Source organism: Panicum hallii, chromosome 2, assembly GCF_002211085.1.
Source record: "Panicum hallii strain FIL2 chromosome 2, PHallii_v3.1, whole genome shotgun sequence".
Classification (NCBI taxonomy): Eukaryota; Viridiplantae; Streptophyta; class Magnoliopsida; order Poales; family Poaceae; genus Panicum; species Panicum hallii.
In genome coordinates, this window is record NC_038043.1 from 31,264,608 (window position 1) to 31,336,696 (window position 72,089).

The 72,089-nt window shown below is 45.9% G+C and overlaps 1 protein-coding gene and 1 pseudogene across 3 annotated transcripts; both read right to left on the bottom strand.

Annotated features, from left to right (window-relative positions):
- Positions 1-27,844: 27,844 nt before the first annotated feature.
- On the bottom strand, positions 27,845-44,289 carry LOC112880255 (protein ACTIVITY OF BC1 COMPLEX KINASE 7, chloroplastic). Of its 3 annotated transcripts, none has more exons than XM_025944779.1 (18): positions 44,099-44,289; positions 43,028-43,646; positions 42,632-42,775; positions 41,912-42,037; positions 41,443-41,530; positions 37,065-37,158; positions 36,770-36,863; positions 36,162-36,216; positions 35,341-35,432; positions 34,471-34,641; positions 34,278-34,334; positions 34,118-34,201; positions 33,949-34,033; positions 33,353-33,414; positions 32,987-33,061; positions 32,766-32,870; positions 32,461-32,602; positions 27,845-28,170 (listed from the first exon to the last, which is right to left on the bottom strand). In XM_025944779.1, exons 2-18 carry the CDS (start codon positions 43,616-43,618, stop codon positions 28,061-28,063), a joined length of 2,175 nt encoding a protein of 724 aa, XP_025800564.1. In that variant the 5' UTR covers positions 43,619-43,646; positions 44,099-44,289; the 3' UTR covers positions 27,845-28,060. The 3 variants fall into 3 exon arrangements, 2 of the variants coding, with proteins under 2 accessions (XP_025800564.1, XP_025800565.1); XM_025944780.1 differs by lacking the exon at positions 27,845-28,170 and adding an exon at positions 31,826-32,199; XR_003226274.1 differs by lacking the exons at positions 27,845-28,170; positions 32,461-32,602 and having other exon boundaries at positions 32,795-32,870; positions 32,987-33,120.
- Positions 44,290-49,447: 5,158 nt separating this feature from the next.
- On the bottom strand, positions 49,448-53,480 carry LOC112880951 (annotated as a pseudogene).
- Between the last annotated feature and the right edge of the window lie 18,609 nt (positions 53,481-72,089).

Sequence of the window (72,089 nt, forward strand, 5' to 3'; positions counted from 1 at the left end):
TTCCTCTAGGCTTGAAGAAGGGCTCATCATGAAGAAGCTTCCCGTGGGTTCAAACTTGACAAGTAGAATTTAAATTCTTGCCATGCATTTCTTGCCATATAGATGTGCACTTCATGGTTACATTACTTTCGCATATGGTTGTGGCTTGCATTATCATTGCATGCGTAAGGGTCACAAAGGAGATCACTTGATGAAAATGAGACTTGTTTCATATACAAGATCTTAATTCATGAAAAGTGAAAAGAGTAAAGTGTTAGGTGCGTTATTGCCTAGTGAGCAATGTCATGATGAGTATGAAGCTTTCCTTCTTCAATATTCCTATGACATGGCTCATACATTTTATTTGGCGCTTTGTCTCTCTTGCAGCTTTTTCTTGTGTTTAAAAAGAAAGATTATTTAAGCTAGTGAGCTATCCTATTTGCTTTGAGGGGTAAAGTCGCCTATGCAAGTCCATTAGCTTGAGTTTATTTGAATTTTATAAGTTCATTGGACTTAGCATAGAAGAGCGAGCTGAGTGAGGATTTTTGGCTTCACCGGTTAAACCGACGCTCAATGGATCTTTACCCATCGGTTTCACCGGCGTTACTAAGTTTCAGCTTCAGCTCAGACAATCCAGGCATTCAACCGGTGTATACAAATTATGGAGCATCGGATTAACCGGTGAACATATCATAGATCTGACCTGAAAATCATCTGCTGTTTGTATCGTTCAACCGGCGAGTTCACTTATCAGAGCATCGGTTTAACTGGCGTATACACGCAGATTTGATAGAGTCCCTGGTAAACTACACCGACGCAATCAACCGACGTTTGAACCCTAAGCGTTGGATCAACCGGCGATAAGAAAATCCGCGGGGGCCACATGTCATATATCTTTCTTGTCCTCGCGCCGCCGCTCGTTTCCTCCGTCTTTCCACCTTCTGCTTCCCACACGCCACCTCGCCGCCGACTCGTGCACCTCGCATCGCCGCCTTTTCCGCCCACACGTGCCACCGCATTGTCGCCGCTCGCCCGCCACTGTTCTGCCACCCGCACGCCACCTCGCCGCCGTCCGCGCGCAACCGCGCCGCCGCCGTCCGCCGCCCGCACGCGCGCCACTGAGCTGCCCGTGCGCAATCGCGCCGCCGCCACCGCCATCCGCGGCGTCGCCCGCACAACTTGCACCTCCACCGTGCCGCCGTCCACGCGCCTTGCACCGCACTCGCGCATCCACGCCTCGCACGCCAAGTGCTCGGTGTTTTGCCCGAACCATTTCGCTCGCCATAGCTCGCAGCGCTGCGTCCTTGTTGCTCTCTGTGATCGAGATGGGTCGTGAGAAGAGGAAGGGAAAGGAGATTGTGGTCGAGGAGCCCGCTCGCAAGCGGACTCGTGCAGCGAGAGAGGCCGAGAGGGCCGAGATGGTGGCTAAGGCTGCCGAGGAGCAGGCATCAGGCCGTGCTCACCCGTTCGCGATCAGGGATACGCCAGCCAGAGGCAGAGGCAGAGGTAGAGGTATGGGCAGAGTCAGAGGTGCCAGGGCTACCAGAGCCACGACTGCAGCAGCAGCAGCAGAGTCAGATCGGTCACTTTCAGCTGCAGAGTCAGACTCAGATACAGAGGCAGAACTGTCTGAGCAGTCACAGGGACAGGGCACACAGGAGTCACCGACTCTACGACATTCTGGCCGCACTCGGCAGACGTCCCCAGCAGGCGACACTTCGCCAGCGACCGAGCGTCGCACTGGACTGAGGACGCGAGGAGGTCACCAGCCACAGGAGCCTCGCAGGTCCACAGCAGCAGCAGCAGCAGCTCGTAGAGCCGAGGCCCTAGCAGCCGAGCATGCAGTGTTCCGCATGGACACTGTCATGCGTCTGGAGCCAGGTGTGCTGCTCCAGAACTTGACCAAGGCCAATGCGGTGAAGGTCAAGAGGCTTAGGTGGAGTGTTCAGGAGGAGGACTGGTTCCTTGTGACACGTGACAGCAGGGTAGACCGTAGATTCTGGACACTTTTTCAAGCCAGTTTCTACGAGACCTACCAGAGGCGGGGCCACAGGATCTTCCCGCACAGGGTACTTGACTGGGTGTCTTTGAGGACAGCCGCAGGGGGAGCAGATGTCAGAGAGCACTTTGCTCACTTCAGGGGCCTGCCTAGGTTACTTTCGATTGAGCAAAACAGATACATTGAGGACTGGGTTAGAGTTTTCTATGCCACAGCTTGGATAGCCCCAGAGCGCAGAGCAGTGCATTTCATGTTTGGAGGCTAGGTTTTTGGTCTATCCAGGGCTACTTTAGCAGGGATTCTCGGAGTTGACTTGGTCGACGTCTCCCTGCACGAGATGGTTTACGGAGATGCAGATCCACCGCACAGAGCCATGATTGGCGGGATTGCACCTTCTCATGAGGCGATCTCTCAGTGTTTCCGCCAGCCGTTCCCTGCCTCCTATGCCAGAGTTCCCAGCCTGCTGACCCAGAGGCATACGCACTACATATGGCACTCCGGAGGACTTTGCTACCGAGGAGTGGCTACCCAGAGGGGTTCACAGGTCTGCAACAGCTACTGCTTCTACACATCCTCACTCACGAGCCGTTTGACATAGTTGACTTTATCTTGGCTGAGATCGAGGATGTTATCACTGACGGGATGGGTGTTGTGCGACAGTTTCCATATGCTCACTAGATTAGCTATATTTGTTCTATGATAGTGCCAGCTGAGTCACCCGTCAGTGCAGTCTACCGCCAGGATGAGGTTCCCTGGTTCCCAGTTTATCGTCCGACAGCACCTTCGGACCGGAGGAGAGGCAGACAGGCCGATCGAGCTGCCATGGCACGGTTGTCACCCGAGGCACAGGCCCGAGTGGCACAGGAGGATGAGGCACTGCTTGCCGCCGAGGCACAGCTTCCCGGAGGAGACGATGAGATACACTGGTCCGACCTTGAGTCCGACTCCTCCGAGGACGAGGAGTACTTCCCTGCACCTGCTCCAGCCAGTCACGACCACGAGGCAGGGGGGTCCAGAGAGCCAGCCCTAGTGTCAGCCGCTGCTGCTACAGTTTCTGAGTCACAGGTGTCTCAGCCGTCTGAGCTCACCGCACTTCTACAGCAGCTTGTGACACAGCAGAGAGAGGACCGCCTTGCACAAGAGGAGGCCAGGAGAGCTCATGAGGCCCAGCTTGCAGCTATACAGAGAGAGGCTGCCCGAGAGCGGGCTGCGACCGAGGAGCGCTTTGTCGGACTTATTGATAGAGTCTCTCAGAGGACAGACGCTCAGTTCCAGCAGATGCAGCAGGGCATGATGGCGATGTTCGGGATGATCTCACAGCTTTACTCTCACACCGGACTCGCCCCGCAGCAGCCAGGACAGCCAGGCCTTCAGGGTGTTGGAGCACCTCCACTTGCCGTTACACCAGCTCCAGCCTCTACTGCTCCAGCTACCTCAGCGACCCCGGAGACCATGTTCTCGATGTCAGCACTACTTCGGTCTGCGGGTCGTCCTTTCTTCTCTCCACTGCCAGCGACTTCACTCTTCCAGGAGTCTCCTTCAGCCGTGCAGACAGTCACCCTCCCAGTCGTACCACAGCCACTACATTCAGGGGGAGGTGGAGAGGGTTCCTTACTTCAACAGTCGACACAGCCGGCAGCTTCAGCACTTACTACTTCAGATGTTGACACATCTTCTGCTGAGCCGGTTACTACTTCTACGAACCCTCTTCCAGGCAGTGCCAGCACGAGAGCCTCGACGATAGCTACACCTCCAGTCAGCTCAGCTCCAGCAGGCAGTTCTGACCAGCAGCTCCCGTCCGTCACTGAGGATCCACCGTCCGACGACGATGACCCGGACCGCTTTCTTGCCGTACCTCGTCAGCCGGATCAGTAGCTCGCTCCTTTTTGTGCTTTGATGCCAAAGGGGGAGAGGAAGTTGGAATCAGGGGGAGGGTAGAGTTAGAGAGAGCTCGTGATCAGGACTTTGATGTTTTATACTATATCACATTTGGTACTTTGATGTTTTATATTATATCACATTTGGTGTTAGTTCATGGATATGTACATTTGTCGCTTGAGTATGCTATGTTTTGAGACATATCTATGGATTTCGTTTGAGCCGTTGAGTTCTTTGGTTCTCTTTTTCCGAGTCTGCTTGTGTTTATTCCTGCCATTATCTATTCTCGCTCTCTTGTCATTTATGTTTATGTTGTCATCAATCACCAAAAAGGGGGAGATTGTAAGCATCTAGGCCCTCAAGGTATGTTTTGGTGATTAATGACAACCATTATTGTGACTAATGAGTTTGTGCAGCTTAATAGATCATTATCGCTCATTTGGTCATATGTCAAAAGAAGCCCCTAATTTTCGTTATTCAAAAAGGCGATCTCGGCATTCAACTCAATAATATGTCAAGACTAAGGATCTTTCTAGTCCTAAGTGTCATAAGGTTGAGAAGGACACTTAGGTTAGTATAGGCTTTATAGTTTTGTAGTGATCGCACTATTAAGAGGGGTTTTAGGCTAAGTAACTTGAGCATGGACATGGTCATTTGAAAATGGATGCACACAACGGTCACTCAGGTTTCTAGAAGTTCAAATAAGTGGTTCTCAACTCATATCTCAAGAATATTTGGATTTCATTCAAGACTCAAATCAGAAAAGGCAAAATCAGGAAAAGTCATTAACATCGGTTTAACCGACGATCTAAATTTTCCATACGTCGGATAAACGGTGTCAGCAGAAGTCTGGACAAGTCAATACACCGGTTAAACCGACGATGTTTGAATTTAACGTCGGTGCAGTTGTCCAGAGACTTGGTTTTTCAGTTGATCAGTGGACAACTACACTCACCGGTTAAACCGATGATACGTCGGTTAATTTGCCCAAGTTGTAACGGCTAGTTCTCAAAAGGGGCAGCTTACATTCACCGGTTAAACCGACGATGACTATTGGAGGTACGTCGGATTAACCGGCGCTACGCAGTTTTCTGGCAGCTTTTTCTCCAACGGCTCTATTCGTGTGAGCTGCCTATATATATACCCCTCCAATGGGTCATTTTGCTACTCTTGACACCAGGCAACATCCAAATACTCATACTATAGTCAAGAGCCACTTTGAGCTTCATCATTTCACATACTTGTTCATTCAATCATTCAAGAAGCAAGATTAAGGACTTGAGTAGAGAGAAGCTTGTGTGCATCCATTCTTGGTGATCGGTTCTTGCTCAAGCAAAGGCCTTAGCTTGTTACTCTTGGTGATTGGCATCACCTAGGCGATTTTGGTGATCAAGGTGATTCTCGCGGAGCTTGCCAAGGATTGTGGGAGCCCGGAGAAGAAGATTGTACGTGGTTTGATCTCCACCACACCGGGATGGTGAACGGAGACTCTTAGTGAGCGCCCTCGTCTTGGTGACTTGGGAGGTGACAAAACTCTTTGTGAGTGTCACAACGTGGATTAGGGGTGTGTGCCAACACATCGATACCACGGGAAAAAATCCGGTTGTCTCTTGTCCACTTCTTTTATTCAAGCATTTTCTTTCATGCAATTTATTCATGTGCTTGACTTAGGGATCATTATTTTGCTCTACCTTGCTAGACTTTACCTCTCTTTTATCTCTCCTAGCTTGTGTAGGTAGCTTAGTTACCCGGTTGGTGAATTGGTGCCTTTCTAGCTTTGCATAGGTTAAGGTTGCTTTACCTTGTTTTAGAAATTGAAAAAGGCCCAATTCACCCCCCCTCTTGGTCCATCGATCCTTTCACTATTGTCCTTCTTCTTTACAAAGAGAGCAGGACAACCCCAAGGTGAAGCACTTGGGCGTATGAAACCTTTGTCGAGAAGATCTTGGAGTTGGAATTTTAGTTCAGCCAATTCATTTGGAGGCATACGATATGGCCTCTTTGAAATAGGAGCTGTGCCAGGGTGAAGTTCAATGATGAACTCGATGTCTCTGTATGGTGGCATTCCAGGCAAGTCGTCTGGAAAGACATTGGGATATTCACAAACTACAGGAATATCTTTTACTTTAATGTCTGTGATAGCATAGGCACAAGAATGAAGATATTCTTGCCGAGGCAAATAGAGGGTAGTGGCTCCTTGATGTGGTGAATTAATCTCAATAACTCGGGAAGAGATGTCTAGTAGTACTCTATGTTCAGTCATCCAATTTGTCCCAAGTATGACATCAATACCCTCTAAGTTTAGCAGTACCAAATCAGTTTTGATTAATTTACTTCCTAACTGAATTGGCACACTTTTAACCATTTGACTAGAGGTAATCTTTCCTCCAGGGGTAGAAATCATATATGACCCCTGGGTAGGACAAAGATCAAGTCCTATTCGGGTACCACAGTTGTTACTAATAAAACTATGAGTTGCTCCTGAATCAAATAATGTAACAACAGGTTTGTGATGAATAGAGAATGTACCCGACATGACGGGGGCTCCATCCGGAAGTTCTGCAAGGGTGGTGAAGTTAACTCGCCCTTGCCGGACTTGTATCATCGGCCTCTTGCCCTTGTTCTGATTACCCTGATTGAAACTCTATCCTTGATTAGGTTTCTTGGGCCGCGGTCAATCTCTGATGAAGTGATCCGCACTCCCGCAATTGAAACAGAGAGAAGTGCTGCTTCTCTGTTGGACTTGTTGAACATTTGGCCGTGGGCCAGATTGTTGTGGTTGTTGCGGGGGTACGGGAGGTCTATACCCTCCTTGTTGTTGAGGCGGCCTGAAAACCAGTTTCCAAACGGAGCATTCCGCTGTGGCACTCTAGGCGGTGCATTATGAACAAATCGATACCGCGAGGGTTGAATGCCTGCGGGTCCAGTGGAAATCCTTCGCTTCTTTTCAGCACGGTGTGCCGTGATGCAATCCTCCTGGGTTAGGGCCATGTTAACCAGCTCGCTGAAGGTATTTGCCTTTACAAGCTTCAGATGTTCTTTGAGCTTAGTGCTCAAGCCCCGATGGAAACTGTCCTGCTTCTTCGTGTCACTATCCGCGTGATAGCCCGTGTACTGACACAGGTGATTAAAAGCCTGTGCATATTGTAGTACGGTGCGGGTGCCTTGAGTAAGTGCCAAGAACTCATTCAATTTTCGCTCCATCATTCCTTCGGGTATATGGTGTGCTCGGAAAGCATTCCGGAATTCTTCCCAGGAGATAACATGGCCATCAGCTTGCATGGCACAATAGTTATCCCACCAGATACGGGCAGCTCCACGTAATTGTTGGGCAGCGAAGTGAGCCTTGCTAGAGTCCGCACATGGAATTATAAGAAGAGCAAACTTAGATTTAATGGTGCGAAGCCAAGCATCGGCATCAAGGGGCTCCTCCACTTTGCTGAATAGCGGGGGCTGGGTACTGAAGAAATCTTGGTAGTTTGCCACTTGAGGATCATCACGACCTCCTCGTGATTGCTGGCACTGTTGGTTCTGCTGTGCTTGTACCAGCAGATTGAGAAGTTCGGTTTGCCGAGCCATAACCTCGGCTAGATTTGGAGGTGGCGGTGGCGGTTGTTGCGAACCACTGGCCTGATCTGCCCGGAAGCCTTCCGGGGTTCCGCGCGTGGCTCCAACCATCTGAAACAAAGGAGATATCCACTATTAACCACATAGCCTTACTCCCAATTTCAGAAGATACACCACTCAGATATGTAGTTCACACATTCCATTCAATCAACTCATTTTAGAAATAAAGACATTGAGCAAGATGATAAAACACAAGACTTATATTACAGCACAGATTCTGGTTGTCCTTAACATTGCACATCCTAAGGATCCATACATAGGCCATCTATATTACAACAAATGGCACAAGGTCTAGGTAAACTAATTACTACCTAAGTCACTATACTTCACATGGGTTACATCTAGAGAATCGACGATTTGACAAACTAGAAATCGTCGAGATTGCCTATAGAAGACTGATTGCCAGAACAAGAGTAATCTGGCTGAGGATTGGGCTCCGGGTCTCCATGCTCAGAATCGAGATCCGAGACTCCCTCAATTTCTTCTGGATCTTCTTCTCCACCTTCAGGTACTACGGGGGCAGCGGGAGGTACCGGTTGCTGCTGCAGTTCTTCAATATGAGCCTGGGCATCATCAGCCTCAAGGATCAGGTCATGAACTTGTTCCTGGAGGAACTCAATGATTGTATTGCGCTGAGTGATGATAGCATCACTCTCGTTGATCTGATCTTCTCGATGAAGGATGGTCTCATCTCGTGCTGCGATCATCTCATCCTTCTGAGTCACCAAGGCTTAAAGTTCCACTATCTGAGTGACTTGACAGTTAGCATTTCGATAGTGACCTTGAGCCACACCCGTTAACTGACCCAGGCTACGACGCAGCAAAATCTGATAATGGTGTTGAACATTCATAAACTTGGTGATACTATGGATCGTTTCTTCGGCCAAATCTCCCCACAAGTGACCACAATGGGCTATCCGAAAGTTCCATTCCGGATCACTGGAGTCTATAGAAGGGAACAGACCAATGGGATACCCGGCAACCTCCATAGGATGCTGATTGCAGAAGATATGGATAGCCTCCAGAGCAGCAGTCTCGATGGTATCCACAAGACGATACCCCACCACATCAACTTCTATGGGGTGCCACTGGGAGCGGAAAGGATGTTGAGGGATTGTCATCTTAACTCGGCATCGAGGGACACCTTCTTCTCGATACTCCACTCCGTCGTATTGGGGAGGCTCAGTGTAATGGAACAAACTTAATGATTCCCATAGAAGACGAGGAAAACCTTCCCAATGCAAGGTATTAGTGTGAAGATGCCCTGCATGATCCCAAGAGACGTTCGAAGGAGTGGCCATCTGCGACAAGAATGCAAATGGTAAGCTATATTTACCCTGCTGAGAACTCACAAGGTAAATAGAACGAAACCATCGATTCTGATAATAGCAAAGGTTGGAAATCAGATGGATACTTAAGGTACTCAACTAAAAGATTCTATTGATACCATACTAAGAATGAACAACATATTACCTATCCTTTAGAAAAACAACAAATTTAAGCACTCACTTTGTTGGTTAATGTATTATACATGCACGTACTATTCGACCTCACAACCAAAACAATTGCCGAATATCTCCGGACTTACGTGGTTAGTTTCAGTGGCATAATACATACGTCTCTCTCTACTAACTAGTCGATAAGTCCTATCCGTCCTGATTTCGTAATCTTGGTTAGTGTACCTGCAGAAAACCATAATATATATCCAATGAACTTTTCATGCCAGCATGTCATGAAAGCGTCCCCAATCATTACTGTTCACTATAGAAACAGCATCTGTACCATACCTTGCGCCGAACCATCTACTCCCAATATAACCAACCTAAGTTGATATATTGGCAGCATCTCAAGTAGGCCACTGCTTGAGAAACAGCGTTCGGTTCGCATCACCAACGGGAAGGCTAACTCCCCAGTTAGCTGAGGATCCTTACCTTCTTACCTCATCATCGAAGGTGTCGTTACAGAATGTAAAGTTGGGTTGTGCATAAATTTAAGTTTTAACAGAAGAGTAATGCTGGTAGTTAGAATTATATCTATACTATGGCCACCTCTAATTCCCTTAATAACATCACCCTAGGGCTTTACGTACTAAGCACAATCCTTAACGAAACCAACATAACTTTGCAAAATACTTTGTTGGTCAAATTTTATACTAAAAACATTTTGAAGACGTTTCATATCTCTAGTGTACACTTGTTAGCACTGATACCAGCTGTGGCAGAACCAACCTGAATTACACCGGCTCAAGTATGCGAGTCCACTCTTGAGGGCTCCAACGTACTTCAAACGGTATAATCCTTTGGCCTGTCGGGTAACGTCCCGATAAACCACCGATTGCAGGATCAAACAAGGTACCTCGCACGAAGGTGAGTCCAGAGATACAATTGCCATCATATTTTACATCACAGGCAAGTATATTACATGAGTGTCTAAAGGTAACATCAGTTCCCAACTGATGGAAATTATTACAAACAGTTTAAATTTCCAAGTCATGGCAGCGGAGTTTAAAACATGGTCACTGTACATGTCACCAGTATGGATATCACGCTAGCCCTGGCATGATATCACTCAGTAGGATCTGTGTTGGCCAAGGACGGGTCCCACTCCACGGACCAACCATCGGGCAGAGGGTAAGGCCACGGCATAGGCAAAGTAGAGTCGTCAGGGGGATTACCTGAACAAAAAGTCACAAGGCAAGACTGAGTATTCTAATACTCAGCAAGGCTTAACCGTTCATGGTATACTTAGCCATGTAACTAGACTTATGAAGGCTTTAATGGTTGTGGGTAGAGTTTTCAGCTGAAAAGCAACAAAGAGTAGATCCTTAATTTTAACTTTTAGCTTTCAAGTTCTATATGATTAATCATTCTAGATAAGCACCTATAACTATTCAAGTATGGTAGAATCTTTAACCAAACATCATCTTTGATAACCATAAAGTTGCTCTTGTTACTCTATGTGGCAAAGGGATCAAGCAGTCTCAGTCTTCGCGAGAAACGGACGGTTCCTGAATCGAATTTCAGCCTTGCAAGGGTAAACCTAACTCACACGCATGGAACATCCAACGATGGTTCCGAAGCAACCGTTTGCCTTTCATTCCGACTCGTGGATCAGATCCACTACAAGCGACTGCAGGACCATACGCACATCCAATGTGCAGGACGTACGTCTGTAGTGCGACTACATGATCGTACTCCTGGTTGCCCTGCAACACGTATTCCCACACGTCGAAGCGAGTAATAGGAAAAACCAAATACGAGTGGTGGGAGGTATGTCCACTCCTTGGGCCGATTGGTTACTAGGCTTACCGCTTACCATATTTTGCGGCATGTGGCTAGTACTTTCAAATGCTTAACCACCGCTACCACACATTGCGACCTTATCAAATTCATCAATACAGACGGGGTATCATCTCAACCATGATACCTCTCACAATCCCGTCCGTCATCCTTATAATGATTACAGGAATGTAAACATTGCAACTCCTATATCACGCGAGTGATAGGAAATCACCCGACTTCTACCGGTCCTATTAGTAGAGCATATATTCGAGAAGGACTTAGGCACAATACATAGGTTCCTAGGATGCAATGCATCTAGGGTTCCATTCTTCTCCTAGACTTAATGCAAGATATAATATATAAGTATAAGATTGCATAATGTAGCAATTTGAAATACTGGGTTATGCACCGGGGCTTGCCTTCTTGAGTGGGGTTGGGGGCAGGAGCGTCAAAGTCTTCCGAACTTTGGTTCGGAGCTTCAGTTAGATCTCCGACGGCGTTCCCAGGGTCTTCAGAGACTTCCACACCTTGATCCGGGATCAGCTCGTAGTCTCCGTCGGCAAGAATAGTGGAGTCTATATGATATGCAAAGATGTAATTTAACGGATGCATATATTTTTATTTTATTTCATGATAAAGTTGCAATCCAATGAAAACACAACATGCTTATCAAACATTTCATTTATCCCTTTACTAGGCAGTCATTTATCGGGTGTACATTAACTTAGTTAGCTTCATTAGGCAACATGTCCAAATAAACTACTATAGCCTTGGGTTGAAATTTTTATCATAGATTAAGTTATATCCAAGTTATTGTCAACTTATCAGGATTTTATTTCTATAGGAATTGAGTTATAGAAATAATTAACATTAGTATTAATCCATTAGGTATTATTTAAAACTGTATATCTATGTAAGATCTTGTTCTAAATTTTTGTACTTAGGTCACCCTACTCAAGTTCAACATCTCCAATTATTTTCATAATTTTTAACCTTTTGAATCCACAGATAATAATTATGCAAGGTTAAATAGGTATTATTCATAATTAAACTCACACATTATGAAAATATTATACAAACAGGAGGTTAATTATTTTTCCTAAGTACTACATGTCAAAGAAAAACTAAGACAATTGGTTTCACATTTTTACCATTTTTCTGCTACTTAGCTCACAACTACTTAAACTTAACATTTAAATTAGAGCACAAACTACTCAGAAACTGAGAGTCAACCCTTAAGGAAAGTTGTAGATCTTAAAATAAGGAATCCAACAAATTTTAGTTTGCATTTTTATGATTTTTCCTTGAATTGTTATGGAATTTCAAAATTGGCAGCAAAAATAACAAAGAGGTCCTTTATGACACTATTCCTCTGAGTCTTAAGCTTTGCAGACAGCCCCTCGGGCTTTTGATTCTTCCAGCCCGAGGTCCCTGGCCGTGGTCAGAGAGGGAGGCAGGGGTTTGACCGGCCCGTTCTGGCGACGGCGATTGCCGGCGGCGAGGGTGGAGGGGTGGGGAAGCATCACCATGTCGGTGTGCACCTGGGGGCGGTCGGGATCGGGTCGGGGTGGTCTGTAGCGGCGGCGTGACGAGGACAGTGCAGCTGGCGGTGGAGGTGAATAGTAGGGGCGGTGCTCCGGCGGTCAGGGGCGGCAAGGAAGGAGTCGAGGAGCTTCAGGGCGATGTGGCGAAGCTCGAGGTGAGATCAATTGGGGTCGAGAAGGGTCGGGAGTAGGTGCTCCACGGCGGGCAGGGGTGGCGGCGGGTGGAGATCAACGGCAACCATCGAGAAGCCGGTGTGGTGCACAAAGGGACCAATTGAGGGGTCATAGAGCTTCACGGGGTCGCAAGGGAACTGACTGAGGGGTTGTCGTGGTGCGGGGATGGCTGAACTGGCCTGTCCACGGTGAGCAGGAGGCGGCAGCGGACGGTGGTCGTCGGCAACTGTGCTCCGGCCAAAATTAGAGGGCGGCTGGGGGCTGGGGAGCACGAGTAGAGGTTGGGGAAGCTTGCTAGGGGATCGGTGAGAGCAATGGGCGCTTGGTGGTGGCTGTCCACGGCAGTTTGTAGTTCACCGGAGAGAAGGAGCGGGCGGCGGAGGCGATTGGGGCTCGGGGTGCACACGGCAAGGGAACAAGGAGTGCAAATGGATCAAGTACATACTGCTGGTGCTGCTGAGCAAAAGGGGGAGGGAAAATAAGGCAGGCATGTGCGTGGAACACGGTGGCGGCGAGGTGGCGGCCGGCAGAGGCTCGGGAGGCCATGGCGCGCGCAAAACAGGACAGCAGGGGAGGGGTAGGGCGGCGGGCGACGTCCAAGCGACACGTGGGGAGGGCGGCAGCAGGAGGTGGAGCGGCGGCAGTCTGCACAGCGGCGGCGGCGAGGTGCTCTGCACCGGCGGCAGAGGAGGCAGGGGCGCTGAGGGGGGCCAGAGGAAGAAGAAAGGAGGGAGGGGTCCAAAGGACCTATGTGCAAAACTAAAAGATTCTAGGGCCTCTCGGTAAAGTAAAATTTCCCACTAATCCAACAGTCTAATGAAGAAATGTCTAAAATAAAAGTTGTAGCATTTTCAAACCCTACAACATTGATTTAGGGTTTAAGTTCAAAAACCCAAAGCTTATAGCTTTACATGTTAAATTTTGAACAAAGGTTGTATTTGAATTACTTTTGTCCTTACTGAAGTAGATTTCCTGTAATTTTGGACACATTTGCAAGTTTTCATGCAATGTCATGATGACTTGTATTCTTACATTTTGGCCCTAGGTAAACTTTAAGAATTACTTTTATACTTCAGTATTTTGTATAAAAGGACCCATATTTTTACATTAATCACATCTAGGTCCCTATTTTCACATAAAGACCTATTTTTCTTAGGATTTAACATATCTATGGCACTTTCTTTCCTATGGTGATATAAATTTGACACCTAGTGTTATATTTTTCCTAGGTTTTGACACTACCTCCCATTCTTACTCAAGTAACACTAAAGAGTTTATATTTGTCAAAATTACACAAATACCCTTTTCCCTTTGCACTTCAATTAAAACACACATAAGCAAGATCACACATGCACACTTAACATTAAGATCTAGTGTTTGAGATTCTAAATACCTGAATGTTACAGCAACCCATAGTTTTATCAGTTCAAAATGTGGAACAAAAGTAGGCCTGGATTTCTATCTTACTAAAGGAGCCTATATGATAGCGACTCCTGGCGGTAAAATTGCATCAAATCAAATCTATAGAAAGGTGCCAATTCAGTTGGCTAGCAATCTGATAAAAATGGATTTACTATTATTGGACGTAGAAGGAATGGATGTCCTCCTAGGCATGGATTGGATGACTAGGCACCGAGTATCATTGGATATCTCTTCTCGAGCCGTGGAGAGATTCACCCGACCATGAAACTACTATTCTCTATCTTCCACAACGGGAGTGCAATAACTCTTGTGCTTATGCTATAGAAGGGATCAAGTTAAAGGACATCCCTATTGTTTGTGAATACCCAGATGTTTTTCCAGATGATTTACCTGGAATGCCCCCGGATAGAGATATTAAGTTTATTATAGAACTACAACCCGGCACAGCCCCCATCTCTAAAAGGCCCTATCGTATGCCCCCCAATGAGTTGGCAGAGTTAAAAACCCAGCTCCAGGACCTCCTTGATAAGGGTTTCATTCGTCCAAGTGCTTCACCATGGGGTTGTCCAGCCCTATTCGTGAAGAAAAAGGACAATACCTTAAGGCTATGTGTAGATTATCGTCCCCTCAATGCGGTAACCATCAAAAACAAGTATCCTTTGCCCCGCATTGATATTCTATTCGATCAGTTAGCCAGAGCCTGGGTATTCTCTAAGATTGACCTCCGCTCCGTGTATCATCAGATCAAGATCAGGTCAAGTGACATTCCAAAAACAGCCTTTTCCACCAGATATGGACTCTACGAATATCTGGTCATGTCATTTGGTCTTACCAATGCACTAGCATACTTCACATATCTCATGAACTCTATCTTCATGCAAGAACTCGACAAATTTGTAGTAGTTTTCATTGATGACATTCTGATTTATTCTAAAAATTCGGAAGATCATGCGAACCATCTCCATATTGTTCTTCAGAGATTAAGAAACCATCACTTGTACCCCAAATTCTCCAAATGTGAGTTTTGGCTGGATACCGTTAAATTTCTGGGACATACCATCTCCAGTAACGGCATATCCGTTGATCCCAGTAAAGTTCAAGAAGTGTTAGACTAGAAATCTCCTACATCAGTCCATCAGATTCGCAGTTTTCTTGGTCTAGCTGGCTATTATCATCGTTTCATTCTTGACTTCTCAAGAATAGCCAAGCCTATGACTGAACTACTAAAGAAAGGAGTTAAATTCTCCTGGGATCAGAAATGTGAAGATGCATTTCACACCCTCAGAGCACATCTCACTACTGCCCCAGTTCTGGCTCAACCAGATGTTTCAAAACCTTTTGACATCTATTGTGATGCTTCAGGAATCGGACTTGGTTGTGTGCTTATGCAGGACAACAGAGTGATAGCTTATGCATCGCGAGCACTCAGGACTCATGAACAGAACTATCCTACTCATGATCTTGAACTCGTAGCTGTCATCCATGCACTTAAGATTTGGAGACATCATCTGATGGGTACAAAGTGTCACATCTATACTGACCATAAAAGCCTCAAGTACATCTTCACGCAAGCAGATTTAAATATGAGGCAAAGACGCTGGCTAGAGCTTATCAAGGATTATGATCTAGAAGTACACTATCATCCAGGCAAGGCCAACGTCGTTGCGTATGCACTTAGCCGCAAGGCACATTGCTCTTGCTTATCGGTAGAAGCTTTCAATGAGACTCTTTGTTGGGAGATGAGGAAGCTCAATCTAGAGATCATTTCTCAAGGTAGCTGGAACCATCTCTCAGTTGAAGCTACGCTTAGGGATAACATCATCCTGGCACAACAACATAACAAAGGAATCAGAATCATCAAGCAGAAGTTAGCACAAAGAGAAGGAAAGTACAAGTGCTTTCGAGTAGATCACGAAGGGGTTCTATGGTTCAACGAGCGTATTGTTGTACCCAAGGACCATAAGCTTCGTAAACAGATATTGGACGAGGCCCATTTGTCCAAATTCTCTATGCACCCTAGCAGTACCAAGATGTACCAAGATTTGAAACAGAACTTTTGGTGGACTCGTATGAAGCGAGAAATTGCAAAGTATGTCTCGGAGTGTGATATTTGCCAAAGAGTTAAGGCCAGTCATCTAAATACTGCTGGTATTCTTCAACCTCTATCCATTCCCTCCTGGAAGTGGTAGGATATCAGCATGGGTTTTATCATTGGCTTACCCAACACCTCTCTACGGCATGACTCTATTTGGGTAATTGTTGATCGATTAACCAAAACCGCCCATTTTCTTCTAGTGCATACTACTTATAACGTCAAGAAGTATGCTGAGATCTATTTAGATCAAATCGTTCGTCTCCATGGAGTGCCTAAGACGATCATTTCTGATCGTGGAGCTCAGTTCATTGCTCGATTCTGGGAGCAACTTCAATATGCTCTTGGAACTAAGCTAGTCCGAAGCTCCGCATATCATCCTCAAACAGATGGGCAAACGGAAAGGATAAATTAGATTCTAGAAGATATGCTTAGAACCTGAGTACTTCAATACGACAAGAATTGGGATAAATGCTTATCACTAGCAGAATTTTCCTACAACAACAATTATCAATCAAGTCTCAAATTGGCTCCATTCGAAGCATTATACGGTCGCCGATGCCGAACTCCTTTGAGTTGGTCACAAACCGGCGAGCGTAAAATCTTTGGACCCGACCTTGTCACTGAAGTAGAGGAAAAGGTGAAGACTATTCAAAATAATTTAAAAGCAGCCCAATCCCGACAGAAAAGCTACGCTGACATACGAAGAAGACCATTACAGTTCCAGATCGGAGACTTCGTATATCTTCGAGTATCTCCCACTCGAGGTATTCAACGGTTCGGCGTAAATGGAAAACTTGCCCCTCGATACATTGGACCCTTTGAAGTCATCCAAATTTGTGGACCCGTAGCTTATCGTCTTCAACTTCCTCCTCAATTAGCAGCTATTCATGATATCTTCCATGTATCTCAACTTAGGAAGTGTTTCAAAATTCCTACCGAGATCATCGATCCCCAAGCCATTGAAATCGAATCTGATTTAACTTATACCGAGCATCCGATCAAAGTACTAGACACCAAAGAGAGAAGTACTAGAAGAGAGACCATCAAGATGTTCAAAATTCAGTGGGATCATCATACTGAAGAAGAAGCAACTTGGGAAACCAAATCATACCTCCAACGAAACTTTCCAAACTTCCTTCAACCCAACTCCCAAATCTGATCGTCCAATTCCATCCTGTTCCGGAATCGCGGGACGAGATTCTTTTTAGGGAGGAAGGCTGTGATATTCAGGTACTTAGGATTAAAACACACTAGATTCTAGTATAAAGTGTGTATGTTTGATCTTGTGTATGTGTGTTAAAACTTAAATGCAAAGGCAAGAGGATCTTTTAGTAATTTTGGAAAATTTAGGTCCTTAGGTGTAAAACGGGTGAGAATGGGAGGTAAAATCAAAACATATGAAGGTTATTTTGCAAAAAGGCAAGAACTTAACTTTAAACCACAAATAGAGGTGAAACTACCTAAGGGATTCAAGTGGAGTGTAGATTTTAAATAGGATTTCTCTGAAATTTAAAACTTTGCCAAGTTTTAAGTTAAATTCAAATCCTTAACTCTTTTGAAATTGAACCTTAAAGCAAAGTTGTAGATCTTGCTGAGCTCTACATTTTGCTTTTGGGCACATTTTTATTTGAGCTATGGTTTGAATGTTAACTTGGCTTTACAGTAGAGTCCCTGCACTTTTGATAATTCACAGATCAGTCCTATCTTCTACCTCCAGTTTTCCCCTCCTCTATTCTGTTCGCGCCCGTGACTCCACCGACCGCCGGCCGTTTCCCGAGCTGCTCGCTGACCCCGCGCCGCTCTCCTCCACACCACGTGGCTCCTTGCTAGCCCGCCCGCTGCCCGCGCAGCCCCTGCTGGCTCTCCCCCGCGCCGCCACGTTGGGCCGCCGGTGCCGAGGCCGCCACACGGCCGAGGGTGCCCGACGGGGCACGGCGATGGCTCCGTCGGTCTGTGGCCGGCCGTGCGCCTACTCTCTCCCTTTCTGCTGCATGACAACCCTCTACAAAACATCAACCCGAAGCTTCCCTCGCTCACCTCCCCTTTCTTCTTCCTCACGAGCGTCAACCGAGCGCCGAGCCGTCCGCCGGACTTCCTCGCCGCCCCGCCCTACCCCTTCTCAATTCCAGCGCCCCAAAGCTTCCTCCCCACCCCCGCTTGCCCCTCGACCTACCCTACCCGAGCTTGCTCTTCTCCTCGGTCGGAATCGAGGTGATCCCGTGCCGCCCTGCCATCGGAGAAGCCCGAGGCCCCTCAATGTCGACGATCCCCTTCCGCCCCACCTCCGAAACCGCATCCCCGCAACTCCACGATGCTCGTGTGCGCTCCATCTTTCTGCGTTCGCCGGACCCTCGCCGTGAACACGGGCGCGCCGCCACGGCCGCCGCCATTTCTCGCCGTCGACCATGCTCCGCCGCTCTTCCTTGTGCCCATCACCTACCAACGTGTGCACCTCGTCCCGTAGATCGTGTAGGACCCGTTTGCCTCTCGCCAAAACCTCGCCGCCGGCGAGGACTCGTCGGTCAGGCCGGCCGGCCGCCGTCTTGGCCTTGCATGGGCCACATTGCAATTTAGGTTTTCATTTTAGGGTCCCATATACAAAACCCGAGGGCCTCTCTGCAAGTTTCTCTTTTAGTCTTGTTTGCAAAAGCTGTCAACTTGTAAAATTGATAGAAATTTGTAGAAAAATCCAAAAATTATCAAACCAGTTTTGTTATACTCTTGATGCTTAGCTATACAACTTTTGTTAAAAGAGTATGGTTTCAAACCAAATGCTTTTTAAGTTATTCTAAAGTTTAGCAAAAAGGGTATCTTGTGTGTAACTTTTGTATTTTAGCCTCTTTTCATGTGATTTTTGGTGTGCAGCATGTTTAAAGTGTATGCAAGATAGTTTAAAATTTTTACTTTAATTTCTGCACTCTAGCTTAAACTAATTAGAACTTATGCAAATTAAGCTTGAAATGGTTTAAGTTTATTAAAACTTGTTTCTAAGGTTTTCATGCTTAGATATTTTTACCATATGATGTTCTATCATTATGTAGTTCATAGTAAATTTTTCAAGAATTTATGGCACTGTTTTGCCGAAGAATTAAATGTAAACTTGCAATTTGAACTTAATTCAAATGCTTTAGTTTATATTCTCAGAAAATTATGAAAAATTCATAGTAAACTCCTCTATTAGAAACAAGTTTACCCGCAAAAATTCAGGGCCATAACCTTTATATGTTTCAAAATAAAAATCAATCTTATTAATCTCATTCAATTAATCCCATTGGTTAGGATAATTGAATTGAGATACGAATAGTAGGTTTGAATTCAAATTTCTTGTTTTATGACATTGTGTTTATCAAATTGTTGGATTGCAACTTTATCGTGAAGTAAAATTCTCAACTCAAGAACCACCTAATTCAAATCATTGCATATCATGTAGAGTCAACGACCCTCGACAACGGAGACTACGAACTAGTCTCGGAATCCGAGCAAGGGATTTATGAAGATTTTGTGAACGTCGCCGAGGTTATAATTGAAGCCCCGAACCAAAGTTCGGAAATCTTTGACATCACTGACCCTAGCCCCGCTCAAGAAGGCATGCCCCGATGCATAACCCAGTATTTTAAATTATTACACTTATACAGTTTATTACTTATATATCTATATTATGCATTAAGTCTAGGAATTGAAATGGAACCCTAGACACATGAATCCTAGTAACCTATGTATTGTGCCTGAGTCCTTATCAAATAGTTGCTCTGCTCATAGGACCGGCAGAAGTCGAGTGATTCCCTGTCACTCGCGCTATATAGGAATTGAATGTTTACTATTCTGGAATCGCTATAAGGATAATGGATGGGGTCATGAGCAGTATCATGACATGAATGGTTACCCCGTCTGTGTTGATAAAAGTTGATAAGGTCGTAGTGTGTGGTAGCTGTGGTTAAGCGTTTGAAAGTACTAGCCACATGCCGCGAAATATGGAAAGCGATAAGCCTAGTAACCAATCGGCCCGAGGAGTGGACATACCTCCCACCACTCATAATTTGGTTTTTCGTACACGCACCGACGTGCGGGAATACGTTCCGCACCGCGAATAGGAGTACGGTCATGTAGTCGCGCTATAGACGTATGTCCTGCACATTGGATGTGCGTATGGTCCTACAGTCGCTTGTGGTGGCCCTGATCCACGAGTCGGAATGAAAGGCAAACGGTTGCTTCGGAACGATCATTGGATGTTCCAAGCGTGTGAGTTAGGTTTACCCTTGCAAGGTTATGAAACTCGATTCAGAATCGTCCGTTTCTCGCAGAGATTGAGACTGCTTATTCCTTCTGCCACATAGAGTAAGAACAGTAACTATTGTTGGAATAATATTGATGAATGCTAATTTCTACCTTGATTGTCTAGAAGAGGTGCTTACCTAGAATGGTTAATGCAACTAGAAGCTGAAAGCTAAAACATGAAAGTTAGATCATACTCTTTGTTGCTTTTCAGCTGAAATTAAACCCCGAACCATTACAAGCCATCATAAGTCTAGTTACATGGCTAAGTATACCATGAAACAGGTAAGTCTTGCTGAGTATTAGCATACTCAGTCTTGCTAGTCTATTTTTCAGGTATGACCGATGTGAACCAAATGGATGGTCCAGCCTGGCCATTTTCTGTTCCGTTTGGCTGGTCCGTGGAGTGGGATCCGTCCCCGGCTGGCAGTGACCCTCCGGAATGACGCCAGGTTTCGGGCTAAGCGTGGTGTCAAACCTTGTGACGTATAGTCGCGATGTTAATAACTTTCTTCCGCTATGACTCTAGACAAGCTGTTTAGCTTGTTGTTTTAAAACAATGTCTGTATAAGTTATTTTAAGTTTCGAAACAGTTTGTAATAATGTTTAATTATCCTGTGGACTAAAAGTTTGTAAGCTGTAGTGTGATTGTAAACTCGCCTTCGTGCGAGGTAAACCTACTTCGATCCTGTTGAACCGTGGTTGTATCGGACGGAGACCCGACAGACCAATGGGTTGTTCCATTTGAAGTGCGTTGAGTTAGTATCGCCTGGATAGCAACGACTAGTGCACTTGAGCCGGAATAATTCAGGCGGTTCTGCCACACTCCATGTTCCAATTAATGCAATGATCTTAATTATCATCATAAAAGTATTCCAGAACATGAGTACACCAGTGCAGTATGATTTTCAGGTTATCCAACCAAAGTCTAATAATAGCAACTAGCGTAGCTACAACATAAATATAGCAACCCAGGTTTAATCAAGGAAGTTCAGAAGAAACTAGGTACATCCTTAGTTTGGGATCCATCATATTCTAGACATATGCATGCATAGAAAGAAAATGTGTGTATTTATAAAGTTATTGGGACTGAAGTATGATCAAGGACCACTTGCCTTCATCAAAGAACTGCTGCTGCTCGGGAATGTCTTCAAAGCTTTGCTCTTGTGGACCCTCGAACTGCGCACCGTCTATCGTAACACACAAGTATATACAAACAAACAATACAATCAATAAGAAAAAGTATACCAAATAATATAAATAGAGCAAAATAACATTATAAAGCTACTGTATGTGTCGCAAGGGTCGCGTGAGTGCAAGAATCGATGAAAACAAAGTTAAAACGGAGAAGTTATGGCTAAAATATGATTTTAGGGGCTTATTTGTGAAGGATTTGAATCTAGAAGGGCTCTAAACAAAGAAACCGAGGGTTAAAACATAATTAAACCTTAGATCTAGGGTTTAGATTGCAAAACAGAGGGGCTAGGGATGGTGGGTTTCTAATTTAGAAAAGGATAGGGGCCTAAACAGAATAAAAAGGATTTATTCGTGAATACTTTTGAACTGTCGTGGACTACGGGTTGATTTCTATGAAACTTAGGGGCTTATGTGCAAAACAACCTAGGTTTGACCGGTATCTGGTTTACTTGACTCGGGTTAGATCTAAACTAACCCGTTGGATCAGGATCCAACGGCTGGGAGCAGCTGATGGTGCGGAGCGGCGGCGCTGAACGCTGACGGTGAGGGGAAGCAGTGGCGGCTCGCCGGAATAACGTGTAAACGAGTTTCTAGCCTTGCCTTAGGCTCGGGTTTGGTCTGGGAGCAAGAGAGAAAGGAGATAACCGGCCGGTGATGATCCTTACCATACGGCGGAGCTCCGGCGGCGGCTTGCGGGGGCAGAGAAGTGGCGGAATGGCGGAGCGGCGAGCGGCCGAGGCGTGGAGGCGGCGGCGGTGGAAAAGCTCTCGCGGCTTAGGGTTTCAGGCGAAGGCGGCGGCTGCGGCTTGGGGAAGACCTAGGGCATGAGGGCGGCGGCTTTATAGGGCGGCCGAGGTGCGTTGGCATGCGGGCCCGAGGTCCACGCGGCGCGTACGGCACCGTGTGCCGGCCGGACTTGAACTCGAGTCCGAGCCTAGCTCGGGGAGAAAATGACCCCGATAGGTGGGGTCCACCTATCAGCGAGAGAATGGGGAAGGGAAGAGGAAGCAGGCTGTGCGAGCGGTTTGGGCTGAGGAGGGAGAGACTGAGCCGCGCGGAGGGAAGAAGGAAGGAAGGAGCTGGGCTGGGCTGCGCGGGAGGAAAGAGGAAAGGAGAAAGGCCAGGTTGGGCTGGGCCGCAAGGAGGAAAAGAGAGAGGAAAAAGAAAAGAGGGATGGGCCGGGCCCAATTAGAAAAGAGGGAGAAAAAGAATTGCATTCAAATGCAATTGAATTTAAATTTAAATTTAATTGGAAGATAGACAATAAAACAATGCAATAGGGCATGAAATGCACAAAAACCTATATTTCCTTATATTTCTTTTTATGGTTAAGTTAATTACAATTAATTCACAGTAAATGCTCTAAAATCAAAATGATAGAATAAAATCCTTATGGATCCTAAAAGAAATCTAGCAAAATTTATTTAGGTTTATAATTTGAAAATTAGGATGTTACAGGAGCGAGGTCCCTTCAGTAAACTACACGTATTACTAGTCGAGAACTAGTAAACGGAGTAGTACTGGAAGTGTGGGAGCGATGCCCCTTCAGGAAACCGCACGTAGTACTAGTCGAGAATCTAGTAAACGGAATAGTACTGGAAGTGTGGGACCGATGCCCTTCAGTAAACTACGCATAGTACTAGTCGGAATCTAGTAAAACGGAGTAGTACTGAAAGTATGGAAGCAACGCCCCTTCAGCAAACTACACGTAGTACTAATCGAGAACTAGTAAACGGAGTAGTACTGGAAGTATGGGAACGAGGCCCCTTCAGTAAACCACACGTAGTACTAGACAAGAACTAGTAAACGGAGTAGTACTGAAAGTATGGGAGCGATGCCCCTTCAGTAAACAATGCTCCGCTGCAGCTAACAACTTGGGATACAAGTTCGCTAAGGGTGAAAATGGCGTAGATGCTCGATATTCCAGGAGTTTGGGACCTCCTGATCATTAGGGTCTTGTAAGCAATACGACCCTCATCCTATAACCTTGAGCATGATGAAGGGTCCCTCCCATCGCAAATTAGGCTTGTGCAGCCCTATTTCGTCCTGGATGCGGCGAAGGACCAAATCTCCAACATATAAAGATCTTGCTTGAATGTTCCGATCGTGGTAACAACAGACGCCTTGTAGGTAGCGGGCCGACTGAAGCAAAACATTGCATCTCCAGTTGAGGAGATTGCCACATGACATCAACCGGTAGTATAGCTTCGGACCCGTAGACGAGAAAGAAAGGTGACTATCCTGTGGCCTTGCTTGGTTGTGTGCGAAGCCCCCAGACTACTGACTAGATCTCATTGATCCATCTGCCTCCTTTTTGCTGTTCTCGTCGTAGAGTCTTGTCTTCAGACCATCCAGGATCATGCCGTTGGAGCGCTCAACCTGACCGTTGGCCCGCGAGTGAGCTACTAAAACATACTTGACCTTGATGGCGCTGCACTCGTAGAAATTCCAAAACTGATGTGAGTGGAAATTGGATCCTAGATCCATGATGATAGTGTTGGAAATGCCTAATCGGTGCAAGATGTCGCAGATGAAGCTAACCACTCGATCTGTAGAGAGCTTTGTAATTGGCTTGTACTCGATCCACTTTGTGAACTTGTCGATTACTACCAACACGTGAGTCAAACCTCCTAGCGCAGTTGTCAAGGGCCCTATCATGTCCAGGCCCCAGCATGCGAACGGCTATGAAGGTGGTACGGCAATAAGGTTGTGGGCCGGGACGTGGGGCTGCTTGCTGAAGAACTAGCAGTTTGTACACTGGCGAACGAGTGCTTCGGCGTCTGCCAAAGCAGTCGGCCAGTACAACCCGGATCTGAAGGCTTTCTCGACTAGCATGCAAGAAGCAACATGGTTTCCGCATGCGCCTTCGTGAATCTCCTTGAGTATTTCTCTGCCTTCCTCCATGCGGGCACACTTCATGAGTATGCCTGATGCTGATCCACGCTTGTATAAGTTGTCCCCGACTAGAACGTTCCCTTTGTTGCGCCTTAGGATGCGTGCGGCCTCAGTGCTTTTTGGGTCGATGCCGGGGGGTAATTTGTGCTTCTTGATGAAGTCAAGAAACATCACCTGCCAGTCGACCTCGATCATCAAGACCTCTCGGTCGAGTTCCAATGGACCCTGAGCGATGGTGATTTGATCTGGTATCTTGATGGATGGGTGATGCAACTCATGGATGAAAACTCCCGATGGGACGTTAGCTCGATCGGAACCCAGTTTCGAGAGCACATCCGCTCCCACATTGTTGTCGCAAATCACATGATAAATTTCTAGCCCTAAGAACTTGTTCTCGAGCTTGCATATTTCCGCGACATACGCGTCCATGGTGTCCTTGTTGAGGTCCCACTCTTTGTTGACTTGTTGGACCACCAGCAAGGAGTCGTCGTAGACAAGTTAGTCGCTTGATGGCCAGAGAGACTACCAGGCGTAGCCCATGCAGTAGTGCCTCATACTCGGCTTCGTTGTTCGAGATCTCAAATAGTATTCGGAATACATATTTGAGTTGTTCTCCTATTGGACTGATGAAAAGTACTCCCGCACCATCACCTCCGAGCTTGAGTGAGCCGTCAATGTACATCACCCAATGCTCTGGCAAGTTGGCTAGGGCTTCCACTTGTTTGCTCACGATTCTGCCATAAAGTCAACTAGTGCCTGTGACTTGATGGCAATTTTGGGGCTTGAAGTTGAGAGTAAGAGCCCCCAGTTCCACTGTCCACTTGGAGATACGCCAGTGGCGTCCCAATTGTGGAGAATATCCTCTAATGGGAAATCAGTGACCACCGAGATCTTGTGTGCGTCGAAATAGTGGCAAAGCTTCCTGGAGGTCATGAGCATAGCGTAGAGTAGTTTCTGAATTGTCGAGTAACGAACCTTGGATTCCGAAAGAACTTCGCTAACAAAGTAGACTGGTCGCTACACACCGAAAGCATGGCCTTCCTCCTGGCGTTCCACCACGATTGTCGTGCTGATGATGTGAGTGGTCACGGTGATGTTAATAATAGGTTCTCACCTGGTTGTGGAGCTGTCAAGATGGGGGGCGACTACAGATGATGCTTGAGGTTTTCCAGCACCTGCTTCACCTCCTCGATCCACTGGAACTTGTCATGTCGTTTGAGAAACTTGAAGAAGGATAATCCTCGTTCTCTAAGTCGCGAGATAAATCTATTTAGGGCCGCCATGTAGCCTGTGAGCTTGTGGACATCCTTGATCGTTTGTGGGGCGTCCATGTCTGTAATGGCAGTGATCTTCTCCGGGTTTGCTTCAATTCCTCGGTGACTAACGATGAAACTGAGTAGTTTCCCTTGTGGTACGCCGAAGACGCACTTGGTTGGGTTGAGCTTCCACCGAAACTTGCGTAAGCTGTTGAAGGTTTCCTCGAGATCAGGGATACACTCATCGTGGACTCTGGTCTTGATGACCACGTCGTCCATGTAGGCTTCAACATTGTGATGTAGCTGATTAGTAAGGCATAACTGGATAGCCCGCTGATAGGTGGCTCCTGCGTTCTTCGACCCGAGGGACATAGTCATGTAGGCATATGCTCCAAAGGGGTGATGAATGCTTTCTTAATCTGGTCTTCTTCCTTAAGACCAATCTAATGGTAACCTGACTAGTAATCAAGGAAAGAGAGCAGGACACAGCCAGCCGTAGAGTCAATGACTTGGTCGATGTGTGGGAGCGCGAAGGGATCCTTCAGGCAGTGTTTGTTGAGATCAATGTAATCCACACACATCCTACATTCATTACTATTCTTTTTTAGAACTAGTACAGGGTTGGCTAACTACTTGGGGTAGTAGACTTCTTTGATGAAACCAGCCGCGAGTAGTTTGGCTAACTCCTTGATGGCCTCCCTCTTGTCTAGGGTGAAGCGTCATAGTCGCTGCTTCTTCGGAGTGGCTTTTGGGGTCAACTTTTAGGCAATGCTCAGTCAACTCCTTGGGCACGCTCGGCATCTTCTCTAGTTTCCACGCGAATATGTCACGGTTGGCACTAAGGAAGTTGATGAGCGCGCTTTCCTATTTGTCATTCAAGCTGCCTCTAATCAAAGCAGTCTTGGACGAGTCACCTTCTTGCAGCTGGATGGCCTTGATGCCGACGCCGTTGGGGTTGGGTTTTACCTTGGACTGGCTAGGCCCTTGATTGGGGATCTCCATCTCTGAGTCGGTGAGCTTTTGCGTGGCCGCAAAGACTTCCGCAGAAGGTTCTGGCATGCGTGATGTAGCGGCGTACTCGATCGCCTCTTGGTCGCAGTCATACCTCTTCTTCAAGTCACCACGAAACATGAGTACACCTATCTTGCCTGGCATCTTGAGTAGTAAGTAGACGTAGTGAGGCACGGCCATAAATTTGGCCAAAGCTGGTCTGCCGAGGATGGCGTGGTATGACAACTCGAAGTCAGCCACCTCAAACTTGATGTACTCCATGCGGTAGTTGTCTTTCATCCCAAAGGTAACTGGCAAGACCACTGAACCGAGTGGTGTAGCCGCGTTTCTCGGGACGATGCCATAGAATGGAGCTCTACTAGGGGTAAGCATCTTGGAGATGTTCAGTCCCATCTTCTTCAATGTACTCACAAAGAGCAGGTTGTGGCCACTCCCGGCATCGATGAGTACTTGAGTCATCTGTGAGCCCGCCACGACAGGATCTAGGACAAGCGGGAATTTTCCCGGCTCGGAGAAGTTGGTCCACTGGTCATCCCTAGAGAAGGAGATCGGGACCTCGTTGTATCTCAGAGGTTTCTATATGGCGGGCTTGATAGAGAGAATTTCACGCAGGGCCAGCTTCTACGTGCGCTTCGAGGGGAAACCACCATCTCCACCAAAGATGACATTGGTGACATTCTTCGGGTCTTGGAAGTCTTGAGCCCCGGACTTGTCTCCCTCATCGTCGTCCCCCTGATCCTTCCGCTTTTCATCTTGAGGAAGGAGTGGGGCGTTGAGTGACTTGTGAAGGCTGACACACTCAAAGAGCGTATGCTGTAACTTCGGGTGCATCAGGCATCATTTGTGCAGGACTTTCTCAAATTGTGCTTTATTGTTCCCCGACTTCTTGCCACGCAGATTGCGCTCAACAGCCATGACTTCTTGGTTTGACTTACATTTTTGAGGATTCCCCGAGTTGTTCCGCTGGCCTTTGTCGAAGTAGTTGTTGCCGTTGCCCTGCTTGTCATTGTTGCGCTTAGGGAAGCAATCATTCACCTCGTCCTCCTGGTCAGCCCACCGTGCCATCATGTCGCATAGCGTGGCAGAACTGCCCGAATTAATCTGGCTTAAGGGCACTAACAATCACCATAGAGGCAATCCAGGCTAACACACACTTAAAATGGAGTAAAACAACAGTCTATCAGGTAACATCCCGATGCAACCACTGGAACTTTGATCAAAATAATGCATACATAAAACCCACATAAGGTAAGCCCAGAGATTACAACAATCCACAAATTTTACAACAAGAGTTCCACATGAATTATTATTACAAACCAAGTTCGAACTCATGCATAAACAAGTACTTTCAGAGTTTAATAGTGCAGCGGAAAATACATGATAGTTCTAATCGACGATACATAATATCATGATGAAGCCCGTACATGACATCATTCAACATTATCATCGTTGGCCGGGGACGGATCCCGTTCCACCGACCAACTAGGAGGAAGAGTACACGGCCAAGTCAAACTAGCAATCATGTCCTCAAAGGTCTCACCTGAAAACAAACCACAGGCAAGGCTGAGTATACTAATACTCAGCAAGGCTTACCCGACTAGTGGTATATACTTAGTCGACTCCTAAACATGCAAGGCTTTTGGCTTAAGGTCGTTTTTGCCAAAAAGCATCTAACAATGAGTCGTTGCTTTCAAGTTTTAGCATCAAGTTCTAGTTAATTAACCATTTTAGGTAAGCAACTATCCAAATCACACATGGTGGAAAAAATAATTAACTGAGCATCCAACCAGATTAATCATCATCATTGTTCCTTTTGTTACTCTGTGTGGTAAAAGGGTTAAGCAATCTCAATGGCCGCGAGAAATGGATGATTCGAATCGAATTTCTTAACCTTGCAAGGGAAACCTAAACACACGTCACGTGGTTACTCCAAAAGTCACACGTGCAACTTTTTCCCTTTATTCCCGTTTCATGGATCAGGGCCACCGTCCTCGAGTACAGAGGTCCACGAACCACGGTACGACGCTGGGCTGTGGCTGCTCTTGCACTTACCATGTGCCCATGGGAACAGCATCAAGATGGTGGGAAGTATGTCCACGCACTGGTTCAATCAGATACTTAAGCATACCGATTACCGTATTCTCGGTATGTGGTTAGTACGTTTAAAAGCTTAACCACCACTATCACACACCGCGACCTTAGCATTTTTCACTAAACAGATGGGGCCTCAATCATCAACAGGAACATCGTAACATAGCCCCGTCCGTCGACCTTATGATTCCAACATAGGTAAAACAAGCAACTCCTTTATCTCACGAGTGATAGGAAATCACTCGACTTTTATCGGAGTCCTATTAGCATGACAATCTAGTGATCGACACAGACACAGACTAGTGTTCATATAATAGGTACTAGGATCATGCAATTAGGTTTCAATCAACTCCTAAAAACTTAATGCACATATAAATAAAAGTTGCATAAGTTTAAAAACATAGGGTTTATGCTACGGGGCTTGCCTTCTTGAGAAAAACTAGTCGGGGGTTCTTCCGAACTTTGGTTCGAGTCTTCAGCAACTTCAGTTAGATTAACTTGAGTTTCGCACTGCTCACTCTCGGACTGTGGCACCAGCTCGTAGGTTCCATCGGCGAGAGTTATTGATTCTATATGAATGCACATGTATATGAATGCACATGTATGAGTGGTTTTAATGGTACAAGATAAATAACTACTTCACTGTAAAGAAGTCATTCAACAAAACTCAAGTTAAGTTTGTGAAGCACTTCATTTTCTTTTCCTTGGGTAGTCATTTATCGAGTACTTATCTGGATTAACTAACTTCATTAAATAAGTGAGTAGTTTTGTCATATACATGGCCATTTTCAATAGTAAGCATGGATTAAATAAAACTACTCGTAGATATCATTTCTGGGGTTGAGATTTTTATGCAGAGCACATTACTTAAGTACAAACTCACTGTAAAATTTTTAGTAATTTTCATTCAGCAGATTAATCATGAAAAATACATTAAACAACTACTGCTAGGATCAAGATCTATTTATATAGAACAAACCATGCAAGAACTGATGCTCAATATTTTACTGAGTACTCCTATACTTATGGTTAGTCTACTGTAAATTTTTTAGGTTTTTGTGTGCAAGATTCAGAGCATAGAAAATAAGTTAAGGTACATCTACTTTAAACAAGATTTGTTTCTACAGGTAGTTCCACAAGGTTTCTGTATCTCAAACTTTTCCAACATGATAAGTTTGTACTTAAAGGTTTCATATTTTTCTAAGCACCAGAACTAGTTACTTTGATTTAATGTAGTTTTTCTTAACTAAAAATATATGAGCAAGTTAGACAGAAGTGAAACATTCCAAACTTTATCCATAGCTTTTATGCATCAAAGTTACTCTACTGTAAAAAATTTAACCCTAAAATATAAGAAAAATAGCATGAACAAACAACTCTAGTAAAATAGCACATCAAACAAGATCCAACAAAAATTACTCGTAGGGACACGTTTTGGCCCTGAAATTTTTACACAAGTTTTAACAACAAGAGACTAGTTTGCAGTCCAAAAATCATTCATAGTACTAGTCATCCATCTGTGCAAAAGTAGTCGGGTTCATCAAGAGGATTACAACAAATTTTATTTTGCATTTTTCTAATTTTTCTATGATTTTAGATTGATTTTACGAGTGACAGCCTTTTGAAAATAAAAGTACTCAGGTTCTCGCAGATAGGTCCCTAGATCTAGCAGAAAGGACCCTAATAAGAACTTGGCGATTGCAATGTAGTCCCAGGGTGGGGCTGGGCCATTCTCAGCCAAAATCCGGTGAGGGAACTAGTCGGCGGCGAGGAGAAAGGGGTGGGAGAGCACGAGGGGGTCGAGGGGAACCTATGGATATGCTCGGTTAGGGCTGGGGCGACCGGAGTTGTGCTGCCGGCTTGTGAGCAGGAGCTCCAGCAAGATGCAGGCGATGGGCGGCGGTGGTCCGGCGAGGGAGGGCGGCGTGGGGACGTCGGGGAGAACCAGTAGATCGAGGGCGACCCGTTTATAGCTTCGGTTTGGGCGGAGGAGGAGCGGAAAGTGGGGCTCGAAGGCGAGGTCGAGTGGCGGCGTTAATGGCGGGGTGGTGGTGGTTCTCGGGCGCGTGTGAGCAGAGGCTCAGTGCAGACCTTTTATAGGCGCTCAGGGGGAGGAGGAGGAGCTGGTCGCGATACAATGGAGGAAGGCACAGCCGGGACAGGTCGCGGCAAAGGCGCGGCGTCGCTGGCGCGTCATGGCTCGGCCGTCGGGAATCGACGGCCGCGTGGCACGTGCGAGCTGGCTGGGCGGGATACGGGGCGCCGCAAATCGCGGCAGCAAGCTCGGTCGGTGGCTGGTCGGGGCCCGTTGGGGGTCGCGCCTTGGCACGGCTTGCCGGAGCAGGCATCGTCGGCCATGTGGCCGGCGGCTGCTGTCCCTCGACGGGATACAACAGGGGAGGGGGGCGCTCGAGCTTGGGGCCGTGCAGGAGGGGGGCGCAGATGCGGCGGTCCACGGGCGGCGCGAGGGCGGTCGTGGGAGGCGCGCACGGGCACAGCCGCGCAGGGGAAGGAGGGGGAGGGGGAGGCGAAGAGATGGAGCTGCTCGCAGGCCGGCGGTGGTGACCTCACCGGCTACTCGCCGGTGGTTCGCCGGAGCCTGCGGGATTGAAAACCCTAGGCTCTGTTACCATGATAGGAATGTGCAGCTCATCTATTACCATACATACCCAAAGGAGCTGATATGGAGGAGTAGAAAGTGCAGATAGCACCTACAAAGTGCAGATAGCACCCTAGACTAGTGACTAATTGCACGATATATATATATACATCTAACAAAAAACACTTAGCATCATATCTCCACAGCAGCAGTAAGGTTTCTTGTGGTGGAACCTGCCCACCTAGATTTGAGTCCTCGACTCATGCTCGTATTTTTCTGAATTTATTTTAGGATTTAGCCAGCACTATTCTTTCAGCATTAATATCAAGGATCTGCCGACTCAATCTCTCGGAGATGCTCATAAGAGTAGGATTGCGTGCCTATATTTATAGGAGTGAGTATGCGTGTATGTAAGCGTCTGCGTCTATACTATGTTTCAAAAAAAAAAAAACTCCACAGCGGCACCATATTTTTTGCTTAATTTCCATAGGGCTAACATTGAATATTGCAAAATATTTTAGTGCAAAATAACATTACAATTATCTTGAATTCCTTGCTTTATTGACTGGTCGGTGTGATTAGCCTTAGCAGCTAAATAATGACACAGTTTGTACAGATTTACAAGAGCAAGTGAAAGATAGGTTGTTTCCCAGAAAGAATGTAAATTTCCTATATACACTTCGTATATACTATGACCTTAGTGGGCGCGCATTACCCATGTAACTCTACAAAATACTCTTTAGTTTGTCATGCCATGCCATCTCAGGGACAGGAAATCCTGCGGTTGCATGTCTTTGCAAGATGATCATATCATGGTCTCGAATTTGTCAAGTTTCTTCACTCTTTGCATAGATCTGATCAGCAATGCTAAAAATATGCCTGCACGTTTTTAGTTTGGATCAGACCAATCAGGAAGCGCTTGATGCTTATTGTTCTCTTAGAGAACCAGTTGCCACAGATAGCTTAGGTTCAGATTGATTCTATTATACGGTATGTTTAAAGATCAGCAAGTTTCAACAGCCTATGTACTACTACTAAATGGTTAGGTTAGAAGAAATAAGGAGCAATCGGATGCGAAAGGTGAGCTAGTAATGTTGTTGAGTACAGAATTTATTTTACAACACAGGAAAGGAAACCTACCTGCACCAATGAAACAACCGTTTGCGATTATTTGGTTCCCTTGACTGTTCAATGTGACCCCAACATTCAAGAGAGTACCACCCAAGGCTGTATAAATGGTGGCCATCTGAAGCACAGTAGCTTTCCGAGCAGCTCGTTCAGACTGCAAATGCCATTCAGTTCAGAATCAAGCCAAAGGAAAAAAAATGTATCATAGTTTTAAGTGCTGTCCAGATTCTGACCAAAGAACAAGAAAATGAACACTTGCAATGTATCTCACAGAACTTTGAGAAGATGCAAGATATCGATACAAGTCATTAGCATACCTCCAGTACTCTGACCCTGAGTTTCAGATCTCCTGACTCAAGTTGTCCTACAAAATCTTCAATTCTCTGTATTCTGTAGGGCATTGATATGGTAGAATCACGAGCCTGTCATATATAGAGATGACCATTGGTGGTAATGTTTAGTGTGCTGGACAATGTACCATATAGATGACGGATTGTAAAAAACTAACAAAAGTGCACCAGCAGATCTGTATACTTACATCATTTGCTTGCTTTCTTATCTCCCGGACTAATTCAGGTCCACCCCGTTGTCTCTGTTTCAAGTCTAACAGTTCCTGAAGGTCAAAAGTTCAATTAGAATGAGGCAAACATCCAAAAGACACGGGCTCTGCTTCTGCGAAACAGAAGGGAATAAAAATTATATTAGCTAAAATAACAAAAGAAGTGCAGAGCACACCAAGCATACTAAAAGGGATGATTAACATATGAATAATTTTTTAAGCCGTACCAACCTCTTTTAGAAAGATACAAGACAGCAAGACAAAAGAGAACACATACGATGGAAAAGTAAGAGTGAGAAAACATGTGTACTTAAAACGAACTGAGGGTTATAACAGGAGACTAACCTGTGCATATGGCGCTGCAACTTTGACAAAGGAAAAATCTGGATCTAATATATATCCAATCCCTGTCAAATAACATAGTTGTTAGCACATATTTTCGGTTGTAACTGATGACAGAGAACAAATGAATAATTGGAAGACAAAATTGTGTAGAATTTAAATGGCTAGGCACAGACATGTATTTGCGAGAATTTCTGTTAAAATATTTTGTCGATAGCTTGTATGATATATTCAGATATAGGCAGTAAACACCTAAGATAAACCGGCTAATACATGCTATTGTTTTCTTAGCTATTACATAAGATTTATTACTAGAAAAATTAATGCCTTTGTTCACATGTTGATCAGCGATTCTGTTCGCAACTTAGTTTTTCATCAATGAACAAGTATTTCTTTTTCTATATACGCTAGAAGTTCTTCATTTGTATTTACTTCAGATTTAAAAAGAATAATTAACAAACCAGAAAGTCTATGATGAAAGTTATGCTCATGATTATTTCTACTAAAACATAATGCCACTGCATTAACAATAATTGATAACTAACATAGCAATGCATGAAAGAATACTAAAATAATTTCAAGGTGCCAAGATGGAAAACCTTCAAGAGTAGAGAATGCCCTTATAACAAATGTAAATGTGGATGGAAACCGGAAAGGCTGATCTTGTGCTATCGCAAATAAGTCCTATAAAAATAAAATGAAGCAACAAAACTGTTACTTATATTGGTTATTAAATATAAGTTAATGTAGAAGAAGTGTATGTGCAACCTCTCCAATTGCAGCCAGAGTCTGTTGCTGATCTGGTGTCTGGCTCAACAGATTGTCCAAGAAAAATTGAATGGACCTCCTAACCTACAAAACCAAAAGCGCAGAATATTTATAAAATATTTGAAACTTCAGTGACCTTCCTACCCATTAAAATACAAACCGGTGAGAGATCTCCTGTTGGCTGTAGAGCTTCCAGGTCAATTAGAGCTTTCATAACCTGCAAGAAAGAGATCATGAAGACAGAATGCATTGTGTGGAGGGCTGAAAATCTTAATTTCCAGAATAGCATCCAAGGTATAAGTGCTAAGTTTAAAACAAATATTACCAAAACATTTTCATAAAGATTAAGATACCTTGTTCGCGTCCTTCTCATACACAGAATAGAACAGGGAGAGCAATCTCTCTCGAGTGAATGATTTTATTTCACCCATCATTCCAAAATCATAATATATTAACGAACCATCCTTATCTACAGCAAGGTTTCCAGGATGAGGATCAGCATGGAAGAATCCAGTCTTCAATATCTGGTTTGAACCCAGTAAGAACAATGTTAGGTCGAAACCATCGTATGTCACATAAGAATATCCAATTACGAAACATAAACTAACTTGACATCGATATTAAACACAACGAATTTACAAAATATATAAATGTATTCTTGACAAGTATGTTATATTGAGATGTTAAATCCAAAACTAATGGTGTGGGTTTGGGTGTGTGTACTCAGGTTTCTACCCTTTTCTTATTCTTCATCATCTTTGATACAAAAATATGCAGCTCTTCTATGTGTTCAAGAGGAAAGAAATTAACAGTGTGAAGGGCACGTGACGAAACATTAAAGGCATGGAGGTCCAAGCATGTTCCAGATGACCTAGTAAGAAACAAATGAATTTTTCAAATCCAATAAAACAAAATGAACTTTGCAGAAAAAACATAACCATGGAAATTTTAGACTGTTAAAAACAATTAACATCACAGACTATAGAATTGTTAGATAATAATTCTTACAATTTAAAACAAGTCCAACATTGAACAGTTATTCTGACTGGCCCCACAGTGACAGATTGAAAAGGTACTGAGGGCATCTAGCACTGGCTCTGCATTAAATTAGCAAATCATGCTTCCTATTGTAATTCTATGTGTTTCATAAGTGAAGTCTAAACCACAAACAACAAAATTGAGTTAGAATGAATACAAGCAGCATAGCTAAGCAAAATATCAACCTGAATTAGGTAAGATTCTATTGCACGCGATGCAATCAGTGAGCGACTATAGCCCCGGCTGTCAAGCACACCCAAATTGTTAATTTTGATACCTGTATAGAAAATAAAAAAAAAAAGTTTCAATGTAAGGGTTGTTGTAACAGACTAATAGCATATACTCCCAAGTTACAACTGAAAGGATAAACATGCTTTAATGGTCCATACCAGACCTTCATTGTATGTTTTAAATGAAAAGGCACCTAGAATAAACAAAGTTAGTAGCAACACTTGGGCCTGTAGGCAATTTCTTTTTTATTTTTGGAGACACAGAAATTGACATAATCTGATTTTGGCTTACATGAAATTGCCAATATAGACATATTAAGTGAGTAATTGCAGCTCGTCAGCTGAACACATTATATGCAAAATTAACAATGGTTTCAACCTAACATTGTTCTTACTGGGTTCAAATTAAGATGGTTTCATAATGGTTTAGGCCTAACAACTTAACAACAATTGTATTTATCATGGTTAACAACTTGACATCGATATTAACAATGGTTGAAGTTAGTCCCAATCTTTTCTGCATCACAAAATAATGGAGATTTAATAAAAACTTGGGAAATTGAATTAAAAGTGTCTATACATGTTCTTTTTCATCCTTTATTTTTTTTGTCCCTGCTTAATTTAATGACACATCCGAGGAAAAATAATCCGTATTTATTATTTACATGTCCAAATTAAGATCATTTACTTCATAAATGGTTTCCCAGATAACCGTTCGTGCAACAATACTGAATTACTGATGCTAATTTCTATTACAAGAAATAGTAAGCTCTTACCAGGAACATACTCCAGGGTTAACACCTTTTCAGTTGTGTAGTCCCACATGATAAGCTAAAAAAAAATAGTAGGATGACACATCATGTAAGACTTTGCAATTAAGGTTAAGAAAATGCAAGGTTCCACTTCAGGGCTCCACCACGACTAAAGTTTAAGCATGTTTAGAGCAGAAGACAGCGATCAAAAACATTGATTAGAACCAATCACTTAACACTTCATATGGATAACTCCTGTCTTAACTAAGTACATAGTGCCCCACCATGACTAATGTGGATTACAATATTTTGTAAGTAAATAGATAGCCCTCAATGCTTGGACCAACCATTAATCATCACAAATTAGTGGCTTGCCATCACAGTTCCAGCACTAATACAACATTTTGTAACCCTAATTGTTTGGGAGACAAAGAACTATTAACCATAGCACTGCCCCCATCATGGAAAATTCAATTGAGATGCTGTATCTGGTCTGTTCTTGTAGCAATCTCACTTTGATTGATCATGGCAACTAGAATTACGAGTCGTTAGTATAATACCGGAGCGGGGGAAGGGGGGGGGGGCATTGAATCAAAACCCTAAAATGGCATTGTGAGGTCCAGGAAACTTACTGGCACGCGAACCCACTTTACATTTCTGAAATCCCGTCGAAACCTGTCTGCATTCTTTCCTTCATTGATGTAATCGATTTCTTCATATAAAATTCTGGAATCGTGGAAATCAGTATAATGAAGTTTTTTAGGTAAAACCAATTTCCAAAGAAACATAAGCCTATAAATAGACATGTTTCAATCTATTCTCCATTTTGCTAACATACATGTTTTACCATATAGGTCAACAACTATCAAGAGTCATATTCATATATAACACATATAATATATCCAAGAAGACTATCTATGTACTTACTTGGAACATTCCTCATAAATACCAATCCAGTCCCTTGAAGGGCCTCCGAATGTTTCACTTCTTTGAAAATACTCGGCTACTAGCTTTAAGTTCCCTGAAAGAAACCAAAAGGGAAAAGATTTACTATGATTAGATCATTGAAATCAGCAAGTTATTAATTGAGTATTTCAAATATAGGGTGTTCAAATCCTTTTCTAAGAAACCATGCGCATGAACATTAATATTATTATTACAATTTTACAAACTGGTGTGCAAAGAAAGTCGAACGTTAAATCCAACTTTTGTTTCGGATAAAAGACAAAACTCCAATCAAATAGGCTGGAATTAAAAGAATAGCATGCATTATTAGCGTGTGTGTATTTGGGCCGGCCTCTGGCCGTGGGTTGTAGCTGCGCCGGCCTCCCTGGCCATGCACTCCCCCTAGGGGGTAGTAGATGGTATTGGATTAGGCGAGGAACTCCTGATTGGTATTACTTCTATAAACCACCTAAGACTTCCTTGCCTATATATGTACAAGAGCTTTGCCTCTCCATAATCAATCTATTATTTTCCCGAGCCATATTTGCTTTCATGGTACACGAGTCCGGGTTCTCACCCCGATTCACCTTCCGCTGCCCTAGCGCGCCCTTGGGCTGCGCCCCAACCCTGTGCGCCGGCGATCTCCCGCTGCAGCCACCATGGTTGGGACACCTCCCCCCTCCCTTGTCGATCCTACTGCCAATGGCACGGATGACGACGCTGTGCACAAGGAGAAGGCTGCTGCCGCTCAGGCGGAGCGGGCCGCCGCCCTTGTCCACGCAAAATAGGCCAAGGAGGAGGCCGCCGCCGCTGCCAAAGAGCGCGAGGCTGCCACCATCCGCGAGCGCGACGCCATGGATCGCGCTGCTCACGGGCGCTGTGCTGCTGCCGGCCCTTCTCCTCCGCCCGATGACGACAGCACCAAGTCACCATCCCCCCACCACGACGACGACGTCCACGACGCCATGCTCCTCCACAAGGCTGCTGTCGTGCTTAATCTGCACGCCCAGGCTGTGTCTGTCCAGAACATCCGCAGCCTCGTCCCGGTCGTCCTCGACGTCACCTCCGGCGACTACACCAGGTGGCGCGATCAGTTCCTCCTCACCCTTGGCAAGTACTCCCTGCAGGGTCATGTCCTCCTCGACAACCCCGCAGCAGCCGGCCACCCAGACTGGGCATGCATGGATTGCGTTGTCAAGTCCTGGCTGTACGGCACCCTCTCCACCCAACTTGTTGACTCTGTGATGGATCGCGGCTGCACTTCACGTGCCGCCTTGCTCGCCGTCGAAACCCAATTTCTTGGGAACCGTGAGACGCGTGCCCTCTACCTCGACGCCCAGTTCAGGAACTTCATCCAAGGCGATCTGTCGATCTCCGACTACTGCCGGCGTCTCAAGGGCATGGCCGATGCCCTTGGGGACTTGGGTGAGGTCATCTCCGACCGTACCCTTGTCCTCAACCTCCTGCGCGGCCTCAACGAACACTACTCCGCCATCGCCCTCCACCTCCGTCGCGGCCAACCCTTCCCCAGCTTCCTGGACGCCCGTGCCGACCTGCTCATGGAGGAGCTCAACCTCGCCAACCGCCCGTCTGCGCCCTCCTCTACCCTGGTCGCCGCTACCACCGGCGGCCCCCCTTTTGCGCCTCACAAGCAGCGCCCCCCGTCCTGCAGCCCTCCCACAACGGGGGCTCTGGCTCCGGGGGCGCTGGCTCCAGGCCGCCCAAGCAGGGCCGCAGCAAGCACGGCGGCGAGCGTGGCAAACAGCAGGGCACCCAGCAGAGCGGCGCCGGCGGCTCCCAGCCTCCTGCAGGCGGCAGTAGCAAGGGTTCAAGCGGGCCAGTCTCCACCAGCAACCCCTAGCCCTCGTTCCTAAACCCATGGACCGGCTCCATCAACATGTGGCCCGGTCCACGCTAGCCGTTCACCCCCCAGCAGCAGGCGCACCTCGCCTAGCAGCAGCACACCCTGCTCGCGCAGCAGGCATTGCTGGCCCAGCAGCCGCGGGCCGGCCTCCCTCAGCAGTAGGTCGGCTTCCCCTAGCAGCAGGCTGGCTCTTCGGCTCCACAGCAGCGGTAGTACCCCTTCGTCGGCGCCCCTGCTGGTCCTGGCGCATGGGGGTACAACCCGATGGCCGGCTCCCCATCCTGGGATCAGCAGTCCCTTGCCTCCACGTTCAGCACCATGACGTTGAATCAGCCGCAAGGGAACGACTGGTACTTCAATTCAGGTGCTACCTCCCACATGACTCCTCATGCTGCCACCCCTTCACATACTTTTTCCCCGCGATATCCTGTTCCCTCATCAATTGTTGTCGGCAACGGCTCCTTGCTTCCTGTTACCTCCACTAGCCCTGCACATCTTCCTGGTTACTTACGTCTTAATAATGTTCTTGTTCCTCCAAGTCTTATTAAGAACTTAATTTCCGAACGCCAGTTCATATCTGACAATAATTGTTCTGTTGAATTTGATCCCGTTGGCTACTCTGTGAAGGATCTCCGAACCCAGAACGTCCTCGTCATGTGCAATAGCTCCGGGCCGCTGTACCCCCTGCGCTTCCCAGCCGCCACAGCTCTTACAGCCGCCTCCACCTCGTCGCTATGGCACCGTCGTCTCGGCCACCCAGGACATGAGGCTCTGTCCAAGCTCGCTTCAGTCATCCCGCCCTGCAATAAAGAAGCTAGCTCCATTTGTCATGTGTGTCAGCTAGGTTGTCATGTTCGTCTTCCGTTTCATGCGTCATCATCTCGTGCTACTAGCATGTTTGATCTCATACATTGTGATTTGTGGACATCTTCTATTCCTAGTGTCTCTGGTTACAAATACTATTTGGTCTTTCTTGATGATTTTTTGCATTACCTTTGGAAGTTCCCTTTACAACTCAAGTCTGATGCGTTTACTACTATAGCTCACTTTTTCTCTCATGTGGCTACCCAGTTTGGCACTAGCATTAAGGCTGTCCAATGCAACAATGGTCGAGAGTTTGATAACTCTACCTCCCGCACATTCTTCCTCACCCGCAGCGCCCACCTTCGCATGTCGTGCCCCTACACCTCTCCCCAGAACGGTAAAGCAAAGCGTATTATTCGTTCCACCAACAATATCATCCGCTCGCTTCTATTTCTGGCTGCTATTCCCTCCACCTACTGGGTTGAGGCTCTCTACACGGCCACATATCCGCTAAACATCTTGCCTACCAAGACCCTTCAGTTTTCCACGCCAGACCTTGCTCTTTTCGGCACCCAGCCGACCTACGAGCACCTGCGCGTCTTCGAGTGCAAATGCTACCCGGACCTCTCCGCTACCGCCGCACATAAGCTCGCTCCACGCTCTTCTTTGTGCGTCTTCCTCGGATACTCAGCTCACCACAAGGGATACCGCTGCCTTGACCTCTCTTCAAATAGGATCATCATCTCTCGCCACAGCGTGTTTGATGAGACCTCGTTCCCCTTTGCCGAGCATCACCCCTCGCCATCACCTGCGGACTTTGATTTTTTGGATGATATCTCTAATCCTATGCCGGCCCCCATAGGACCGTCACAGCTTCCTTCCCCTGCAGGTTCCCATGGCGACCTCCCTAGAGCTCCCGCGCTGCCACGCGCGCCCCCCCTATCCGCACAGCCACGTGCGGCGCCTGATGACGTCGCCTGCACCCTAGCGCCCGTGCCTGGCACAACCAGCCGGCTGCCCCGCGCGGCTGGACTGCTGCCTGGCGGCCCTAGGTTGCTGTAAACCATGCCCGCCTCAACCGCCGCCCCTTCGTCGCCCAGCTGCTCACGGCTGCCCGCTGCCAGCCCATCTACGTCAACTGGTCAGTGGCTGGCTGTGGCCAGCGAGCCCTCAACGCCGGCTGCGTCGACTCCGTTGCCGGCCAGCCCCGCACCGGCTATAGCCGGCAATCCCCGGCCGGACGACCTCTTCTTCCGGCACGTCTACACTCGGCGCACCCCTGCTGCTGCCCCTGCTGGTCCGCCACCCTTGCCCAAGGGTGCTGTGCCCGTTCACCTAGTGGTGAACCAGCACACCATGACCACCAAGGCCAAGCAGGGGTTCCGACAGCCGGCGTATCTGGGCCGGCCTCTGTCCGTGGGTTGTAGCAGCGCCAGCCTCCCTGGCCGTGCGCCTCCCCTAGGGGATAGTAGATGGTATTGGATTAGGCAAGGAACTCCTGATTGGTAGTACTTCTATAAACCAAACCCTAGGACTTCCTTGCCTATATATGTACAAGAGCTTTGCCTCTCCATAATTAATCTATTATTTTCCAAAGCCATATTTGCTTTCATGCATCAAATATTTACTTGTCTTTTTGTCCAAACCAACAGTTCTCTTTTCAAAGACACCAGTAATTTGTATATATCTTACTTAGGTCAATGTCAAAAAGTTTTTTGAGCCCTGGTCGCTGAACTTTGACTGCAACTCTTTCACCATTATGGAGCACCGCACGATGTACCTGAATATAAAACACAAGCAATGTGGAAGTATAAATAAGAAAATTCAGCATAAATATCATCTAGGGCATTGAATTTAATAAACTGTTCCCAAATAAGCGCCATTAATATCATCATTTTTGTTTTTCCACAGAACAGAAATGCATAAAGTGAAAACTATTATCAATGATAAACAAAGGAATGGACAGATACAGATGTGAAGAGGGGCTAAATGCCTAGATCACACATTTCCTTTTAAATGCTGCAAGAGGGGCCAAATCACGATGAGCTAGTTTCTTCAGGATTTAAACATATCAGAGAAAGGGAATACCTTTGAGAATACTGAGTATGCAATGGTACTGGGTAGAAAAATGCAGATACTGATAAAGTTTAGGAGTAAACACCTGACCAAGACTTGCTGCCGCTATTGGACGCTCTTCAAATTCTTTGTACACAACATCAATGGAACAGCCCATTTCCTTCTCTATGAAAGCTTTTGCTTTCTCAGGAGAGAATGCAGGTACTCTATCCTGCACAAAACCAGAAAACAGGGATAAGGGGATGTTTGGATCCCAAGGGCTAAAGTTTAGCCCTATCACATCGTATGTTCGATACCAATTAGGAGGACTAAACATGAGCTAATGACAAAACTAATTGCATAACCCTAGGCTAATTCGCGAGACGAATCTATTAAGCCTAATTAATCCATAATTAGCACATGTTTACTGTAGCATCACATGGGCTAATCATGGATTAATTAGGCTTAATAGATTCGTCTCGCAAATTAGCCTAGGGGTTATGCAATTAGTTTTTTCATTAGTCTATGTTTAATATTTCTAATTAGCAACTAAACATTCGATGTGGTAGGGCTAAAGTTTAGCCCAGCCGGATCCAAACAGGGCCTAAATCTTGGTTCATATAAATTCCTTTGGTTCTTAGTCAGTCCAATACAAAAGCTGTGCCCATCATTGATCATTTTGAATTGATGTTCGATTTATCAGATTAGTTTCAACAAAACCGTAATAGGCAGACAGAAAAGAACGGACAAGCAAATCATGTCAGCATAATAAAAGAACATACTAATCCATCATAAAAAAATATACCGATATAGACAAGCAAAGTACCTGCAATTTTGCAAGCTCGTCGACAAATTCTCTTGGGAATAAATCAGATCGTGTGGAGGATAACTGTCCAAGCTTAATAAATGTTGGGCCAAGCTGCAATACTTGTTCTCTCAACCATGAAGCAGTTTTCTGTCGTTGAACTTTCTGCAAGATATAAGCCACACTTTAGACCATATGTATAGCATAGACAATGAATCCTTTCTCTACGCAGCCCCAAGTGATGTGAATATTACAACGCTTTCACACCACTACAAACAGATAGAACAATCATTGGAAAATGGAGGTGACTGGTCAGCATATAATTTCCTTTTCTTCTTTGGAATCACAATGCACTTAGTTTTTTTTTTCTCTTGAAGGAACATGAATCAATTGTTTATCTGTATCTTAAAAGTATACCTGCTTTTCTTCTGAGAATCCACCAGGATAAGCCCATTTTGCATTGTCAAATAGCACACGGACTCGAAAAGAAAGCACAAAAGACCATATATCTATGCTCCTCTGCATAGAGTTGTAATTATCTTTCGCCCAGCTGAATCCCTCATCAGAAGGCAAAACCTTCAGTTCCTCTCGAAAGGGATTATTGTTGAATCCCGTGTGCTTCTGTGTTTTAACAAGAGAGGACATCTTGCTCCCTTTCACCAAACTTGTACCATTCACAGTAATGTTCAGAGTACCGTTAGTAACAGCTTTGGTTGAGCCATTGACAATGGCCTTTGCAGGACCATTAATTGGCGCCTTAGTTGAGCCGTTGACAGTGCCATTTGGAGAACCATTGACCGTCTCTGATATTGCAAGGCCACCACCACTGGTCCTCCTCAACTCAATTGCCCGGCCATTAGTACCATACTTTCCAGATTCTGACGGCCTAGCTTCTGCCCTGAATTTTGGGTGCCTCTTAACCAAAATTTTCTCATTCTTTGATGCCCCATACCTTGGGAGCTTCACATTAGAGATTGATGCTGAGAAACTAAGATCAGGCACCATCATCGCTATGAGTATGACCAATCAGAAGCCCCTGTCCACAGAACCACCCATTAGCATAAACACAGCATAACAAAATAAATGCCGCCTATCTAGTAACTATTACCCAAAAAATGCCCATCTAGCAATGCTGACAGAAGACAAATGTCCTGACTGCACTAACAAAATTGTCCCTTCTCAAAAATACCACGATAAAAAAATTATCAAGCAAAGAAACAAAAATCACAAGTGCAATCCACACGCAGCAATCAATATTGTTGGTTCTCCGGTCCTCATCACCAAGAAACAAAACCCACCACGGAAACATCCAATCAAGAACCCTAAACCATCACAGAACTACCAACTTCCGGAACCAATCCATGCAAGACGCCGATCCACACGCGGAGATTCCGAAAGTAAGTAAAATAAGAGGCTAATAGTAATAATAGCGAAAAGAAACGAAATGAGTGGATGGGGAAGAGTGAGAGTCGTGCGAGAGGGGATTACCTCAGGTGGGCTTCCGATTTCTTTGGTCCGTCGGGGGAGGAGTGGAGAGGAGAGGGGAGCAAAGGAAGACTGAATAGGGAAGACGGGAGAGGGGGAGAATGAAGGAAACAGGTGGACGTGGACTATGCGCTTCTCGACTGCTGGGAAGGAGACGCCAGAGAGGTAGTGGAGCGGAAAATGAGAGGAGGCAGAGGAGAATTTTATACGGACAATATACGTAGTGGTGGCTGTTTCAGATAAACCCCTTTACTTTTCACTTATTATGCTAACACAGCTAGCCTTGATTTTGTCTAAATGCTGGTACTAAACGTGTCTTGTAATCAACCTGTTTTTAAGCGTTGACTAAGTACACTATATACACACACAGTATCAAGATATATTTTATAATTAATTAAACTAGTTTAATATTGTGAATACATTGAAACATTTTTCTACGAACTTGATCTAAGATAAACAAGTATAAATTCGGACAAAACTAGAACGACCTATATATATTTTTGTTCAAATGGAAGTTGAATATACGAAAAGCAACGTCTAATCAGCATATGTGTTTCTTTAAAAGAGAATAGAGTGTTCACCTGACAAAATAAGCCAATACGTAATACGTTTCATGTAACAGGTGGAGCTCGAGACGAGCGTTGTAGTCTTGTAGAGCAGCAAAGTAGCGGCCTCTTGGACGACAGCGGAGCACACGGAGGCGATGCGGAGGACGAGACCAGGAAAAGAGAATCCAGGTTAACCGGAGGCGGTGGACGCGAACACGGACAAGCGGTCGCCCGCTGGCCGCGACGCGAGAGTGAGAGAGAGCGGAAGCGTGGGGCTGCGGAACTGCCATCGTGCGCAAGACGACGCGCGGTAGGGCAGCGTGTGGCTGCCGCCTGCCGGCCGTGCTGCGGGAGCCGGCGGGACCTCGAGGCGCGCCAATCGGGTGGGTGAGATTTTCCGTGGGAGGGCTCGCTGATCGCAACTATTACGTACTAGGTTCTGCTTCCGTGTCACTCACTCACTCGGGTGTTTGGCTGGTGGAGGTCGGTGCTATGTTTCGACGATCGAGTCGGGAGGCCTGCTCGTCACAAGCTCACGGGAAAGTATCGCTGCTAGTCAGAGCACCAGTATCAGCGGGATGTTTGATTGTCCGGTGACAATACTAGGATGATTGGCGCGCTTCGCAAGCGCCCGTATTCAGTGCGCGTGGATTTGTTTGTTTTTTTATATATTTAGCGTTCATAAGCTTTGGAGGCTTGGAGATATTGACGAAGAATAACAAATAGAGCATGGTGTCACGACCCAAAACGTGATTAAAAATTTAACAACATCATCATGAGCATCATTCAAGCATAATGGAGCATCATGTGCATATGGTTGTTTGAGATAATTGAATTTTTAGCTTTGTTTAAGAAGAAGATTGTGAAGAAAGTTCAAATTTTGTTAACCGCAAAACTTTTGCTCAAATACTAGATTTCAAATGGTAAATTTTGAATATTTTTTGAGAATTTTTGGATGTTTAACCGGAGCCATAAAATTCTTGGAAAAATTGAAAACTGCAGCTTTGCTCGAATTTTTGTGAGCAATCCTTAACAGCTTTTTGAGTGTTTGTTGTTGCATTATGTTCTTGGTGATTTAACCTTGCTCCAGTAAATTTTTGATGAATTTTAGAGTTTGGGAAGTACATGATTTTGAATTTAGAAACTGATTTGCCGATTTTCTTTATTTTCCTTTCTCACCTGGGGCCACCCGTCAGCCCCTCTCTCTCCCCGCGTGACGCGGCCCGGCGTTGCCGGTTGGCCAGCCGCGGCGGCATCACCACGCCGTTGGCCGCTGGCTAGTCCAGCGTGGCCGCGGGGTGACGCCACCCGGCGCCCGTGCTCTCTGTCTCCCCTTCTCTTTCTCCCTCGGGCGCATTTTGTCCTCCCCGCGAAACCCTAACCCCGCCCGATCTACGCCGTTTCTTCCTCCGCGCCGCCGCCCGCCGCGATTCACCATCACCGGTGAATCCCCGTCTGATCCCGCGCACACACAGCACCCCCTACCCCTCCTCACTTGGCCCCGACCCTCCGCCGCCTCCCTCCCCGCTCGCAGCCGCTCCCCGACACGCGCCTCTATCCGCTGCCACCGCTCTCCACCGCACCGCCGCCCACCGCCAGCCGTGTCACGGGTGAGCTTCCTTGCCGCGCCAGGATCCTCCTGCGCGCGCGGCTCCCCGCCTGTTCGCGCCCTTAGCCGAGCCCCCTTTGTCGCCCGTCGTGACGTCGCGTCCGCGCGCGCGAGCCGCGTCGTGGGCGCACTCTGGCGCGCCCCCGTGGCGAGTTAGGGCCTGCGGCCAGCCTTGACTCCGCCCGGCCGGGTCTGACCTCCTGGGCCCACCTGTCGGCGCGCCAAATCCGGGTGGCCCTAGCATTTTTCCGCGTGTTTTCTTTGTTTTATTTATGCTGCAAACTTGTAAATTGCATAGTAAATTGAGTAGACCTCCAAAAATTGTGAAACCTAATTTGTTTGATTCGTAGGTGATGTCTCTACTTAGAAAAATTATTGTTAGGCATGTTAATACTCTGTACACTTAGTTAGAATTTATTTTTGCCAAAGTGAATGAATTGCTTAATAATTGATAGGATGCTCTAAAAATGTCAAATTAAATTCTATTCGAATCCTGGTGAACTATCTATGGGTACAACTTGTGCAAATGATTTTATTCTGTTTTATAGGAGTTTGGAGTGTTAAATGAATTGCTGCCTGCAAGCTTGTCTAAATTATAAATTTTGCTTAAAAGGTGATAAAATGTCCAAACCACTTCTGTTAGCTTTGTCTTCCTGTCTAGTTTCCCTGTTAATTTCCTGAGAATTTATGAAAATGTTTACTTGTCTTTTAAGATTTAACTTGTTTAAAGTAGCTAAAAATTATGGAATTCACAAATAATTCTAATGAAATAATATTGTTGCAAATCCAACTCCCACGAGCTCCTAATGATGTCCTCTGCATGCAAACATTAAATCTTGATTTATGCTTGCTATATGAGTTGTTTTGAACAATCCTCGTTTTGATTCGTATATTTGCAAACATAATCGGTGAGTTCCATATTTAGTGTTCGCATGCTTCCTTGTTAAATGTGATGCTCATTCTTCATTTCATCATATCATTCTCGTATCATCAACATCATGCTAATGCATACACTCCATTCATGCATTATAGTGACCGAAACGCCGGAGAACGAGCCCGTTGAGCCCACCGAGATCGTCGAAACCGAGCCGGGAGTTGAATTTGTGGTCGAGCCAGAAGATAACCAAGGCAAGCAACTAAGCATGATTCCTTGACCCATTTAATTTGATTTGGATTTAGTTATCTCACTCGGGTATATATATGTTATGCTAAATATTATCTATTGTATCGTCGATCCTACTTTTATGCATTGACCTCCCTTGCTTTTATATACCCATGTCTTGACACTTATGGATAGTAACTAATCAATTGAATTAATGCTTAGCCATGCTTAGAATTAATCCGTAACTTGGAGGACATTGTTGGGAATAGGAACACTTGCACAATACAAAACTTGTACTTTGCCTGCGATTGTCCGGGTTTGGGGATGTTGGAAGTTGTATGGGTCTAGTTGGACAAGAAATGGTTTTGTGGTTTGGGCGGAAGGTAGGGCCTCGAGAAAGGAGTCTCGTAGGCATAGACCACTTGAATCGATTAAGGACCGTCTGTGGATGATCTCAGTTTTGAGCATGTTATCATACTACCACATATCCAATCATAGTATGGATGAGCCGATTACCTTCTAAGTATTAATCTTTTATGCACGGTCTTAGATACGTGGCCATAGGGCTTTGTAGAGAGGCTTAGGGATGTCCCCGGTGAACCTAGGTAACTCTCCGCGCAAGTTAGACGAGATGTTCAACGGTTGAGACTTGTCAGGAAAGGTTGATGCGAGTACCCCCTTACTCAACGTGATCGGTTGAGTGAGTCGCATGGTCCTTGTGTCGTGTGGGTAAAGAAGTACACCCTTGCAAGGTTAACTAATCAATTCGAATTGCCACGCTCTCGGTTATGAGCAAGCTTAATCTCCAATGAAATCTTCATAGAAGTATCATTTTTGTTTGGACTTGGTTCATGTCAACTCTTGATACTCTTTTGTTTTGTAATTCAATTAACTAAAACTTGAGATGGTTTGGGCAATATAATTAAAATGCTAGGAAGTTAGGTGTTGGATTAGAGAGCTCATGCTTATGCAAATTACTTAACCTTAAAGCCTTATTTTGTGAGCCTTCATTTGCAAAATCCTTGGTTATTAATTAATTGCGTAAGTCTTGCGAGTACCTTTGTACTCATGTTGCTTTGTTAACTAAGCTGCAGGTGAGCCGGAGGTTGTATTTAGCCACTTCTATCCCATCGACCCCGGTGCGGGCGAGGAGTAGGTCGATGCGGCCTAGATGGTGTCCTTGAGCAAGACCCCATCAATTTATCGTTATTTAGTTATCCGCTGCGAACTCGTTATTTTGGGATGACATGTTCAACTTCTAATTTGATAAACTATATCCCTTACTAATGTTAACTAGTGAGCCCGAGGCTTGGATGTTGTTGTTGAGCTTTAATTTTGGATTCGAACCTATCCTTTGTTGAACTTATAATGTTAGCGTAACCTTTATTGCTTAAAATTTGCTCTTTGTGGTCCATCAGTGATATATAAGATTGTGACGGTATGTGTATATGCATAATCTTGGCCATATGGTGGAGCACATATCGGGACTACCGGATTTGACATTATTTTAGGCGAATGACGAGTTGGTCATTTCTAATTTAGATGTGGGCTAACACGTGGCACGCTCTTAGCGCGAGCGCGTGTTAGCTCACTACAAGAAAATAGTTTATTTTCGTCGGCCAGAAACCGTCAAAAATAGCCAGAAAGCTGTCAAAAATATATATATTCGTCGGTCGGCCGACGAAAATAGACCGATGGAATAAAATCGACGAAAATCGGCGAAACCGATGAAAATAGATGCAATATTTTCATCGGCTGCGCTGGCCGACAAAAAAGACATGTATTTTCGTCGGTCTTGACGACCGACGAAAATAGTGTAGTTAGTTTCATCGGCTTCCCTAGTCGACGAAAATATTGGATACGCTTTAGTATTTTCGTCGGCCACGTGGCCGACGAAAATACTGGGCGCCTGCTTAAAAAAACAGCTACTGCATTTTCCATAGTTTTCCAGAATTACAAATAACAGTTAATTAACATAAAAATAGCCATCCATAAGCAATCATGAAATACATCATCACACAATTATGAAATACATCCAATACGTGCAATCATAAAATCCATAGTCTAAATGGCATATATATGTCAACAAAAACTTGCATAGGGCCATCGACCCTCAAGAAAGAAATGCCTAATCAAATTGGGAATACACATTCAGTAATTCATTTTCATGCCTTAACTTGCAAAGCAAGACCTTCATGTACAAGCACGCAAGCTTCCAGCCAACCAGAACACGAAACGCTTATTCGGGGACAGGTATTAGTCTCATAGAACTTAGCAGCCAAACTGCTCATATTTGGCTGCCATTTTATGAAAGGAGCTTATGACCGTAGAAGATAATGCCTGGCGGCCTTCACAGACGATTGTACAGCGAAAGCAACTCCTTGAGCTTTGCTGCTTCAGGGCTAAGGCTGTCGAAGCCAACAGAGCTTGGTATCCTCCATCTCCAGTTTCCTTTCTGTTCAGAAGGTTGAAAATAACAGGGTCTCGTAACACTGTTGTTTAAGAGCATATGCCAATTACACAAGTAGAAGGTCAGAAGGGGCTACCAGAACTGTCGAGGCCAAGAATATCCTGCATGGTTACCATGGAAGTCCTTGCAACAGAAGAAAGGGCAGCACAGATCAGTGTCCATGAGATGTCAGTATTCTTGGCTTCCGGTAGATACTTAATCACCTGAAAAAAGAATGGAAGAAAGAGATAAATATGACGACAAAGAGTGCCATCAATATGTGCTGATTCAAGAGAAACTGGAGATACTGACAATTTGCTTCTCTTCCTCGGGTAAATTTTGCCACCAGCCAAGAACCTACTAAGGAAGTCATTAAAGTATGTAAAGAGTCTATATTTACTAGTTTAATTAGTAGTCCTCCAAAAATATTTAAAATAAAAGGCAGTCGAAGAGAAACTTGGAACTAACCGTATCGTTATCATGTGTTCCGGTGTACACAACTTGGTCCATTTCATGGTTACGCGGCAAGTGAGGGTTGTCAGAACCACCTCCAAAAGCTGTTCCACATACACAAATAGAATTAGAGCGCTGACACATTCAATTGATAAGAAAAGTATCTCAGTGCTGCCTTGGCATTATTACCAAACTGGAGAACTGCCATTCCAGGGGCCCCAATTGATTTCCTTAGCTGAACCACATCCACAGTAATCACCCCCTACAAGTAGTAATCATGTGACGAGATAAACATTAGCATGAAGGAATCAAATGTTCTAACTGGCATATTACTTCAATTATCTTAGAGCATCAAGATATTTGCTAGGAACTTCACTTTCAAATTACACTTAACCTTTTCCCGGCTAATTCCATGTATTTATGCTACCATTTATGCAGTGGAAAACGTGTATAATTTTGTAGATTTACTCGAATATGGACGTTACAACTTACAAGCCATGAGAACGTTTTTCTAATTTCGACACCCATATTAGCGCACCAAAAAACCATATGCACAAGACACTGGACTCTATTGGATTAAAGAAAAGATTTGGATAATAGGATGCATACCAGGTCTTCTGCTATTATATTTATGCTACCAACAGCTTTGAAGAGCGCATCAAAAAACACATTCCTCGGTCCAGCCTACTGCCAAAGATGGGACTGCCCAGAAACCCGCAAGCCCCCGGAAATGGTCAATACTGAACTCATCGTACAAATCAAGGGCTCGTTTAATCCTCTTTATCCACCATGAAAAGCCGTCTGCTTCCATAGCTTTCCAGTCGTACAACGGACCGCAAAATTGTAATTGATAAGGAAATACCGTGTTTTTTCCCTTATGGTACTGAACAAGAAATACACAGACTATAGGCTAGGAAAATTTATTGATTGGGAAGAAACGCATCTACGTGTTCCATAGCTGACCAGTTTCGCTAAATGCATCAGGTGGAACACCACTAACAAAAGTGGGGAAACCGTTCTTGTCCTTTACAAGCAGAGACAACAATCAAGAACCAACACAATAACAAGTTTTCAAAAAATAAAAGTAAGATCGATTTAAGAAAATAATTGAGGTGTACCAGCAAAAATGATTTCCTGTTTGCCCATACATCTGCACTATCGTAGCCAACATATATAGGCATGTCACCCATTATGCTGATACCCAACTTCTGTGCATATTTACGAATCCGTTGCCATTGCCTTTGAAATAAGAACTGCTGAGCCATAAATGTCTCTATCTGCATAACACATGAAGTTGCTAAATCTACTGACAATTTTTGTCAAGAAAAAACATTGGAAGAGCATGTACTATAGTTTCAAATGCTTACGAAGTCCTTCTGTTTTTGATATATATCTTCCAAGGCTCCAAGATGGCGATTTTTAAGAGGCTCAGGCCACTCGTACCAGGAGAATGCACCAATGCTCAGGCGGCGGCGAGGGGAGGGGGGGGGGGGGAGGGCATCGGGGGCGCTGGCGGCGCGGGCATGGGTAAGGCAGACAAACAAAATGTGGGGAGGCAGATACTTAGGGTACTTAGGGCACCGCTATTTTCGTCGGTCTGATTTGAGCCCACGAAATTAGACGTATTTTCGTCGGCTAAGCTGAGGCCGACGAAAATATAGACTTTGTTTCGTCGGTCCGCGCCAGGCCGATGAAAATACGTCTAATTTCGTCGGCTTACACAAGCCGACAAACTAATTTGGTAATTTTTGTCGGCTTGCCTTAGACCGACGAAATTAGAGGTGGCCCACGAAATTGAGCTGCTTTAGTGTAGTGGCTCTCATCTTAATGCTAATGACCGACGGTTTGCTTAAAATGATGTTAAATTGGGTGGTTCTCATGTATGGTATATAAAATAGAGTAATTTGAATGTAGCAGTTGATATAGTAATTTCGTGAGTAATCCTCTAGCTGTATTTTATTTTCCTCCTTGATCGCTAATTTCTGCGTAAATAAGCACCAAGGACCTGGAGCCGTGAAGAGCTTGATTTCTTCGCTGCGCAAGGATGACGCTCACCTCCGTCCTCCGAAATATAGCTATTTTTTAAAAAAATTAAACATTTTATAGATGGTAAACAAATTATAAAAATGGCCACAGTTTGAACACGACGCTTGGCTCTCAAAACACTACTATTATTGCAAAGAGTATCTGCAACGATGAAGGCATCTGGAACTGAGTAGGCTTCGGTAAGGCACTCATATAGCATGTTTTCTTCTCCGATCGGACCCTTCTCTCTAGAACCTCACGAAATGATGGTAGAATCACATCATCAACCGACAATAGATCCTAGTAGCAGGTAGGCTAGCCATGTGATTAAGAAGAACCCGAAGATAGTAACATTCCCCCTCTGCTAGATGAGCCGAGACTAGTCTCTCAAGTTGCCAACATGTATCATACATTTCCTATGTTGCTAAAATTTACCATTCGGATGCCATGTATAGAACTCGAGGAAGCCCCAGTGCAACATATCATGAGCTCTATCTTCTAAATTGTTTAGCTCGAAGTATGCTATCAGGATTGACCTTTCGACATCTGGACGATTGACCACTCGTAAAACATTGCCGATTGCCGCGCTGATGAAATGAAACCATGTGCATATCGGGTAGCTGAAGTTGCAACTATTGTATAGGTGGGTAGATCTTACTTAAGTTGAAAATGTATATCCTCCACAAGACTTCTAGAGGAGGCACCCACCATGCATCCCTACTCTCTTCTATCTTATTTATCCCTTTGTCATCTGCCTTGCCGACCTCTCTCGGAGCAACAGAAGCACAGTCGTGGCCCTTATAGATGTACTTGAACAAGTATTTAACAGACTTAATGCTCCCACATATCTCAACATTGATGTGGTAGTTGAGCAATTGTAATAGATAAGGGACACATCTATATATTGCCCAGCCAATGGCCACAAACTTTTTCCTCGCGACCATCCTCACTTCACCTATAAATGAGGTAGAGTCCTTGCCCTCTAAGGCAGCCTCGCAGAAAGGGCACGGGTGATGGTTCTTGCACGAAGAATGACCCTTTGTGCATAGGCAATTCAGATTTAGCGATCCACCCGGGCCTTGCATCATATGCTTCATAACCATCTTGTGCAGCTCTGGGTACTTCTTCTTGTTTGGAAGTTCAGCTGAGATTAGAAGATCATACTGCTTGGGGCAAGTGAGCTTGAACTTCTTGTGCATGGTGATCAAAAAGTGGTCACGTGGTGAACCCATCTTTTGGAACTCCACCACATACACATAGACGGTTACTACTTACTGGCACAAGCAGTCCTCAATTGTGTGAAACCCGAGAGTGCGCATGAGGATTCAAGTAGGTTGCTTAGTTTTACCGCCAGTGCTGTATGGATGTTGTATGTGCACAACATGTGCCCAGCTAGACCGGAAGTTGAGAGTTTACCCATTCTCTGATGTACTTCCTCCGATCTAAATTATAGGTCATTTGTGTCCTACCCTGTTTAAAGATAAAACCGAATGCATAGCTACATGTATACCAAGATCAAATTTCTTACATATAGCAACATCATTAATGAATAAAAAATAATAGTATCATAAAAAAGAGAATTACAAGGCTTTAAAGTCTACAAAAGATATACATTGTACTAGAAACGAAGACTCCAAACTTCATAGACAATCAACAAGGAATTGTGTACATCTAGAACTCAGCATCATCTTCAGAAAACTTCACCACAACTTTCTCTTCTGAGTAGCGGTTATAGCAAAGGTGAGTACACTTATGGTTGGTACTTAGTAAATCTAGGAATAATATAATATGAAAGGCCAAAAATAAGAAAAGGTTGTCTAGTTGACTGCAATAAGCAATTTTAGTTGGTCAAATTTATTAGCACTTGATTACTACGATGTAAGTTCATATCAACCCACATTAAAAGAAACATATACAGAAGAATATATCCATAACCATAAGTATGAATCACAATTTAATTTATATTCAAGTTTATTAATCATGTGAGAATCCACGCCACTCTTGATCATGAGCACGGCTGATAGATCCATTTTATACACTTTGCAGAGGTTGTACATCTTTACCCACAAGTCGTGATACCATCGCTGAGATGACCATTTCCCCTTCAAATTACGGAGATGTGTGTGCTACATGGTGCACTACAAGGCCTTTACAAAGACTATCTAAGAAGTAGTAGCCCGCAAGGTTTCAACAACTAGGTGAGTGTACCCTCCCCCAAGCGAGTATACCCCGTAGGCATACCAACTACTTTGGTAGACCGAATACCCCTCTTAAACCTAGACCCGCCTCTTGCGCCTTTCAGTAAGCTATTGATAAGATAGAGAAATCTAATTAATTAGTCAAGATCAGATCTCATTTAGTTCTTGTGGTTGCACTATTTTCCTAGGTGATCACTCTATGTTCCAATTAATACATGATTATCTTGCAATTAACAAAGCACAACAGAAGTGACTCAAATTCATCCTTGTTGTCATCACGGTTATCATTATTTCCAAACTAGAAACAAAGGTAGCAACTAACTAGAAAGCTATCCAACAAGATAAAAACTTAGGTTCATAAGAAAGTATCATAAAGACTAGGTCAAAACATTAATAGGACCCATCACATTAAAAACACAGCATGCAAAGGTGACTAATTAATAAAGATTATTAGGACAAAACATGATCAAAGAAAGACTTTTCTTTTCCAAAGAATAGTTGTCAGAGTCTTCAACACTTGGTTCTTCAAAATATTTATCTTCAAAGCTCTCATATTGTGTTCCTTCTATTCACGACAAGCATGGGCACAATCATGCAAACAATCAAACAAACAAATGCAACTAATAACAATACACCAAACAACGTGAAAGGTGAAATAAAAGATAAAAACTAATAATATCAATTTCGACTGTCAATTTGATAAAAAAGTTGGGAGAGCTAGCATTTGTTGCACGCATACTTATATAGAATATTATCAGTTCAATATCCCCTAGGAATTCGTACTATGCAGGAATTTGAGCAGAAATGGAGGGAAAACTGTAACACCCTAAGGTAAAATTTTGAGATTTATAATGAATTTAATTGGGCTCCAGTAATTTTTTAGGGACTTATTTTGCCTAGCTTACATTCATTTATAATTTAATTCACAACGAATTAAAATTTATTTTAGGTTTAACATGTTTGTGCATTCATGCTGGTGCATAAGTTTTATTTGGTTGAGTGCATAGGAGTTGAATTCAAATTTGAGTTGGATTCAAATAGATTTGAGTTGGTTGGAAAAAAAAAGGGAAGGAAACAGGAAAGTTGGTCAGTCATTCCTTCTTTTCTCAGTCATTCCTTCCTTTCTCAGTCATTCCTTCTATTCTCAGTCATTCCTTCTATTCTGAGTCATTCTTTCTATTCTCAGTCATTCTCTCAGCCTGACCCCACCTATCGGTGACCATCTCCTTCCTTTCCTTCTTCTTCTCCGCGCCAGTCCTCCCTGTTCCTCCTCCGCCGTCCCGGCCGCTCCCTCGCTGCCCGTGGCCCCACTCCGCCCTCAGTGCGCTCGCTTGAGGCCCATTGACCAGACTCGCTGGCGCCCTCACCTTCTAGAAGCCGAGCCTCCAAAGCCGGGATTGCGCAAAATTCGTTGCGCGATCCGCTTTCACCGCAGAGTCCGCGGCACGCACGCCTAGGGCATCCCCACCGCCACTTAAGCTACCAGGCCGCCTCTCCTGTGACTTCCCGAAAACGCGACCGCAACCCTAGCCACGCCCAGCTCGCTCTCACCATCGAATTTCGCCACGACCGCCATTGCCAGTGAGCTCGGCCGCTACCAAAATTGATCGCCGCTGGCGTGTTTCCGTACTCTCTAACTCCCGTGTTACCTTCACAGCACCACCCCGAGTCGATCCACGATGACCAGAAGCACGGAGGCCCCTGCATCATCTTCCTCCGCGAGCGCCGCCCGCCCCCGCCGCTCGGCCCTCACCGCCAACCACCCTACGCTGTTTCTCCAGCCAGTTCGAGCCCTCGGTGAGCATCAGCACGTTCCCCTCTCCCTCTTACGCTAGCTATCATGGACCGTAGGCCGCACCTGAAGTGAGAACGCCATCGCCGGCGTGCGCCGCCGTGCAGACCCACCGTTCCCGTGAGCCCAACCAGATCGGACCGTCCGGACCCCCCGCCGTGTAGATCGGACTGTCCGAACTAGATTGGGTCCAAACCGTCTGATCCAGATCCGACGGCCCAGATTGGAAGATACCCCTTCAGCCGTGGCAGTTTTATTAAAGAGCCCCTGAGCTTCCTTGGAATCAACCCGCAGTCCACCTTCGTTCAAAGATAATTCCAGTTAAGCCCCTGTTTTTGCACCGAAGCCCTGGGCTTTCCAGAAATAGGGTCCGCTATCCCTGGGCGCGTGGTTTTGCAGTCTAAACTCGAAGTTTATGGGTTAATTCCATTTTAGTCCTCAGTTTTTGCGCAGAACCTCTTAGGACTTCCTGTTTTCTTACAGAAAAGCCCCTGAACCTTGTTTTAGCTCTAGTTTTCGCGTCTTAGCTCCGTTTTAAGTGGTTTTCGCGCTCACGCGATCGTTGTAACGCGTAGAATAGTTCTAGCATAGTTTTGTGTGCTGTTTTTATGTAATGTTGTACTGTTTCTTATCTTTTGTCCTTGCTTGCATGTTTGTGTATGTGCTGGACCATGTTTTGGCGTTGCGATCGTGAGTAGACGCTGAGCCTTTGGACGAGTACCAGGAGCCCCCATATTCTGAGCAGTTTGAGCAGCAGCAGGAGAACTTCGAGGAAGGCAAGTATAACATGAACATCCTATCACTTTTAAATACAACTCCATACTGCATTTTAATACTGTATGCCTATAAAGATTTCCTAGCCACCTTTTATCCTTTATAAAAAAATATCTTGGGTTGCATTTTGGTTAGTTGTGCTAGGTGCTGCGCTCTCACACACTTCGGTCCTTTTTAATTAATTTGATTAACGGTTATATGCAACTTGATCCTGAGAGTGGCCCTCTGTGCTGTGTGCTTGAGCGGCTCACGTCTCTTAAAATATGTTTTTGTTAGAAGCTTGGTTTAGGGGCCAGCACGGTGCTTAGTGCTTGGTTGGCCACTCTCCATAAGGACCGGTTCATAGAGCGACAACCTGGGACAACCGCGCAACCACAAGACTGGAATGGGACAGTCTTGACTTACTAATTAGGTCATTTTGGTTTGGGAGTAACTTACCTGCGGGGCAAGAGGGGTGGTAAGCTTCTATGGCCCTCACGCTACGAGGCTTGGTCTGTGCTGTGTGTCTTGTACCCCCTCGAGGCTTGCTCAATAGTCGCTGATCCAGAATCCTTAGCGGTTACACCTTACCAATGTGTCCTTTGTAACGGTCTCGTAGTGTGCTTGCTAGTCATCTCACCTAAGGAAGTGTGATGGACAACTAGCGTGGCTCACGACTTGTGGGTAAAGTTGTGCAACCTCTCGAGAGTGTAAAACTGGTATACTAGCCGTGCTCACGGTCATGAGCGGCCCAGATCCTCCGTCTGATTAGTGGGAATCTACCTTGGGTGGTTTGGTTTGGTTCTCAGTAGATTCATGGTTAATTTTGATTAATTATTATGTAACTTGGGTCATGGTAATTCATCCACTTGTAGTAATTAGCTTTAATAAAATTTGCCAAGATTAAAAGCTAATGCAGTGAGTCAGCTAACCCTAGAGCCTCATAATTCGTGTTATACTTGTTGAGTACAAGTTGTGTACTCACACTTTCCTTCTCTACTCTTCTGTTCTCTTTGGGATGTCTTCGACTGCTGCTCAGTACCCGGCGACGTGGAGAACTACATCAGCGGATTCGACGATTTCTAGGCGTTGTCTCCCAGCCGACGTCCCTGTGGCGCCCTATTCTTCATGTATTTATTTTACGCTTCCGCATTCCTTGAACTGATTCTTGATTCAGTTGTAATAAAGATATTCATTTATAATCTATACGCTTTTATTTCGAGATACGTGTTGTGATATCTTGATGATTCTGTTGTATATATGCATGACTTGATCCTGGCGCATATATGATTGCTCGATTTATGTTCTTATAAATCGGGTGTGACAAAAACACACCCCTCAATCCAAGGCAAAAGATGTCAACCAATCAGAACGCATAGTTCAGCCTCACATGGATCAAAAGACCCACAAACACATTCCACCGACTTAGGACAGCGCCGGTGCATACATGACCAACCCAAGGGCCCACTGGGCAGCCACCTTGCCAAAGGGTAAGGTAGTTGGCTACCTGGCCAGGTGGGCCGAACCACTGGTTCGGTCGAACAAGGCTGAGCTCCACCGACTTACCACTTGTACGTGCTAGCTCTTCATTCCTCCTCAAGGTCGGTTCCAGGTGAATTCAACTCTTTTCCCAGCCGAGCCACCCTGCACAAGGTTATAAATATGAGGGGAGGGGCTCCAAACAAAGACATACCTCAAGTTGCTCTCTCTCAAGTTTCTCTCTTGTTTAGTCCATAAGCTAGTGGAGTTTAGGCTGAAGTATCTCTTCTTCGGGTTCCCGAGGTTGCCTGGGAGTATTAGGTATAGGTTTAGCTACTCCTCTCCTTTGTTATTCTCAGATAACTTTAATAGAGTTATCTTCTAGATTTATATACTTGCATAGTTTGTCTTCTGCGATGTCAGATATATACTCTATAATTAGTTTGTATTCTCACTTTATACCTTGCATGATTAGAAGGGTAAATCTAGTGCCATGGCAACGGTTCTAGTACTCGTATGTTTGCTCTAGTATGATGACTATTCATCTGAAGGGTGGGGGCTCCACGCGGGATACTAGAGTATCACTAATTAATGTAGATATGGTGTCTGGGTTAATCAGTGTTGACGGATGCGGTCCTATTCTATGGTTAGATGAGGTAGTGTTGGTGTTTTACCAGGAAGCATACCTAAGGATACCCTAAGGAAGTAGACTTGTAGGCAGGGTGTCGCCGAGATCAGGAACTCGAAGGTGCGAGCAACACAAGGTTTAGACAGGTTCGGGCCGTGATGTGCGTAATACCCTACATCCTGTATGGTGGTTTGTATTGCTGTAGGTGTAGACTGGTTCGGAGGGGGTCCGTGCCCACCCTTATATACTCTGGGGACAGGATTACATGGAATCCTAGACTGATATTAGCTTAGCAGTTCTACCCGAGTACTACTCGGGTAGTTTCCTTCTGTATTGACTAGTCCTACTCGTATCCAAGTACTTTACAATAGATATAAGGTATAGGACATGCCCCATCCCTTATTCTAGAACATTCTATGCCATGTGCATAGTTCTGTGGCCCTGGGTCTAAAAAGCCTCCGAGCTCTTCCTATCCAAGTACTGCAGGCTTCCGATTACTTCTGAAGTCATCTTCGGTTTCTTCTGAAACTCCATTCTAAAGGCGTTCTCTGAGTACTTCCTTGGCTGCCTCGAGGCTATGAGGTGCTCGTGGCCCGAGTAGTTTTATGTCTTCTTTTATATGGGATGCGATGAAAATCGCACTCCATATAGAGTAGCCCCCGAGCCTTAGGTTGAATCGAAGAATCAGACTGAGGGTCAAATTAGTCTTGAATCTTCTTTTATTATCTTCCAAATATTTTTGAAAAATAAGTCATCAATGATACATGCCCCGTAGCCCCCGAGCCTTGAATCCAAATCCCAAGGTTTGAAAAAATGGTCCAAAAGAACGTGGCATGCATCGTAGAATATTTTTAAGAAATTGAATGGATGGTTAAAATAGATTGATTGGTTTAAAATTTGAAAACCCCTTTTTTCAGGATAAAGTCCCTGAAAAAAATGGTTAAATAAATAACTTCACCAAACAAACCCTAAATTATCGCTCAAAATAAATCTTATCATGAGAAAAAACTCCTTAGCTTCCGCACTGTGAGACCTGGCCCTCCGCTAGTTATTTAACCACGCGGTGAGTTAGGGTTAAGCCAGGCTTTCATTTGCCTTATCACTGGTCCAAGCCCTTCGTCTTTCTCTACTCTAGTGCCACCGCCCTTTCTAGATCTAGTTCTTGGGTTGCGCTTCTTCCACCTCGTTGCGCTGGCAAACTAGTCGCTCGTGCTTTCATTCACCTCCGCATTCCCTCTCCAGCAGCCCCCGAGTGCATGCAAGTAATGAAGCTCGTGACTACAAGGATGGGTAAAGCAAAGGAGCAAGGGAGAGAAGCACAAGAAGAAGGAAGAGGCCAAGCAGACGGAAAGGACTGGAGTTACAGTAAGTGCTCCAGAAATGACCTCTTGCGTCTTGTGAAAGAAGGTATTCTTCAAGAACAGCATCTTGTTCAGTGGCCTTATCCTCGCGAGAATGTAGATGAAATTGTTTTATTCCAACATTTCATTGAAAGGGGATTGGCCTCCCCCACCGCTAACTTCTTGTGTGGCCTTCTTTACAATTATGGTCTTCAACTCCACCATCTTAACCCTAATTCTATCGCACATATTGCAATATTTGTCCATCTTTGCGAAGCTTTTCTGGGCATTGAGCCCCACTTTGCCCTCTTCCACTACCTCTCCCGCCTTAAGCCACAGCCCAGCGAGGAGAGACAAAAATGTAGTCGGAGGGGCTAGATTTCAGCTGAAGCAAAAAAAATAGACAAGTACATCGAGTAAAAATTTTCAAGTAGTCTATCAGGTTGGAAGGAAAGGTGGTTCTATATTGGAAACCATAAGCCATCGTTGCTAGAGAGAATTGAAGGAATACCCAAACCATAGCCAGAGTGGAACCAAGATCCTCCTCAGACCGAGATGGATCAAGTTAAAGAGCTGCTTGAGATGATCTGAGCGCTGAAAATGATAGGAGTCACATGTGCATCTGTGATGTATTCGTTCTTTGAGCGTCGGATTCAGCACCTGCAGAAGATGTGTCGCTTCGGTTTCGACTACCGTTAGACTAAAGATCCATCCCGCATGTCTGCAGAGGAGCTACCAGCTGGGGAACCATTGAGGAGAGTAGCACGCGTGGTCATGGATGTAGTCGCTGTCTGTTGGGTATTTTTATGCTCACAAATTAATCTGCAAGCGCGCAGATACCATTGTAGCTTTCACCCAGGAGTATTCCGGGGTATTATATCCACTGAGGAACATGTGTATATTATCGAAGGCTTAGGTTCGTCCAAGGACACCACACTGGATAGAGGAAAGGATAGAGAGGATTTCTAAGGCTAAGAATCAGAGGTAAGATAGATTTGTCCTAGTTGTTCACGTCGGACTACTAGCTTCCCACAGGACAAAACCTGGTGAGCTCCAGTACTACGGTAGTGGGATATACCCGAATAGGGAGGGTTACGCTAGATAGACAAGGTTGTCACCACCTGCTACCTACCTCATCTAACCATGGGATATACCACAACCAAAAGGTAAAGTCCGATCTAGACACCACGTCTATTCCATCCTTTACTAACTCTAGAATCGATCTTACTCTAGAGCATCCACTATGCTTGTGAACTATTGATCCAGTAAACAACTAGGGAACTAGAACTATTACTTAACTAAGAGACTAAACCACAAAGGAAATCACGAATAGTTACTATGATTGATAAGCATCCATCGAGGTACAAGCTGAAGAAGAGCGCCGGGGGCTGACCGGCACCTCCCTGACTTCGCCTCACTCTCTCCCTATTTTCTAAGCACTACCTAGGCAGCCCTAAACCTCTAAGGTTAGCCTAAAGCTCAAGAATGAGAGTGTAAGCACAAGGGAGGAGAGTGACTGGTGTGTCCTCATTCTTACCCTCCTCTACTATTTGTAGCTGTGATCAGGGGGGTTTCATCCGGGAAAACAGTTGGGCGCAGGCAGAACTGACTTCTAGACATCACCAGGAAGTGCCACATGGAAGCTGGGGGTGAGGGGGCCCAGTGGCAGTTCGGCCGAACGGGTGGTTCGGCTGACCCCTGGCCACCGCCTTTGGCCAGGAGACTAGTATGTGGGCCCTTACGTTGGTTCTGGGTGACTTGGCGTAGTCCTATGTCGGTTGCATGCTTGGTGGGCCCTTTAATCCTTGGGAAGCTTAATAACGCGTTCTGATTGGTCGGAGAGGTGTTGCCTTGGATTGAGAGAGTGTTTAGGCTGTCATGTGGGTCCTTCAATTCTCGTGCTTGCTCGTGATTGGTCGGTGTTTTGTAGCTTGGATCCTGGAGCATGTTTTACCAACATTTCTGCTCAATTTCCAACATAGCAATATTTTCCGAGGGACATGTGGATTTGGCATTATTTTGGATAAATATGTAGGCATGAAATGTTAGTTCTCATTGGTTTTCTACATCAAATTGATGATCAAAATCGGTCTGTAACAAGCGTCAACACTGTCCTATATGTACTGCAGCTGTTCAGCGCAAAAAAGCTCCCAAACAGGTATAAGTAAGCCCTGTGTAATGAGTCTTTCGAGTACTTTGGTTGGTGCCTCCCGCTAATCTTGTCATCCTTGTTTTGTCAGCATGATGATATAAATGTGTATAGGAGAATGCCTCCTATGCTAGATATTGAATGCCCCAGCCATGTGAAGCCAAAAGCGCATCGGCTGCCGGCGATATCCCGCCCCACTCACGATCCAGTGAGTGAGGAAGAAGATGAAGAAACTGATGATGGTTGCACCTTGGCGGAGCTGTAGAGGAAAAAAGGAACAAGTACCTCCTAGGAAAGCCCAAGCTTTACTGATGGTGAACTCTTCTCCAGTCCTCCAAGGAAGTCTCGGGTTACCGCTTGCAAACAAAAATCCTCTGCCATTGCAGGCAGCAATGATGCTGATTTCGCCCAATTTTCCTCTTTTCCTCTTCAGCAGTGCTTCTGCCTCCGATCCTAAGCGCTCGAAGCAAAGGATTGAAGGCGAAGTAGTCGGGCATGATATCGGAACGGAACAGGATGTGCCCTCCGTTACAGTGGACCCGTTGAAGAGTGGTGCTGAAGTTGCATCGGAGCAAACATCGCCTTCGACTAACCTTCAAGTCAATGCAGCCGCATGTGGTGCCGCGTCGGGGCAAATATTGCCCTCACTTGGCACGCGAGCATCTTCACTATAAGTACTCACACTACACCAAACTGGAATTATCTTGGCGGCTAGAAGTTTCCTTGGCGGTCGAAATTGAACCGGGAAGGAAAATATTGTTTCCTTGGCGGTGCTAGTTAAGAGCCAAGGATTCTATATTCCTTGGCAGCCGATAAGATCCGCCAAGAAAAGTGAGCACTTACTTGGCAGATTTTCAAGGCCGCCAAGTAAATTGAGAATTTTCTTAGCAGTTTTACCAGGCAGCCAAGGAAATGTCGCATTTTCTTGGCAGCTGACAGCCAAGAAAATGTCACGTTTTCTCTTTTTAATCGGTAATTAAAATTTATAATTAGTTTCTTCCTCATAAGAACTCTAAATTAGTTGGTTCTTTTTTCTTATAAAATCATGTTCTTTCATTTGGTGATGTTTGTATGTATGTTAATTGCTATTTATTAGATATTTGTCATATGGTTTATTTTCTTCCATCAAGTAGAAAATAGGAAAAGAACACATTTTCAATAACAATTGCTATTGTAACTTTAAATTTTCTAACATGAAGATAAATATAAGGTTGTGTCCAAATTTGAGATGCATACAAGTTAAAAAATATTATGAGGTATTTAAATATTAAAGTTTGATTTGAGTTATAGAAAACTACGTGAGAGATGTATCCTTTTATGAATAATGTATGGTCTAACTTTATTAAAACAGTTTTAAGTTTTTTATAGCAAGCTTATGTCATCATTTTCCGCCACCCTGCTTCTCACTGTTGCCAGCAGGCGGCGGCCGCTACCAGCCCACGCAACCGCGGAGCTACCCCACTCAGCCACTCTTCGGACTCCAGAACGCGCGACGCCAATGCGACCACCGGAGCCGGCGAGCGGTGGACGCGCGGGAGCGGAGGTGCGAGCCTGCGAGGCCAAGGCTGCTCGTCTCCAGGTGCCGCATGCCGACGAAGAAAGGTACTAGTTCTGCACTTTAGCTGATTCACTTCTACCTCGCTGGTAATTCGTAGTCCAAGTACTTGAAAACTTGATTTCCTAGTACGTACTGTTAGCCGAGCCGTGAGGATCGAATACTTGACTGTTATTTTACTAGTGCATCCCGGATCTAGTTTAAGTAGTACTTGCTTGTTCTTTTAAAGTGCATCACGGATCTAGTAATAAGATCTGCAGTACTTTCCTTTTCTTTTAGCAGCGCATCTCGTATTCTCGTACTTGAATCTTGATTTGTTATTGCCTGATGTCAACATATATAGATCTATATGTATTTTTCTCCACGAAGCACAGGCCATCACAGACACTTTTTTGTTAATGCGAATAACAAAAATTTCTGACAGATTGCATATGCGTAGATATTCCCTCAAACTGTAGGTTTCAATCGTGGACCATTAAGAAGGCTTGACTGACGGCAGCAGTTGAAATATTGCTGAGATTTCCTACCACTAGATAATCGTTCTTCTCACTGAAAATATTCCATTTAAGTGGCCTTTTAGGTGCTTGTGCCTGTGATTAACGGCTTCAACATTTCAGGTAAAAAGGTCCGTCGGTTTTAAGTCCACTGAAGGATACGCTCAAGGTGGTAGATTGTAAGTGAGGTGTCACTGTCACATCCGGTTTTGGAAAGGAACCGAATGCATCTTATATGTGCGCCAGGATCAAATTCTACATATATGATAGACGTCACAAGTGTATACCCGAAACAATGTCACAACGAAAGAGAGTATTATAGTACTTTATTACATGACCGAAAGTCTTAAGCGAATAAATAAACGTTTATAACTAGCAGCGGACTTCAACTTCACAGGCAGATGACTAGAAGATATACGCCTAATACTCTTCAAAATCTTCAGGGAACTTCGGACAATTATCTTTTTGTGAGCATCATTGGTTTTAATAAAATAAGCGTGAGTACACTTATGGTTGGTACTCAACAAGTGGAGTAAATTATATGACATGCAATGCCAAAATTAAGGAAAATCTGACATGGTTTGACTGCGATAAGCATTTTTAGTTGACCAAGTTTTATTTAGTAAGCATTAACTAAATGTAAGTATATACCAACCCTTAAATAAATAGAAGGGATAAGATAACAATAATAAATAAAGAACCTCAATTTACATTATCTTTAAGTTCAATTATCATATGAGGGTCTGAGCCGCTCTTAACCGTGAGCACGGTTGAGGGCCTCAGCGTGCGGGGCCAGGACACCGCGCGGCGGAGGCCGTGCCGCGGCCGAACTCGGGTGCGAGTCCGAACCTGGCTCGAGCTTGAGGACGGGGATGACCCCAACAGGCGGGCCCCGCCTGTTAGTGAGGGAGAGGAAGGGGAGGAGAGAGCTGGGCGCCGGTGGGCCGTTGGGCCGGGGAAAGGGAGGAAGAGCGGGGCAGGCTGGGCGAGCCATACGGGAGGAAGGGAAAGGAAAGGAGAAAGGCCGGCTGGGCTGGGCCGCGTGGAAGAAAAAGAAAAAGGGAGAAATAAGATGGGTCGGGCCAAAAGGAGGAAAAGAGAGAAAGAAAAAGAAATGCATTCAAAGGCATTTGAATTTAAAAGTTAAATTCAATTGGAAGACAAGCAATGAAACAATGCAATGCAGCATGAAATGCACAAGACCTATATTTTCTTATATTTCTTTTTATCGTTGAGTATATTACTATTAATTCACGGCAAATGCTCTAAAATCAAAATAATTGAATAAAACCTTATGGATCCTAAAAAGAATCTAGCAAAATTTATTTAGGTTCCTAATTTGAAAATTAGGGTGTTATAGTGGCTGGTGAGATCAGAAACTTGAAGGTGAAAGGAACACAAAACTTTAGACAGGTTCGGACCACTGAGAGTGTAATACACTATGTCCTGTGTGATGGTTTGTATTGCCTTAGATGATGTATTTGGTTGATGCTTTGGAGAGGGTCTCTGCCCACCCTTATATAGTCTGGGAGGACAGGGTTATATGGAAATTCTAACTCGATACTAGCTTAGAAGTCCAACCCGAGTACTACTCGGATAGTTTCTTTCTGTTCCGACTAGTCCTACTCCTGTACGAGTAGTTAGAACTGGTGTAGGGCGTGGGCCATATCCCATCCCTGTCAGATCCGGGGCCACCGGGCTGGGCACGTTACGAAGTTTAAGAGATTAAGCCCGTCTTGTCTCTTATTTGTTTTGTTTATCTCTTGTTTATCCCGTTTAAATAGGAGATAGAGTTAACCAACACGGAGAGGATCTACTCGAGATCAGTTTGGGTGTGATCCCTCGGAGGGGGTTGGTTAGCATCTTTGTAACCCTGGCCTCTCGGATATATAAGGGAGGTCAGGGACCCCCCTAAAACAGAAGATCATTAGGTCATTCTATACAGAAGGCAATACAAGCCATACAGGACGTAGGGTGTTACGCTCCGTGCGGCCCGAACCTGTCTAAGTCTTGTGTTCCTTGCACCTTCGAGTTCCTGATCTCGGCGTCTCCTCACCCAAAACTTACCACCTTGGGTATATCCCACGGTGGGCAGCCGGTTAAACACCGACAGCTGGCGCGCCAGGTAGGGGTGCACGTCGAAGATCCACCGGCGAGCTCGATGGCATCGTTCGGATTCATCAGATCAGTTCCCTCTCAGGGCACGACGTTCGTTTTTGGTTCATGGGTCTGCATCGCAGATGGTGCGGGCAGTTTCCGGCGATTCCTCGTCGACATGAAGCCAAAAACCTCCGCTGCGGATCTCCGCAGCAACCTTGACAAGTTCGTCGACGGGCTCGACAACTTGCCGCTCCACGCTTCCGCAGCACAGATCGAGTTGGAGTCCGATCCAGCTTCGACTTCTTCTGGTATTGTGTCAACTCCCCCTGGTTTGGATTCGTTCCAATCTAGGGACCAGCACAGCCGATATCAACTCGGTTTGTGTGATTTGGCCACTAACCTTCAGGAGGCTCACGACTCTGGGTCCTTCTCCATGTCTGAGAAGGACCTGGACTTGTTACTCCAGACCGAAAAGCTTGAGGCCACCGCGTGTCGGGGGGCTTCGGGTTGTCCCGGTACCGGTGATCTGGTGGTCACCCCCCTGCCGGAGGGGCACGTGGTGTACTGGAGGGGCATGACGCCCCCCAAACTACTCGAGGCAGAGGGCCGACTCGTGGCCCACCTCGAGCCCTTGCCTTTTCAAGAAGGCAGGCCGTTGGCCACCGAGGCTGAGGGGTCGACCGAACTAGTCGACGAAAGTTCTCATGAGCTTTCATCCCGCCAGGTGCTGATGGCCGAAGAAGGCGAGGACGATGGGGATTTTCCCATCGACAACTTTGAAGCGATCTCCGAGGATGAGATCACAGCCAACGTCGGCGACGAAAACGACGCCGATCGTGAAGCGCGGAGGGCCAGAAACAGGGCCCGCACAATCCGGCGGAGGAGGGCCAACGAGCGTAGGAGATCTATGCATCGTGAGCTCGATCCTGAGTTCGCCGCCGTCAGCGAACGGGGGTTTCGGACTCCGGTGGCCAACATCGCCAGGGTTACGGCTATCCTCGAGCGCAGCCATGACCCGGAGGTACGTCAAGCACTCTTGTACGCGCAGAGGGCTTGGATCCAGTTGGATCAACACAACCCGGCGCTTACCATCAGGGAGGAGCGTGTGGGTGAAAGTCGAGTCAGAACCACAGCCGAGCGGCCGGCGGCTGTCCTCGACGTCAACCCAGCAACGACAACGCTTGCGGGAGCCAGACCCCTGGCGGGAGGCAGCAGCCACCGCAAGGGGGTCAGCCACGACAAGCCCATCATCGACTCCCTCTGGAGGATCTGCGTCAACACATCAATGAAGGCCGCGATGCGCGCACCGTGATTTCTTCCAGGCGCAAGACCCGTGAAGAAGTCGAGAATGAAGGTACTGATTGTAGCGATCGATTTCCTGCTTTTTCCGCTCGTTTCAGCAGCTACAAGTACCCGGAGGGCTTCAAGCCGATCGGCATCACCAAGTACGACGGCAAGCAGGCTCCCCAGCAGTGGCTTCGTTGCTACTCTACGGCCATTGACGTCGCAGGGGGCTCAAACATCACCAAAGTCGTCTACTTCCCGATGGCTTTGGACCCTGCGCCGCTCACTTGGCTGGAGAGCCTCGGCAGCAACACAATCGACTCCTGGGAACGGCTTAAGAAAGTCTTCATCGACAATTTCCAGGGAGCGATCGCTCGTGCAGGAACTCGACATGATCTTGCCCAGTGCAAGCAAGAACGCAACGAGCTCCTGCGATCCTACACGCGTCGCTTCTTCGACGTCCGCGCCACTATCGCGAACATCTCGGAAGAAGACATCATCGACTGTTTCTACAACGGCATCACCGACCCCAGCATCTACAGGGATTTCGGGCGGAACAGGCCAAAGACCGTTGCGGGCCTTCGTGACATGATGCACGATTGGTCCGAACAAGAGGAGAAGATGCAGGAGCGGTTCCCGCGGCGTCAAGATAATAATTTGCGGCGCTCAAACGACAACCGCAACGACACAAGCCAGCGGGACTTTTCGGGTTCACTCCGAAAACGAAAGCCAGATAATGTTATCGCGGCTATCGATCGTCCTTCGCGGGGTAAGAAGTCGACGACGCAGGAGGAGTTCGAGAAGCTCCTGCAGAAGAAGTGCCCATGGCATCCGGCGCTAGCCACGCCGCCATTGACTGCTACCACCTTCGGAGGACGTTCAGTAACACCGGTGGTGGAAAGAAGAATAAGAAGCCTGCCGACAAAGAACCCGAGGATGATGATCACGACGACCAGGGGCGTAATCCGAACTTTCAGGATGCCTCGAAGGTCGTCAACGTTATCTTCGGCGGTGATGAGGATTTCGGTTCCAGGAGGGACCAGAAGCTGCTTCTTCGTGAAATCTTGTCCGTCGAGCCGGCGGTACCACGGCCGCTCCGTTGGTCGGAGGTCCCCATCTCGTTCTCTCGCGACGATCAATGGACGAGCTTCTCGGAGCCCGGTAAGTTCCCATTGGTTCTGGATCCCGTGGTGGCGGAGGTCAAGCTCACCAAGGTCCTCATCGATGGCGGAAGCGGGCTCAATCTCATCTTCGTCAGTACTTTGAAGAAGATGGGCCTGGATTTCAAGGATATGCTGGTGCCCAGCAAGTCTCCCTTCTACGGGATCGTCCCAGGTAATGCGGCGCACCCGCTTGGCACGGTGGTCCTCCCAGTCACCTTTGGCACGCGGGAGAATTATCGTACCGAGTTTATCAAGTTTGAGGTGGCTACTTTTGATTCCTCTTACCATGCAATATTGGGTCGTCCGGCACTAGCTAAGTTCATGGCAGTGCCGCACTATGTTTATCTGCTTCTTAAGATGCCAGTGCTCGGTGGAGTTCTCACCCTCCGTGGCGACTTGAAGAAGTCATATGACTGCAACCAGGAGGCGATCCAATATGCTTCGACTACTCGTGTGCCAGATGCTTCGGGAGAAGTACTCGCGGCCGCGCAGCAGCTTTCCCAGTCTGGGCTGGAAATTCCCTCCAAGAAGGCCAGCAAGTCGAGCATCCAGTCGACTGATGGCGTGGCCCTCAAGTCGATCCAACTCCAGGAGGGAGATCCGTCTAAGACCGCCGTCATTGGCGCGGGCTTAGGCGACAAATAGGAACTCGCGCTCGTCAGCTTTCTTCGGGCTAACCGAGACATATTCGCATGGAAACCTGCGGACATGCCAGGGGTGCCCAGGGAGTTGATCGAGCATGCTTTGAATGTAGACCCGAAGGCCACGCCCAAAAAGCAACGCCTCCGGAGGTTTGCCCACGACAAGCGTGAGGCCATCAAACGAGAGATCGCTAAACTTCTCGCGGCTGGATTCATTAAAGAAGTAATCCATCCAGAGTGGGTAGCGAATCCCGTTCTTGTAAAGAAAAAAATAATGAATGGAGAATGTGTGTCGACTACACTGATCTCAACAAGCATTGCCCAAAAGATCATTTTGGGCTGCCGCGTATTGACCAAGTTGTCGACTCAACAGTCGGCTGCGTCCTTCTTTGTTTCCTCGATTGTTACTCAGGCTATCACCAGATCGCGCTTAAGGAGGAGGACCAAATCAAGACTGCCTTCATCACCCCGTACGGGACCTACGCTTACAAAACAATGTCCTTCGGGTTGAAGAATGCGGGAGCAACTTACCAACTCGCGATCCAGATGTGTTTCGCGGATCAGTTGCACCGAAACGTCGAGGCCTATGTGGACGACGTGGTCATCAAGACCAGGGAGTCCGATAACTTGATCACAGATCTGGAAGAAACTTTTAGCAGTCTACGCAGATATCGGTGGAAACTCAATCCCACCAAATGCGTTTTTGGAGTACCTTCAGGGAAACTGCTCGGGTTCATTGTCAGCAACCGGGGCATCGAAGCCAACCCTGTAAAGATCACGGCCATCACTGATATGGAGGCTCCGGCCACAGTTAAGGATGTGCAGAAGCTGACAGGTTGTATGGCGGCCTTGAACAGGTTCATCTCCCGACTCGGGGAGAGAGGACTACCTTTCTTCAAGCTCCTAAAACGCCAAGACAGATTCCAATGGACGGAGGAGGCCGAGCGAGCCCTACAAGACCTGAAAATTCATCTCCAGTCGCCTCCGATCCTCACCGCTCCGCTACCAGAAGAGGACCTACTACTCTACATTGCGGCAACAACCCATGTTGTCAGCAGCGCTATTGTAGTCGAGCGAGGCGAAGAAGGCCATGCGTTTGGAGTGCAGAGGCCCGTCTACTTCGTCAGCGAGGTCCTCTCCGAGTCAAAGGTACGGTACCCAGCAGTTCAAAAGCTCTTATATGCAATTTTAATCACATCAAGGAAGTTGCGCCATTACTTCGACGATTACAAGATCACTGTGGTTACGGATTTCCCGCTGGCGGATATTCTTCATAATCAAGATGCCACGGGACGCATATCTAAGTGGGCAGTGGAACTGGGGGCTCTGTCAATCGACTTCAAGCCACGCACTGCAATCAAGTCACAGGCTCTAGTCGATTTCATGGCTGAATGGAGGGAGAATCAAGTCCCAACCCCAGTGGACAAGCCAGAGCACTGGACCATGTACTTTGATGGATCCCTCAAGCTCGACGGCGGGGGTGCTGGTGTCTTGCTTATCTCCCCACGAGGTGAGCAGTTGAAATACGTCCTTCAGATCCTGTGGGCGGTATCCAACAATGAAGCCGAGTATGAAGCCTTGCTTCACGGGCTTCGTTTGGCGATATCACTAGGGATCAAGCGACTACTTGTATATGGCGACTCTCTTCTTGTCGTTCAGCAGGTAAATAAGGAATGGGATTGCAACAAGGAGACGATGGAGGCATACGTTCAGGAAGTGCGCAAGCTGGAAAGCAAGTTCTCCGGCTTGGAGGTCCACCATGTGCTACGAGAACACAACGTTGGTGCAGATATCCTGTCCAAACTGGGGTCAACACGCGCTCAAGTCCCACCGGGAGTCTTCGTCCAGGAGCTCGCTCAGCCATCCATCAAGCCTTCTCCGCCGGTAACCATCGACTCGGGTCCCCAACAACCCGACCGAGAGGTTCTGATGCTGGGGGAGGATTGGCGAGCGGCCTTTATCGACTTCATTCAAGACCAACGGCTACCGGCGGGAATCGACGCCAAGAGCGCAGAAGCGGCACGCATATCGCGAAGGAGCAAGGGCTTCGCCCTGGTCAAAGGCAAGCTCTACAGGCGTGGCGCTCGGTCAGGAGTTCTCATGAAGTGCGTCACGAAGGAGGACGGTCACGACATACTGCGGAAGATTCACGAAGGCGTCTGCGGCAACCATGCGGCATCAAGAACGCTGGTTGGGAAAGCGTACAGGGCTGGTTTTCTGGTGGCCCACCGC

Coding starts and splice junctions, on each gene's coding strand:
- LOC112880255 (XM_025944779.1), bottom strand. CDS start 43,618: ATGATGGTGCCTGATCTTAGTTTCTCAGCATCAATCTCTAATGTGAAG. Junction 37,159..41,442: donor ACTTTTTGACATTGACCTAA/GTAAGATATATA, acceptor GGTTTCTTTCAG/GGAACTTAAAGCTAGTAGCC. Junction 36,217..36,769: donor TAAAGTGGGTTCGCGTGCCA/GTAAGTTTCCTG, acceptor ATTTTTTTTTAG/CTTATCATGTGGGACTACAC.